Here is a 72,089-nt window from a genome sequence, read left to right as displayed (position 1 = left end):
GGCGAATGCAGGCCGAGATCGCTGATCTGCAGGACACGGTGAGGTGCCTGACGGCGGCGATCATCACCACCTCGGAGAACCTTGAGTCCGTCATCGGGACCTTGGACGTGTCGCCGGCGGACCCACGCGTTCTAGCCTTGCGGGACGCCATGGCGCTCGCTCACCAGACGCAGAACTCCATGGCGGCTCCCTCCCCGCCATTTCTGGCCACCCCTGCACTTCCTGCCGCCATTGCTGCTCCTGGGGAACCGGCTGTGATGCCCTCTCCCCCTGATGCTGCTGCTGCGGGCTCACTGCGGACACCTGCATCCGAGGAGAGCATGTGCACCCCAATGGACGAGTCTGCTCTCCGGAAACGGCGACGCTCAACGGGGTCCGAAGAGGAGAGGGACTCGGAAACCAAAAGGGACATCGCGTTGGCCAAGCGGGAAGCTCGAAGGCCCACCACCGTCACTGCTCCCTCTCCCTCCACACTCGAAGGAGCAGGGCCTTCCCAGCAGGAGCCCCATGGAGCCCACCTCCAGCCTGCTGCTGATGCTGCTGCTGTTGCTGGTGGGGCGACGGCGTCCGGAGGAAAAACGGGTGCGACCTCACCAAATCCCGCCGCACGAGACCAGGCTGCGGCTGGGGCTTCGTCTGCTGGCACCGAGCGCGCCCAACTCCGCGGCGCGCCGCAGCAATGCCCCGCAGGCAGAGGCGACGCTGATGCTGGGGCCAGCCTGGTCTAGTCTGGCCGAAGCGCGCTCGCCTGCCACCAAACAAGCAGAGGTAAGAGCAGGGCAGCCCACACCTGATATGAAGCTGCTCAATGTGCGCGATCTCTCTTCTCGCGCAGAGCGACGGGCGCGACGGATTGACAGAGCCGCCGGCTGAACTGTCTACAACCGCTTGGACGCAGCAGCGCGCCGCCACGCCAACAAGCTATACCGCCGGCAGTGGGCTTCACTATGCCAAAGGCTGGAGGTAGATGTCAGCTCGCGGAGGCTGTTTGACACCCTGCGGCTCATCACCGAACCACAGGCAAACCGTCAACCGCTGGCCGCCCTCGCAATCTCCAGCGGCTTCAGCTTTGTAGAATTGGCAGAGCGGTTTGCCGATCGGTTCGCGCCGCCCAGCCCCGCAAACACCGCTAACATAGCTGCTCCTGAGAGCCCCAGAAGCGACGCCAGTCCCTCGCCCGTCGCATCGGAAGGTCCATGTGATGCGCCGTTCACCGCGGCGGAATTGAACAATGCGCTGCAGCGCTGCCGCCGCCGCTCGGCGCCCGGACCGGACGGTGTGACATACCAAATGCTGCGAAACCTGGATGCGCAGCAACGACAGATCCTCCTGCAGCAGATCAACCTGGTGTGGGAACGCGGGGAGCTACCGGAGGATTGGCGAACCGCGGTCGTTTGTCCCATCCGTAAGGCAGGGCGCCCACTTACGGAGCTGAGCGGATACCGGCCAGTGACATTAACATCGGCGGCAGGTAAGCTCATGGAGCATGTGGCGTTGCAGCGTCTGAACGAGCGGGCTGCGGAGGCTGATTTGTTTGACGAGCGGCAGACGGGTTTCCGTGGGATGCGGTGCACGGCTGATTCTATATCGGACGTTGTTACAGCGCTGGAGCATGCAAGGGCAGCAGGCCAGGTTGCGCTGCTGCTGCTGCTGCTGGACGTTTCGGGCGCTTTTGACAACGTTCACCGCGCACCAATTCTCGCGGTGCTTGAGGGGGCCGGTGTGAGCGGGCGCCTTTTGCGATACGTTCATGGCTTCCTGAGCGGGCGCACCATGCGCGTACAAGTATAGGGTAAGCTCTCCAAGCCTCGCCCGGTCGACATGGGCGTGCCGCAGGGCTCTGTCCTATCACCATTTCTGTTTAATGTGGCCATGTCGGTGGTGCTGGCCTCCCTCCCCACGAGCGGGCGACACCATGTGTACATGTCAATATATGCAGACGACATAGCTCTGTGGTGCCGGGGACCACCGGGCGAGGCGTTCCGCGTGCGGGGGTGCCTTCAGGGAGCCCTGACCGCAATCGATGCCAGCTTGCGCGGCCTTGGTCTGTCGCTGAGCGCGGACAAATCGGTGGCCATGGCCTGCGTTTCGCGCTCGCGCGCGCACCTTGCGCCACTGTCACTGGACGGGACTCCGATTCCTTGGCGTAAATCGGTGCGGTACCTTGGCCTGGATATCGACTGGCGCCTTTCCTTCCGCCCCGCGGCGACCAAGGCCTGTCTGCAGATGAAGAGGATCACCGCCGCCGTGCACAAGCTCACCGCTCGAGGCCAGGGCATCTCCCAGCAAGCCGCGCTGCGTCTATACAATGCCGCAGCTTTGGGGGCGGTGCTCTATGCGCTGCCGCTCGTCACGGTGCGCAAGCCGTGCTGGAAGAAGCTCGAGCTTCAGCACCGCAAGTCCCTGCGCGTGTGCCTAGGCCTGCCCAAAAACTCGCAGTGCGCCGCAACGTTGGCCGAGGCAGGAGCGTGGCCCCTTGAGCTCCAAGCAGCGCGCAGGGCACTGAATCACATCGACCGGCTTCACCGCGCACCGGACGGTGGCTCGCTGCTGCAGCGTATGCGCTCGCACCCGCGCTCACGAATGGGTGCGGTGTTGCTCGAGTATGAGCAATTGACCCAAGGCCCACCCCCCTACGGCTCCTGCGCGCCCTGGCCTGCTGCCTCGGAGGTACAGCGAGGGATCGTCGGCATCGCGGGAAAGCGGAGCACACCCCTCTGCGCTGTGCAGCAGCTGGCCAGAGCCGTCATACACGAGGAGCTCCAGGGCCATCTCCTCGTGTACACCGACGGCTCAGTGGCCCGCGACAGCTGCTCCCTTGCTGCGGCGGCCACCATCCCCGCCCTGCGACTGCACAGCCAGCAACACGCAACCTTCCTGGGCTCCTCCACCACGGCGGAGTTGTTGGGGATCCGGGTCGGGCTGGACCTGCTGCTCACCCTCGGACCTCCGCCGCCCAGGAGTGCTCTGCTGTGCGATTCCCGCGCCGCCCTCAGCCGCCTGCAATCTAACGGCCGCGGTACCCCACTAGTGCGGTAAATTCGCTCGCGCATCGAGCGCCTCGCGCAGAGAGGTTGTGCCGTGCGTGCACAGTGGGTGCCCGGTCACTGCGGCATCGCCGGCAACGAAGAAGCTGACGACCTCGCGACCGCTGCACACCAACTACCTGCCAGCGATCTGCCCCTTGCGCTGGAGGACGCGCGTGCGGCCATTCACGACCATCTCCGAAAGCAGCACCCCGACCCACGCATCGCGGGAGGTGAGCGCATCGACAGTGTCACCGGCTGTCGCGCACTTACACGGTCGCAACGTGCAATGATCCTCCGCGCGCGCATTGGCTGCGTGTGGCCCGGGGAACGACGGGTGCGTCACGGAATCGCGACGAGTGATGTGTGTGACGGATGCGGTGCAGTGGAAACACTAGAACATCTGCTCCTTCGCTGCTCCGCGTTCGCCGATGCTCGTCGCGATATGCTCGCGGCCTATAGAGCGCAGGGCATACTACCAGACTCCATCAAGACGCTATTGTGGCCGCAGGGCAGTGCGCGCACTCGTGAGCGGACTTTGGTGAGCCTCTGCGCATTCCTCGAACACACGGGCTTGACGTCACGTCTGTTCTCCGTCAGGTAGTTACACGCAGTGACCGAACGCTCCGGAAGTTCTACCTTGAACGATTAATAACTGGACGCCCCACTCCAGTTGTAACCTACACAGTGCTGTTTGCGTGTGTGATTTAATTCCTCTAAAATGAACTAATCACGCGCACAACCTGGACACATTACTTATTGTGTAAATAGTTTGTACATATTACTTCTCCCCCTGTCCTCTATTCCTGTCCCCTCACCTCTTTCATTTCATTTCTCCATTCTGCCTGCTGTCCTTTATTTCCGCTGCCACAGCTCAGGTGCTTCAGTATCGATGGCAGATGCCGGGGCTAGCAAAAATCTTTTCCTTCTTTTTTACTATTATTTTTAATAAAACCACTACCACCACCACCAGAAAGGAAGATTATATTGGAGGGCTGCGCAGTAATACTGACTATGTGGAGATCTTTAAAGGGACAATGCAAAAATTCAAAGTCGCTTCTAAATGTTTTCTATGTTTAGAAATGATGCTAGTGAGCATTCACGCTAAGTATAAGTCTTCGGAAATGAGCCGGCAATTCATTATAAATTAAAAAAAACGTGGTTTTTAAAATTCGCGGGCCGATTGGTGTGCTCGTAGTGACCGATTTTGGAAATAAAATCGTGGAAGAAAGACTTCACACTACTCATGACGTCGCCAGGTCACCACACGCTGTCATTCGCTGGAGCCACGGCAGCCACGACGTCACGGGCACACTTCCGGTAGCCGTGAAAATCGTCTGCTCGTGCCGCCGCGCAACCCTCTCGACCAAGCTCGAGCCAGGGCATCGCCTTCACGCATATGGTTTCAGTTTTCCTCTGCCGCTTCCTTCTGACGGGAGTTCCGGAGCCACTCACACGGTTCTTCGTGGGCACGCATGGGGCTCGATGGCCATCACGGCTGTAACAGCGAGCAGTCGTGCCTCGATGTCCGCGTTTATTACTGCTAACTACAACAGACGACAAGAAAAGAAACCCGATGCGCGCCGCAATCCAGGAAGCGGAGAGAGACCGGAGAGATGCCGCCACGCCGCGGACGCTCTGCTGGGGTGCTAGAAGCGACAACCGGAAGTTGCAAGGCGAACGTCATCTGATGACGTATTCAAAGGCAGGGCCCAGTCCCAGACCCATGGAGTAAAGAAACAAAAGGAAGATGCCGTCACGTGACATTTTTTGAAGCCGGAAACGATCTCGACGCTATATTGTCCGAGCGCGTTTTTGTTTACGTTTCTGCGCGCGCGCGTTTCAAACCACGCGAAGGAGCCAGCCTAAAGAGACTGGATCCAGTGCGAGTGGCGCCTGGTTTCTGGCCGTTGTTCATGTACAGCAGATGTCGGAAGCGTTCGTGTGAGACATTCTGCTGATTCCAGTCATTGATCTCTGCCGCTGCGCCTCTGCGCCATCCCCGCTCTCTTTCGAACGAAACAGTCCGGCCTTACATGGCCATAATCAAGTGGCATTCGGCGAAGGCACTTACCGCAACTGTGATAAGCGAAGGAACTTACTACGGTGGCCCACCATCGTACGCAGTGTGTTTGCCGCTTTTGCCTGCGTCGTTTTGCGACGGCGGAGGTCGCAGGTCCCTTGGAGGCTGCACTTGGCGAAAAATACTGGTATACTTGCACCCGTTTCATCCTAGTCCCGTGTTAATCGCAGGGATAGAAGGTAAATTTCACCAGATCAGGTGAAGGGCACAAAATTTTAGTTCATTGAAATTTTGTGTAACTATGCAGCTGCTGCCAAAATAAACCTGAAGAAAGCCTAATCAAGCATGCACTTTAAAGAGAATGCTTGTTTGTGTTCTCTCTTTTTTTATATAAACTATTACCCATGGTGCCACTGAGTAGAACTTATTACTTTGTGCCGAGTATCATCTTTCGTTATTGCTTTTTATGTTGTGCACCTTAGATCGCGTTATGTATTTCATAAAGCTTCCGGACCAACTACCCCACCTTAATGCAGCGTAAAGTAGTGTTGTGTTTTATAGTACTCAAAAAAAGGAAAATTGTTTTTCAGACTTTTAGAAATATTACTTATCGGTGGCGCAGAGGGCGTAAAAAGTTTTGTATTACCTAATGATAAAGAAAGAAAGAAATTTTATGAATGGCTAATATTAAGACCTTCAAAGAAGGCTGGGTAGTCAGCAGGCATCCTTGGCTGGGTAAGGTAGTTGAGCCTCCCAACCAGTAAAAGAAAACCGCAGCCTTCTCAGAAATGAGAAGGTGGCTAAGGTGTATAAGAAATGAAGTGAATCAATGGTTAAAAATGTCGTGTCAACAATTGCCTCTTCACTCAAAAGAAACATTGGTTGTAAAGGGATGCGTTCATTACAAAACTGAGTTAAATATTTCTTCCTAAGTTTTCAAGTTTTGTGCATGAGTATGAAAGATAATTAACTGTTACGTCATCTCCACATTTTTCACAAATTGGCTTGTTTTCACCTGTCAATGAAAATTTGTGTCTGATGCGCATTTGGCCCATACCGAGACGACATAAAATAACTTCAATGAAATGCTCCCGGTGCAAACATAACTTCCATTTACCTAGAACTAACTTTACTCAGCGCAGTCTCTTGTTTACTTCATAGTTCCAAGCTGTCTGGCATTTTTTGCTTAATTTACTTTGTACAAATAGCATTCCTTAAAAGACAATAATGATAATAATTGGTATTTGGGGGAAAGGAATTGGCGCAGTATCTGTCTCATATATCGTTGGACATCTGAACCGCGCCGTAGGGCAAGGTATTAAGGAGGGAGTAAAAGAATAAAGGAATAAGACGTGCCGTAGTTGAGGGCTCCGGAATAAATTCGATCACCTGGGGATCTTTAACGTGCACTGACATCGCACAGCACAAGGACGCCTTAGCGTTTTTCCTGCGTACAAACGCAGCCGCCGCGGTCGGGTTCAAGCCCGGGAACTCCGGATCAGTAGTCGAGAGCCCTAACCACTGAGCCACCGCGGCGGGGAACCAGGTAGTGACAATCCCGATTTAGTGATTAGCGGTCATCGGTTCCGGTTTGCCATTAAGCGGGGCTGACCTGATGCCTTATGAGGGGCTGCAGCCCTCTTTGTAAGTTACTAATTTATTGCATGTCTGGCCCTCTTCCTACTCTCACTTTTCTCCGTTCTTTACAGAAGAGCCAACAAAATCAGAATCCAACTGCATAGTGCTATTTTGAAGGCATTTCCCGGGCAGTCCAAAATGTCGTATCAAGCTTGCTTTTACACAAACTTTATCGTCAAATAAAACATGGTGCTGGGCTAGTTGCTGATTCATACTCGCAACGAATACAGCGCAGACAATCCAACCAAATAAAAAAAGACGACACGACACAAACAGCTCTCTTTGTTTCGTGTCCTCTTCTCTTCAATGCTTGCCTTTGTTGCGCTGTCTTCGTTAAAATTTTGCAGTGAAAATGAAGGACGCAGGGGTGTGAGTCTGCCGGCACGTCTCCGTCTAGCCGTTTATTTGTCGGAACCTAGTCAAATGTAAGAAGAATTACGCCTTTGGGCAAAGAAAAACGCAAAGCTGCGTCCCTACAGTACACAGGTGCCCCAGTAATAGGAGACAAAGGGTTGAGTGCCACCTGTCGGAAGCAAATACTACTTTTCTCGATGTTACAAAGCGAAAGATGTCGCCGGTAACAATGTTCATTGGCGTTGACAATGGTCTAGACGGCGATGGTTTTGAGGAATGGAACAGAAGTAACTGGCTCCCTGGATATGCGGATGCCTCAATCGTGCTTTGATACATATGGCAGGAGGTGAAACAGAGATGTGGCCTGAATGCGTTAGCGTTGACAGCGTTGTGGCTAACATGCGGCCCTTCAGCAATAGATAGCCGCAGCGTTCATTTGGTGACCAATCTCTCGCGGTCAAACATTAACTGCATGCCACCTCTCAGGGTGGCAGGAAGGGTGCGCTGCCTATCCAGTGTGCGGAACGCAATCAAAGCAGACTTTTGCAGTTGGACACTAACGCCACGTTCATGAAAGCGAGATTGAGGTTTCCACAGACGCACGTAGCCGGTTGTGCGCGTCTCCTGTCAAGAAAATGAACGGCTTTTGCAAAGTTGTCAATGCCAATGAACTGTTAAAACGCCGTCGACTAACTAGTTTTGTTTGGCTTTTGAGGAAAGGAAATGGCACAGTAACCGTCTCACATATCTCAGTGGACACCCGAACCGCGCTGTCAAGGAAGAGACAAAAGAGGGAAGGATAGAATAATAATAATAATATTAATAATAATAATAATAATAATAATTGGTTTATGGGGAAAGGAATTGGCGCAGTATCTGTCTCATATATCGTTGGACACCTGAACCGCGCCTTAAGGGAAGGGATAAAGGAGGGAGTGAAAGAAGAAAGGAAGAAGAGGTGCCGTAGTTGAGGGCTCCGGAATAAATTCGACCACCTGGGGATCTTTAACGTGCACTGACATCGCACAGCACACGGGTGCCTTAGCGTTTTTCCTCCATAAAAATGCAGCCGCCGCGGTCGGGTTCGAACCAGGGAACTCCGGATCAGTAGTCGATAGAAGAAACAGAAAATTAAAAATTGAAAGTTGGATTTTGAGAAAAGGCGCGGCGCTGCGCAATGGCTGAACACCGCACAGTGGCGGAACACTTGTGGCTCAGTGCTACTAGTGGTGCATGCGCACTAGTGACTATGGAGCGAGAGAGCGAGAAAAATATCCGCGGCGGGGCAAGTGTTGTTACGTCATGCGCCCTTGTCGATTACCGCCAAGGCGAAATAGGAAATTCGCGGCCAGTATAGATTTCGCTTTAAGAATTTTACGATCGCTGTTATCACATTGAATGATTAATCACTTTGCTCTCGGTCTACCTCATGCTAGCAGTACGGTTAGCTGAGTTTATAGCGTGACTGCGCCGGTGAACCGGTGGCTCAGCGCTCGAAGGCCAGACGACAAACAATTTTTCTTTACGATGTTTATGTGCAAGATTTTCGTTGCAGTCAAGTACCTGCCTTTGGGCCGATGCCACTGAGCAATACTCTCTTATTGTAATAACACTTCCAAGGGTTGTGCTTTGAAAAGAGGACAAATATTGACTGCGAAATACAGACGAGAATGATTTTCTGATAAGGTCAATATACCGGGAACTATGTAGAAAGTTTATGTACAAAAACATGCAGATAATGTGCGCACGGAAGTAATAATATATTGAGAGAAAATAGTGTTTTGATCGCAAATACCATTAAACAAACAGGTAGACTGAACTGACTTGCGCAGCTTCACTGCCGAAGTGATCACATCTAACCACGGTACGCCTCCATTCTTTAACAGCTCAGAACACAGCTACTCACAAACGATAACTTGTGCCCCTAAAGAGTGTGCAGAACGCCAGCAATAACATCAACTATCCGCTTCGCAATAAAAACATATTAACGGAGGTCCACCTCAGTAATAATAATAATTGGTTTTTGAGGAAAGGAAATGGCGCAGTATCTGTCTCATATATCGTTGGACACCTGAACCGCGCCGTAAGGGAAAGAATAAAGGAGGAAGTGAAAGAAGAAAGGAAGAAGAGGTGCCGTAGTGGAAGGCTCCGGAATAATTTCGACCACCCGGGGATCTTTAACGTGCACTGACATCGCACAGCACACGGGCGCCTTAGCGTTTTTTCCTCCATGAAAACGCAGCCGCCGCAGTCGGGTTCGAACCCGGGAACTCCGGATTAGTAGTCGAGCGCCCTAACCACTGAGCCACCGCGGCGAGTCCACCTCAAGGTTGAATTTATGTTTGGGAAAATATGAGGGAGCACGATGACAAGGTTTCGCATAACAAGGCCTGAAGTTTTCCGAATTTGCGGCGTTATGTCCAAACGGTTAAAGCTACCAATGTTGGAAGCGCATAGTAAAGAAGTTATCGAAATGCGGTGCTCAATGATGTAATTTATTTTCTAGCAGAATTTTATAACCAGAATTTTATAACCATCCGCTTTAATGGCGCAGACGACAAAAGTGCTGAAACCTTAGAACTGCTAATGCAACGTACCCGTTACAGTACTGTACTGCTCCTTTCAGGAAGAAAGGAAAGTGCACGGGTCTTCCTACAGCCTCAAGCCGAGCCAAACTCGCCGCAGCGTACTTAAATTAAGAGTGTTAAAAAAATTAGGAAAGGAAAGATAGGAAGAAAAGGTGCTGCGCGCTAATAGGCTCTTACGCGGTGAGCGGATTCTAGAGGCAGTACATTAAAGGGGCGACCCGTTCCAGATTGCGTCTAGCAACTCCGCAATATTCTAAAAATAAGTTTAATAACTTCGGTTCAAGGACCAGCAGCAGATATTAAATCAGGTATCAGGTAATCCTTGAGGAGCCCAAGGATTTGTAGATCAAAACACGCAGTAGGGTAAATCTTGTGGGACCCGGCGCGGTGGCTGAGTGGTTATGGCGCTCGGCTTCCGGCCCGAAAGACGCGGGTACGATCCCGGCCGCGGCGGGCGAATTTGGATGGAGGCGAAATTCTAGAGGCCCGTGTACTGTGCGATGTCAGTGCACTTTAAAGAACCTTAGGTGGTCGAAATTTCCGGAGCCTTTACTATGGCGTCTCTCATAGCCTTAGTTGCTTTGGGACATTAAACCCCTATAAACCAAACCAACTAAATCTTGTGGAAATAAAAATTGGTTTTTGAGGAAAGGAAAAAGCGCAGTAGCTATTTCACATCTTGACAGACATCGGAGCCGCGCCGCTTGTGAAGGAATAAAGATGGAGTGAAAGAAGATAGGAAGAAAGAGGTGCCGTAGTGGAGGACTCCGGAGTAATTTTGACCATATGGAGGTCTTTAAATGGACTCACATCGCAAGGTGCACGAGCACATTTTCGTTTCGTCCCCATCGAAACACAGCCGCCGCCTTCGGGATCCAACCGGCGGTCAGTGAAAAGAAGTGTTCTAATAATTATTAATAATTGGTTTTGGGGGAAAGGAAATAGCGCAGTACCTGTCTCATATATCGTTGGACACCTGAACCGCGCTGTAAGGGAAGGAATAAAGGAGGGAGTGAAAGAAGAAAGGAAGAAGAGGTGCCATAGTGGAGGGCTCCGGAATAATTTCGACAATCTGGGGACCTTTAACATGCACTGACATCGCACAGCACACGGGTGCCTTAGCGTTTTTCCTCCATAAAAACGCAGCCGTAGAGTGTTCTCCGAAAATTGATTTCAAGGAAAGGAAAGACGCAGTAACAGTCTCACTTCCTCGGCGTTGGCCTAGTGGTCTGAGTGTACCTCTCGTCTGCAGGAGGTGCGAGGTTCGATCTTCACTGACTGGTGATAGAAAGGGTACAAGCTTTCCCGTGGTGTCGTAATCGGCTACTTGAGAATGAAATTCTTGGGAAATGGGTCTTTGACCCCACATTGAGAAGGAAAATACCTTGTGCCATCTCAGTTCTCTTTGTACATCGAAACCGCGTCGGGTGGGTGGTGGTGGTGGTAGTGGTGAAAAATTTATTAATCATAGAGAGAGGGGTTGCGGATCGTCACCTGAAGGGTCACGCCGTTACAACCACTGGGTGGGATACCTAGTCAGGAACCCCATTGGCGGTTGCCGCAGCCCGGGTGTGCTGCGGTAAGGCCCTTTGGGCCACGACGTTGCAGAAGCCAGACAGGGTCGCCTCCCAGTCCTCTAGGGTGGGGTTTGGGATAGGGGGTAGGGATTGGTTCTGCTGGCAGGCCCACATCATGTGCTAGGTGGCAGACACCTGCCCACAGTGCAAGCACCGCCCGTAAAATTGAGGATTGAAATGCTTTAGAGTTGCCGGGCCCATCATCAAGTTAGTGAGCAGGCGCAGGAGTACCCACTCGTTCGCTTTGCCCAGCCGTTTGCACGGGTTTGGAAGAGTTTGGTACGTGGATTTGTAATAATCTAATATATTCCTTAAAAGTGTAAACTGGATTGAAATCAGAGTTCTGGTCTGTGTCGGGTCCCGTAGGAAATGCCCGAGAGGGAGTGCGCGGGTGGCGGCTTCGGCTGCTTCGTTTCCGCGGAGGGCTTGGGGACCTGGAGCCAAATCGAGAGATTGGTGCGCAGGATCCGAGTCTCGGCTAAAATTTTGGCAGATGCGATAAGCCATGAGAGTTGTCCACCCTTGCTCGACATTTCGAGAAGCCCCTCGCGAGTCGATGATTATGTTTTTGGAGGAGGAGTCGGAGGCTGCCAGGGTGATGACAACCTATTCGGCGTGAATTGCTGACTGTGGCTCGAAAGTAAGGCCGTCTACTGTTTTGCCCTCGTAGACGACCGCGTCTGTTTACCATCCCCTGGCGTCCGGGCCACGTAGAAGACCCTTAGTTTGCTCCCATATTGGCGGTGCAAGCCTGTCGCCCGCGCCAGGCGCCAGTCAATATGGTCCTCTTTGGACATGTTGGTGGGGAGATGCCGCACGTGGAGGGCGCGTCTCCGGTATACGGGAAGGTGACATCTCTCCTCTATGAATTGAGGGTGGTGGATGTGAAGACGGGCTACAAGGCGGCGACCCAACCCTGTCTATGTGAGACGAGTGCATTGGTTGTTGAGGTTGGCCTCCCGAAGCTCCCTGAAAGTGTTCACCATTCCCAGTGCCATGAGGTGGCTGGCAGAGGTAGAGACCCCGAGGTGTAGCGCTCGTTTCATGATTATGCGGAGGAGAACCTCAAGGGCATCCCTTGCTGTTTCCGCAGTTGAAGGTAGACAGTCGAATACAAAATTGGACTGGTCACGAATGCGTTCACCAGCCGCAAGGCGTCTTTGCATCGTAACCTGCCGCGCTTTTTGAAAAACCGGCGGAGCATGCAGGCCATTTGGTCCGCCACCTGCGGAGCTTGGCGACTGTTGTGTCGCAGCATCGCTGGTTGTGTATGAAGAGTCCGAGGACTCTGGTCTTGGATTCGTGAACGGGACCGACTTGAAAGAAAAGATTGATTTGTGCGGAGCATATACGCGAGGCGCGAACTTGCACGAATTCTGATTTCTTCGGTGGGCATTTCAGACCACAGTTCTCGGGAATAGCGGTCCACTATGCTGACTGCCGTTTGCAGGGTGGTCTCTATGTACCCTAGGCGTCCTTTCGTAGCCCAGAAAGTGATGTCGGCGTACAGCGCGTGCTGGACTCCCTCGACCGCACCCAGCGGGGCAGGTAAGCGCACCATGGATGTGTTGAATAGCAGAAAGGACATCCCACGCCTTTTGGAGTCCCCCTCGTGCCTTGCAGAAAAGTTTCATGCTCTTGGTCCTGTATGCGTGTGTAGGACACTCTATCCATGAGAAATTGTTTCATGTAATTGAATATATTGGCGCCACAGTGAGCTTGACCCAAGTGTGAGGGTATGACCTCGTGAGTTACTTTGTCGAACGCTAATTTCAGGTCGAGTGCGAGGACAATTTTTTTCGTTTTGGGGGTGTGTGATAGGGTTCCATATTTCACGGTCGAGATGAAGCATAACGTTTTGTGTGGATCTGTGTGGGCGAAATCCGAACGTCGTGTCCTCGAAGGTGTTGTGTTGTTCGAGGTAATCGGACAGCCGATCCCGCACCATCGTCTCCATCAATTTGCCCAAACACCAGGTGAGACATATGGGACGGAGGTTGTGCATTTCGATCGCTTCCCCGGCCTTCGGAATGAAGGTGACAAGGGCCGTCTTCCAATTAATGGGGACGGCGGTTTCCCCCGTCCACATCACGTTGATATATTCTAGAAGGCACTGGTACGATGAATCAGGAAGGTTCACCAAACGTTTGAGGGTGGCCTTGTCCTGGCCCGTCGCGGTGCCCCTCTTCATTTTGGCTAGACTAGCCCGCAGATTGTGAACCTGGAAAGGCTTGTGCAACGCCGAGCTTTCTCTGCCTGCGTAGGAGTAGACCGATCTGCGGGCGTCCTGAGTTGAGCAGAGGTAGCGGTCCCGGAGCGCTTGTGCCAACTGCGTTGTACTTCCTTGGAATGAGTTCATGGATTCGTGTATTTACTTCTGAGTTTCTGTGCGGGTTTTTGTCAGGTTAATGAGTGCTCCGAATAGCCGCAACGTGTTGCGACTCAACAATTGCCTCGCCGCCGTGTTACAGCGGTCCACCAGTTGGAGTCAGCAAGTTGGGCCGCGTAATCTGTTGCCTGCCGGGTGAGGTCCGCAATGCGCGCTTTGCGCTTCTTGTTTGGTTTCTGGCGCTTACAGCGCCGCGTAAGGCCATGGCGCGCTTCATAGAGGTGGAGAAAGTTTTTGTGTACGTCCTTGACCACCGTTTTGAGCTGTATCTGCTTCTCGTGGGAGCGAAAGTGTGATATGACTGACCGAGACCAGTTTGTGGAGCCCTGCTCTGTGATGTTTGTGTTGGTGTCGGATGGGAAACTTTGGATAAAGGTGGTACAATTGGGGATGTCTACTTGTGTGGTGGGGAGATTTAGGGGGCGTGTATAAATAGTGAGGTTGAGGATGCAGTGGTCGCTGCCGAGAGTATTCTCGGCGTTAACCCAGTCTGCGTTCCTTGTGTTGCGAGCGAAGGTGAGGTCCGGACATGTGTCTCGCGTCACCGAGTTGCCTGCGCGGGTAAGAAATGCCGGGTCGGTGTGGAGGGTGAGCTCCAGTGTGGATGACAACTCCACCAGCATGCGTCCGCGCGGTTCCTCCTTACGATAGCCCCATAGCTGGGTAGGGGCGTTGAATTCGCCCACAATCAGCAAGGGGTCGCGGCCCGCCTCTCCAAGTGCACGGCTTAGGAAGTTTGCGAAGATCACTCGCTTCAGTTTCTGGGAGCAGTATACAATAAAAACGTGCAGGGGAGGATCCGGTCCGTGAAGGGGAGGATCCTAACCATGGCGCACCAGTACGGTATATTGAGATCGAGGTCAAGTACGCTGGCTGTGTACGACCTGTAGACGAGAAGACATGACGAGGGGTCTCCCTGGAACGTTGCGTAGTTACTCAACTTGGCCGCCGCACCTGGCTCCTGGAGGGCGACCACGGCGGGCAAAGCCTCGAAAGTTTCTAGGTAGAGGCGCAGGTTCGAGCGTTTCTGCCGAACCTTGAAGCCTATAAAATTTCATTACATTACTGTTACCAGTTTGCGCGTTTTCGGAGGAAGTGAACGCTTGCTAAGCCGTCCTGCCATCAATAGGTTTGGAAGTGAGAGATGGGGGCTGATGGGAGTCCGGCCCAGAGCCAGAACCGGGTGGGAGGCGATATTCTCCTTTTGAATTAGCGAGCCGAAACTAGATTTTATATCGCAGAAATTCTTAGGCCTCGACGACAGAGGAGAAAGCGGCCACTCGCGCGCGTTGGTCTAATAGTCGCTTGAGACTCCAGATCTGAACAGTTGAGTAGAGCTCCCATCTATTTCCCTTAAGCGAGCGAAGGAGGAGAGAAGGAATGTGCTAAAATAACCACTCTAGTGGAAGCTATCGTAAGCTTCCTCACGTTTTAGACACCGGCAGTCGAATTCAGGATCAATTTGACTACCGGACACATTAGTATACTAGTCTGCAATATGCTTAGTATGCGCTCGTCAGCCTTGCTGAGCCGCATTGCGGGATTTCGGAGTAAACGGTGACGTTCGCAGTAGTAGTTTTTTATGTCGCGGAACGGCAGAAGCTTTTGCCTATCATTCTCTCAACAACAAGATCTAATATATGTACCCTGTTCGTAAGTGTTCGGAAGGCCACGCCAGCGGTGCCATTAACTTTCATAGTCTTGTGGTCAGGAGCCTAGAAGGTGCGTTTGATGCGGCGGTCGCTATCATCAACTGTTTGCTCCTAGAGAGGATAGGCCAAGAATAATAACTTGGCTGTGAGGCGGCTAATACATGTGTGGCACGAATCTGTATTTAAGATTCAAGAGCCGGGATTTGTAAAGGCTTGCGTAATGTCTGCCTCCTCAGCATACGCAAAATTGAGAGCCTGAAAGATGAGCCCGTCAACGTGTGCTCTGTGGTGAACTATGGTTGCAGTGTAAAATCACTGGGCAATGATTCTGCTATGTCTATGTAGTATACCTCTTGAAGCTTAGCTTTTGAGGAAAGGAAATGGCGCAGTAACTTTATCACATATATCGATGGACACCCGAACTACACCGTAAGGGAAGATATAAAGGGATAGTGATAGAAGCGAGGAAGAACGAGGTGCCTTAGCAGACGTTTCCGGAAAAATTTCGACAACGTGCGGGGTTTTATGCCTCACCCCATCGTCCTTTATGCCTCTTAGTATACCTCTACTTTTTCACCTTATTACTGTTAAATTACCCGAGCGTGCGCCTACCTTCTGCATTGTCGCGATTTTGCATCAGTGATCTCCCAGAAGCAGAGGTACCTAGAGTCCGTGCTTCCATAACACACAGCACTAAGCACGCTCTTTCGGCGTGTACTCATGTTGATCAAGTAGACTACTTATTAGGCAGCACTCGTAGGTCACCTGGTGAAGCCGCATCACTTGGTTCATGAGGTGCGCATCCCACAACTCCGAGTACGAGTTAAGCATAACAACGCCAATAATTTTCATAACACGTAGCCAACGGTAAGCCCAACGCTCGTTTGCGTGTCTCCGGCATTGTCTTTTTTGTAGTGAGAAGGTACGACACGCCATAGGAGATCCGTGAAGTGGCAAAAGCATGAGTGACCCGAAGCACGTTCTGCTGCGCAACCATCCGCGCAGGTTAGAGACGCGGTGAATTAAGCCCTCGACCCGCCGATGTCATCGGCGAAGCTCCCTCTGCAGCACTGATCTTCGGAATCCCGGCCGACGGATAGACATAATGCGGAAAAATATTTCTGGTAGACTTCCCATAATATAACTTGGAACATTTAATAATACCACGATTTGAGCTATCGATGGTTTGTGGAGTCTCTCGATTGGGGTCGGGGAACATGCAACCACTGGCATTGTCAGCATAAGCTCCCCCCACACACGCAAGCATGCATCATTCTGCTCATGTCGACCCCAGCACACTAATAGCTCCCACGGAACAAGGCGACCTATTCACATGGCCGAGGCATTAATATCCGGCTGGAGCACAGCCCTATACCCGTGGCGGAGCAAGCTCGGCGTGGGACCGCTTGGCCGCGTATCCCTAAATCGCCCAAAAATACTCAATTGAACGACGATTTTACCCGCCAGCCAGGAGGGCTCTATACCGCACGGACTACTTCTCAAGGCACCAGCCTAAGCGCACACCTTCCCTTGATCCCCACATCTCTCCCAAATCTATCGCACCCTCTTCGCTGCCAAGTGCAAATTCTGCTGTTGCCACTCCACCCTGTCCCACACCATGTGGGCCTACCATATCAAACCCTGCGCCTTATTCACTACAGAGGAGCAGTGGCAGACTGCTGTGCAGCTTGGAGCAAAGCCTTACGACTTTGCTTGTCCAACGGGCTTCCTTGTAAACCAAAATAAACCAGGTATTGACCTGATTTAGTGATAAGCGGTCACCGGTCCCGGTTTTCCATCCGGCGGGCCTTACCTGATGCCTTATGAGGGGCTGCAGCCCTGGTAGTAAGCTACTAATTTATTACATGTCTGGCCCCCGTCTTACTCTAACTTTTCTCTATTCTTTACAGAAGAGCCAAGAAAATCAGAATCCAACTGCATAGTGCTATATTCAAGGCATATTCCAGGCAGTCCAAAATGTCGTACCAAGCTTGCATTCACGGAAACTTTGCCGTCAAATAAAACATGGTGCTGGGCTAGTTGGTGATTCATACGCGCAACGAATGCAGCGCAAACAAGCGAACCACAGAAAAAAAGACGACACGACACAAACAGCGCTCTTTGTTTCGTGTCGTCTTCTCTTCTACGGTTGCCTTTGTTGCGCTGTCTTCGTTAAAAGTTTGCAGTGAAAATGAAGATAACAGGGGTGTGAATCTGCCAGCTTGTCTCCGTCTAGCGATTCATTAGTCGGAACCTAGTGAAATATAAGGAGAATATAGGCCTTTTGGCACTGAAAAACGCATAGCTGCGTCATTACAGTACTTAGGTACGCCAGTAACAGGAGACAAATGGTTGTGTGCGCCACCTGTCGGAAGCAAATACTACTTTTCTCGTCGTTAAAAAGCGTAGGCCATGAGTGTTCGGCCTGGACAAGAACACTGACGTCTTCTCACGGGCGCAGGAGCGAAAGAAAGACGTGATTTAATGAATATGGGTGTTGGGCGATGCACCGCTTTCGTCAAAGAAATTTCCCCTATAGCTCTGGTCTGTTCTGCATACTGACGCGCTTCGCAGTTACAAAGGCCTGGAGTGCGGTCGTCACGGGCATCTCCTGCAATGTGGGAAGACGGCACCGACTTGAAGTGTCGAGCCCGATAGGACGCCGGAGAGAGAGGTGGTGTAGCGGGGAGGGCACCATAGCACACCTCTTAAAGCCTCACACACTGCGGCAGAGATTGAGTGGCAAAGTGCTCTCTCCCGTGTTCCTGGGAAGTTACCACCATTTATCTCTCAGAATCTGGTTGTGTCTTGCGATCACCCTAATGACTCAGTCTCCTCGTTTTGACTTTCTGCACTCAGTCGAAGTGGGAAGATACTTTCATTTCGACATGTGAACGCTGAGAAACATGCCCTAATTGGAATTCGCTCAATTGGATTTCGCTATATAAGTAAGGGCTTCGATAAAATGATTGCCATATTTATATAGATGAAATGCGCTTTCCAGGAGAAAATTGCCCAACGAACTTTTGCTTCTCCTTTAAGCTACTGGATCTACAATATCCTGGGATTCCGATAATAAATCAGCAAAATGTGCTGTGTGACTTAAGCACAGGTGCTTAATCTTCCATCTGCTTTAAGCAGGTGCGTCACATTCATTGTGCGCCGTGGAAGAACTCATAGGATACTCCTAGTTCTTTCGTGGATAGTCTCTGGATCGCTTAGGGACACTTGGCTGTGCTGCCATTTTCTCTCACTATTTTGTTGTCTAAAGGCTCATTGATCTCGGGATGACCAGCGCCTTTGCTGGTCACATTTACAACCAATACTTGCGGTTGAACAAATCCTCAGCCGGCAAAAGACTCTTAAAGCGCTTGAGCATTGCCTACAGTGCGCATGTAGAGGAAAGGACAAAGGTTCCAGGGCACGCTACAGGTCCAACCTCTGTCGCAGAATATAACAAAAGCGACTCACGAAGGCCGTCGATCCGCGCTCGCGCGAATGCCCTTGACGACAGTAACAGCTCTCGCTGCGTAGTCTTCTACACGGATAAGGCTCACCCACACCACGGGGGCTGGTATACGGCCGCAGTAATCTATCGAAACACGTACTTTCAAAGACTTATTTTCCGTGCCCCAAATATTACCCATGCAGAGGAGGTCACCATGGCATTCAAAGCTGCAGAAACAGTCATGAGTAATCATTACCAACTCCCGGGAAGCCTGCGGCAATCTATATCAAAGACGCATGTATCAACGTGCCGCCAAAATTTTGCACATAAATAATCTGAAAATTAGTTGTTGGGGAAAGGAAATAGCGCAGTAGGTGTCTCGCATCTTGATAGGCTCCTGAACCTCGCCGTAAGCGAAGCGATAAAGCAGGGACTGAAAAAAGAAAGGAAGAGGTGCCGTAGTGGAGGGCTCGGAAACAATTTTGACCACCTGGAGATCTTTATTGTGCACTGATGCCTTTCTGACCAGTCGGACTATATTCGACTCCTTATCTCCACCCAAAGAAACATGTGGTTGCCCTTGAGGTCATCCTTAGCAAAATTATTAAGCGTGCCCTGGACCTCCCCATCACTGCTTCAAACAGCCGTCTTATGGCCCTTGGGGTAGAGGGGAATATATTTCGGGAGCTCCGGAAGGCGTACCTTCAGTATACGCGCTTGTCGCAAACAAGGTACGGTCACCGCCTTCTTGCTCGACTCCAGAGCCAACACGCGACTCTCATTTAACGCAGGTTTCGTATCCGAGAACTGTGGAGACGCGCCCTCCATGTGCGACCTCTTCCAGCCTACATGTCACACGAAAACAGATATAGTGGTCTGTGCCTGGCACGAGCGGAATTCCTATCCCGACATTATAGCAGCAGAACAGGAGTAAACTACCTGGAGGAATCTGGCCTTCACCAAAGGGGATGGTATGCGGCGGCGGTAGTTCACAGTGGCGATACAGTTAACGGCTTCTCCTTCAGAGCCCGCAGTGCAACCACGCAGGAAAGGTCGCGATTTCTCTCCCGCCCTCATATTCCGATTCAAAATACATAATCAGCGGCTTGCAAGGAGCCTGTCGGAATGTTCAAACAAGGCTGCACGCCCTCCCTAGCTAATCTTTTCTACCTAAATTGCATAAGAAACACGAACCCCGCACAACGTTACCCTATTAGAGCCCCTGCTCATCAGAGGTTGCCTGGACACGAGACAGCAGATTTAGCCGCCCGTGCGCTCCCTCGCCTTGCTGTTTTATCCTCCCCTCTAATCCGGTATATACCTTCAAAGATATTGCAACAAACTATCAAAAGGGTGGATAAACGGCTCCTTGTCTGCCTTTTCAGTAATACATTGCCGTGCCCGGCAGCCCTAAAACACTTCGTCCCCTCCATTAGCTGCAGCTGTACGATCTGTAGAGGGATGTATTCGGACCCCTATCACATGGTGTGGGCCTGCCCCTCCAACCCGGCTATTCTCCTCATTCCCAACCCAACCCAGCAGGACTAGAAGGCGACCCTGCTCGGCTGCCACGACCTACAGCCCAACGAGCCCTCGTCAGGTGCGCCTGGGCAGCGTGCACCACATCTGGAATCCCAAACTACGGCTCTTAACCAAGTGTTTATAAGGACCGGTTCCTTACGGGCTGATGCAGGCCTACCTCCTGTCCCTTGTATAATCAACAAATGTTTCACCACCACCACCAGACTGTAGCGGCCTCATTTTTTTTCTCTCCAACATTATACATTTTAGTCTTCATCAAACTCTATCTTTGGCGCTAAAACATCATATCAGCTTCACCTCAATTAGGGCTTAACTGGAATCTAATATTTTCGCCAGACGATCTGACGACCCAAAAAGGCAAACCATGAACGTATAAAACCATAGCGGTTTCTGAATGTGCGAGCATTACCCCGCTCAGGTGTACGGTACCATGGCATGCGTCTGTGTTGGTAGAAAAAGTTAAGTGGGCAAAAAAAAATAAATAAAATTGCCTAGCCTTTATCCCACTCTATCTGTGTACACCGTGTAGAAACGGCAGATAAAAAGGAAAAAAAGGATGCCGCCACTGTCCGGAATACCTTGAATTACCAAGCACTAGCAGTTTGGTTTATGCAGTGTAGTATGCGTTACCGAAATAAAGTAACTAAATGAGTTACTCAGTTACGCTAAATAAAGGAACTCGTTAGCACCCCACGCTACCTACAAAAAAGGCAACGAGTTACCATTACTGTTAGCTCTGCCCCTATCGTCTAATCCTGTCTCTTCATCTCTTTTCGTTTCTCCTCTCTGTTTGCTGTCCTTTATTTCCGCTGAGGCGCTTCAGTATCGATGGCAAATGCCACGGCTAGCAAAAATCTTTTCGTTTCATTTTATTATTGTTTTAATAAAAAATACATACTACTACTCTCGCTACCCTTACAGAAAAAATACTGCACGTTACATTAAGGCCATTCATTTTAATTAGTGCGTGTTCGCTTCAAGAACTAAGGATAATTTTATGAAGCTCATACTTCACATATAACTTCTAGCCCAAACAACGATGTTACACAAAATCTTGATTTAACGAGGATACTTAGCACAAATGCGCAGGAGCTTAGCAATGTTATATTTGCCAACAGTTGCCTGCACAGTTGCATATGATGACTTCTAACTATGCGCACATGAAGAAGCCAATTTCTGAACGTGACATTAAACACAAAATGACACTTCATCGTGAATTCTAACTTCACACATAAAACATCAATAAACCCTCAACAAATTTACGGTATTCCTGAAAAAAATGAGATGTTACAAAATGCTCGGCATGCTTCTACTGTTTAGAGAGGTGTGTGTGTGAGTGGTTTGAAAAGGGGAGGTAGGGGGACCGTACCGCGGTGGCTTAGAGGTTAGGGCGCTCGTCTACTGATCCGGAGTTCCCAGGTTCGATCCTGACCGCGGTGGCTGCGTTTTTATGGAGAGAAAACTCTAAGGCGCCAGGGTGCTGTAGGATGTCAATGCACGCTAAAGATTCCCAGGTGGTCTAAATTATTCCGGAGCCCTTCGCTACGGCGCCTCTTCCATGCTTTCTTTTTTCACTCACTCCTTTATCTCTTCGTTTGCAGCGCGTATCAGGAGTCTGCTTGTATATGACACAGACACTGCGCCATTTCCTTATCCAAAAACCAAATATTATGGCGTACGAGTGCTGTTCGATGTCGGTGCACGTTAAAGGTCCCCAAATAGTTAAAATTATTCGGGCGCCCTAAACTACGGCACCTCTTTCTTCCTCTGTCACTCCCTCCTTTATCCCTTCCCTCCCAAGCAGCACACCGATAATGGCCCTGAGCTGGCCGAATACCGGGGAAAATTGGCTCCAAAAAAAAGCTATAATAGCATCTGACTGGGGCGCTACCCGACCCAATGTTTGAGCCAGTGCACCCCACTGGCTTTCTAATCACAGGCCAGTAATGGCATACAAAGTTCTTGATTGGCTTTAATGGCATTCTTTGGCTATTCGATATTAGTCATCCAAGATTCCTCATTTGCGTATTTATCATAGGTAGCCGGACCAACCCATCGGCTATCCAACATTTCCCGCCCAAGCTTATCCGCGGTTTGTTTATCACAGGCGTCCAGTGACACACGCTGGCTCCCCACTATTGACAACCCAAGCTAATGCACTTGTTTTCGCCGAAGGCATCCAGCCACTCACTGGCTACTGAAAGTTTCGCACCCGAGTACACCCACTGGTTGCTCACCGCATTGCATCCAGTACACTGACTTGCAGTCCCATTGTTAGTTTCCCGACACTACTTACCTAGCATTCTGTGCTTCGCAATTGTAAAATTCATCTGTGACGAATGTTTCATTTTGGCAACCGTCGTCTATGCAATGAGTTTGTAAATGCCACATTCTATTGTTACATGCACTGAAAATGAGCAAACCGGCAATGAAGTTTAATGTTTGAACATTTATTAAAAACATAACAAAGAGCCGCATATCTAGCCGGGCAGTAGAGGCGGCGTGGAAGCGATTAATTAGTCCTGTAGAGTCTGATCAGGGCTCGACCGCCTTGTCAGAGACTCCGCTGCTATAGCAGGGCCCGGTTTCGAGGGAGCGGCTGCAATGAGGGCAGGCCCAGGTCCAATCCCAGGCATCTAGCACCTCAGCCATGAGCTTTTTGCCGCCGCCTACCCCAGTGAAGAGCTGCGTACAGGCGCGCTCATATTAGCGGGAAAACGCGAACACAGGACGTTTTCCGCGTGCCGCTTCCCGCACAAGCCGGTTTTTCTCCCGCGGACAGCCTGCTGTGCCGTCCCGCGGAGCGATGGGTTCGGTACCTATTTTTGCCGTGCCGCTGACGAGAACAGCCAATGGGCGATGACCGTGATCCGTGACGTCGGTCCCAGTTCAGTGACCCCGTCGGCGGAGGCGGAGGCTGCGCGCGTCCGGCCGGCCGGCCGGGCACTCGGCGGCTGCTTTGCCGACGACGACGACGCGAGAAAAGGGTGCGCTTTCCAGTCTTCTCTAGTGTCACGTGACTATCCCCTTCTCTTTCTGCTCGGTCGGGGCCTCCCTTAGCGCCTCCTCTCTCCACATTCCAAGACAACCGCAGCGAGAAAACGCGCGCAGTGTGAGCGTCATTCTGAGGAGCTGCGAGGCAGCGTCGACGTTGACGCTGTGCCGGTGCGGGAAGCTTCCCGCTAGTGTGAGCGCGCCTTACGGCTGCCTGCCGATGTATGCCAGGACAACCTACACAGCTGTCTTCTCCTTTTCTGTGATGGCAGCTGCACATACAAACAGCAAAAGAAAACGTTCTTTGGAAAAATGCATTTTGGCCAATAGTAGCTAGGATAGCTAGTGCATGCAGTAAGGATTTGAAATAAAACTATCACCTGTAGCCCCTCTGCAGTGCATTGTCAAAATAAATGCTTTCTTGCTGAACTTGACCTAGTCGGGAGGGCCGATAAAAAGCCTTCCCTACACTAGACGCAACCTCTGGCAGCTTGTGGACCCCTAGCTGGAGGAGCTGCCGGCGCTGAAAACAAGAAGAAAATAATTGTGAATGACAATTTGAATCACAAAAATAGATTAGAACTGCTCGGCTTGTTAGTGATGTATGTTAAGTCTTACAGTACAAAAAGGGAAAGGAACAAGCTTTAGTAAACAGGGCGATCCTTCTCATTTTTTGCGAAAACATATCTGCGTGTCTCAAGCGTGTTTCAACGTGCAGCCGCTTTCTACCACTACCTAAGGGACCAGCGAAGCAGCCGGGCTTTGGAGGCAGAGGGGAAGCGTCAAAAAAGAGGGAGGGGGCCAAAAAATAACCCCTTGCTAGATTGTGCTGGTGTGGTGTCTGCACACTAGATGCGAAATAAAGGACGTAAGGGAAAACATAATAGATGCCCCAAAGGAAGGAGGTTAAGAGAAAAAATACAAAGGGGGAATAGTAAAAAAAACAGACGGCAGCGGGCTGTAGCCAAGGCATTCCATCTCTCGGGGAGGCAGCGACGGAACATACCGGCAAAGGAATGGTGCCTTCCTCGGTCGCCGGCGGCCGCCGGACGAAAACCAGAAGCTGCGTCGTCGGGAGCACGCTCGAAGGCGCGACGTGAACGTAGCCGCCATCACTTAGAGAAGGGTTACATCGCCGGTATGATATACTTCGCCATGTATTAACAGAATGAAAGCGAAGTCCTTTCCTTGCTGCTACTGGCTCGCATTTCAGTCACCCTACAAGAGGGGACCGCGTTGGCCTCTGAATGTTCGGCTGAGAATAAATTGTTTGTTGTGTCAATATTTTTCAAACTTTCGTTTCCTTTCAAAAGTCTACTTCAACCGTACGACTGTTGCACAAAATCTCTGCTACGAGAGAACTTCGCCGAAGATGTACAGCTCCAAAATATATGCAACGTCCACCGGTGCACAATGACCCATCAGTTTGCTGTCATTCAGGATGTTAATAGGAAAAGGAGCAAAAGTGAAGCAGCCCATGACAGCTGCATCCAATCTATAAAGAAATGCCACACCAGAGGAAGAATTTCTTGAATGATATGTAACGTCCACATGTGCGCAAAGACCAATCGATTTTTGCAATTAAAAAAATCATGAGCAGTCAACGATAGAATATAGGCATAACAAATTCACCTACAGGGGGTGTTTCACCTGACTTAATGCAATTTTTACAGTAGTCTGTATGAGTTAAAAGAGCGCTTTTTCGGCATAATTTTGAGTGGTGTAATGCATTAAATCAATGTTAAAAGCAGCTGATTGGTAGGCCGCTTAATCAATATTGATCAGTAAAGTTTTTAACTACTACTGTTAAGCTTCGTAATTACTGAGTGGCGTACAGCTCACCGTAACTAGCTTCCATATCAGATATTGAATTTCGAAAAAGCGGTTACCCTGGGCGCTCGGGCCCAACATATATTTGTCTACATCGCGCGAAATTACGTGCGCTTTCGAGAAGGTCATAGGCAAAGCAATTTCTCCAGCCAGAATAACAAGAAAAACAGCCAAAAGTTGTTGGCCGAAGCGCCGAAGGTAAGCACGTTTTGAAACTTTAAAAACTGATTTGAATATTACTGAAGAGGAGTTTACCGCCTCTCAATAATTAGGGAGCCTAGCAGTAATAGTTAAAAAGTTAATTATGCTACATTTGTTAACCAACCTGGCAGTTAGCCCATCTTACCTTTGTTCTTATATGCTACATCACTGAGAATGCTGTGCCATAAAAAGTTTTATTGTGGCTCAAGAAGCCAATTTTAAAAATTGCTGAAAGTGTTACGTGAGCCAACTTATAACGGTGTGTATTCTGCAGATTGCGGGTCTAGAGTTTATGTACGTGCGAAGCAATGCCTACAAAAATTAAAATAAATATACAAGAAACGTACTCACGTATCAACCAGATGTCCCCAAATGGTTGGCGATACCTATTAAAAAATATCAACTGCAGCAGGGAAAAACTGGGTTCGAAGGGCTGTGTGCTCCGGCAGTCAACCGAAGTAGAGGTTGCAGTGGGGCGCGGCAAGCCGTGAGATACGGGCAGAGGGTGGACAGAACACACAGAAGCCTCAAGAAGCTCGCAAGGTCATGAGAAAATTTCGTTCTTTCAGACGATGGGGTAAAGGTAGTATGCGGCGCGGGCATTAACCTCTCTTTGACGAGGCGCCACGTTAAGAGGGCGGAGGGGAAAGGATTGAAAGGATAGTAACGTAAAGGGCCCCTCGTGTGCCAGGAAGGAGGAGAAAGGGCAAGAGGTAAACACGCGCGCGTTTCCTCGCGGGGTGCCGGGAGAAGGAGGTTGCAATGCAAGCTAGGGAGGTCGTCAAGAAAAAAGGGCTGCAAGCTGCGGCAGCCACGGATAGCCCATTGAAAATGTTCGCAGAACAACACTTGTGCGCGATACTGCAAATACTGGATTCTCTCTAAGTGCTGTGCACTGCAGCACGCGGCTTCGCCATGAGGGCTAGAAAATAACTTTGTTTTGTGGGATATTTCTGAATTTTTAAACTTCACATGCGCATGAAAAAGAGGTTTTGGTACCCGCTAAAGTCGCGGGCTACTTGGTTTCGCAACGGGAGCTGCGACTAGCAATTAACACACAAGACAGAACAAATGGACACGATATAAATGCATACACACAGTGAATTAATAAGAATAACTTGAAATGAGTCAAACTAATCACAATAATGAATAAATGAGCTATAAATACAATATATAAATAAATAATAAGCAAGACTGTGCAGTAATAGCCGCCGCGGTGTCTAAGTGGTTATGGCGCTCGGCTGCAGGCCCGAAAAACACGGGTTCGATCCCAGCCGCGGCGGTCGAATTTCGATGGAGGCGAAAATCTAGAGGTCCGTGTACTGTGCGATGTCAGTGCACGTTAAAGAACCCCAGCTGGTCAAAATTTCCGGAGCCCTTCACTACGGCGTCTCTCATAGCCTGAGTTGCTTTGGGACGTTCAGCCGCTAAAAACCAAACCTGTTTGCAGTAATATATCTATGTTACGAACAGAGATATGCGCAAAACTGAATGCAATTTAAAAGGCATAACATTAAGGTCATGATCAGAGATCCAGAGGTAAAGCGACAGATTGATTGAGATAGTCAGGAAAAAAGAAATGTATCTGAGCACTTGGAGACAGAACAGAGACCGTGGGCATACGTGAATAGTACAGTTGCGGAGATAATAGAATGGACCACGCTTCAGTAGCCAAACTTATATGATGTGTATGGAAGTGAATATTACCGGATTTTTCCATTTATGGAAGGAAATTCAGTTGCGCTGGTGCGTAAATGAAGGCAGCGGCCTTTCTATTTTTTTACCATATGCCAGGTAAGATTTATTTGGAACCAGGAGCCTATAACCAAGATATCACAAATGAGGGCCCTAGCCAGGTGTGTGAAACCGAATAGTTGGGTGCTGCAATGAGCCATGTGGCCTAGTCTGCAGCATTTTTTGCATCCTGAAAAGGTTTTAAGTGTTTAGGGTAATAGGCTATTATTTCAGATATTCGCCTAAGAAAAATCGCGTGATAGCAGTAGCTAGCGTCTCAAGACGCACTCTCTCTGACAACAAAATCCGCTCATTTCCGGAGCGCTGTCTTGACCCGACTCGATCGGCTTTGTACTTGCAGCGGCCGCAAAATGTGCGCCAGCAATCTGCTGAACCATCCGTTGGCTAGTTCCTTTTAGCAGGGTAAAAAAACGCTGCGTAAATGCCATCTTAATGAAAGCATTTCAAGTCTGCTTGAAAATTTACTTCTTTTCCCCGCACCAGTGTCTAACAACTGAGGCTTATCATTCAAAGTAATTTTCCAGAACGAACAAACTATGGCTCTATGCCCCACGATTCCCAACAGTGCAAAGATGATTTACCTGAGACACTTCCGTAATATTTGGCCACGGCTTTTAAAATTTCTGTACGTAATAAATTTCTGGTGGGTGAGGAGTAATAGAATGCATATTGTTCATCCACTTAAAGGCACAGTAAATGTCATGTTGTAATAGGATGGTAAAAAGGCGCCTCGATCATGGACAATCCTCGGTGCACGCGTAGATGGCTTGCGTACTTAAAAGGATGAGCTTTTATGTAAGCGATCACGGAAGAAGAGGAGCAAAAAATGCGCCAGTGGCCATATCCAATTAAATCATGTCTGTATAGCGCATGACAAGGTGAAACAACATGACTTTAGCACCACACAGTAGCGTGAAAAGTTTGCATGGAGTAAAAAAGCTTTGAGCCAAGCTTCGCGTGTGCAAAGTTATCGAATGTTCTTGTGTTAGATGGAGTGCGAGCAAACAATTTTTCAGGCTTCTTCTATTTTTACAGTTCCAATTTTTTTAATGTAGCGATGACAGGCTTGTGATCGCTAAGTGAGTTCTTGAGTGCTGAATATCATGAATCTTATCATACGTTTTAATCTTATAGCACACACCACCTGAAAGTTGAATATATATATATAATATATATATATATATATATATATATATATATATATATAGTATATATATATATATATATATATGTGTGTGTGTGTGTGTGTGTGTGTGTGTTTGTGTGTGTTTGTCACACTGCCTAAGACGAAAGATACCGATCGTGCACTCTGAGCTCAAGCGCATGCTCATAATCCTTCAGCGGGCGAAGATTCACAAACACACTCAAGTCGAAATTCTTGCGAGAAAATTAGGTTCGTTGGCTAGGAGACTGCATAGATTACAGAATACTCTGCACTAACTCGTCGCAAGCAGAACGCCGCTTTTGAGGGCACAAGATGCTGGCCGCCCAAACCACAGAATTTAAGTGGCAGCGCATTCGAATGAATCTTCAAGCGGTTAGTGCTCTTTCTGAACACGAGCGCCGGTGGATCTGTTCTCTGCCTTCCGCGGTACATGCGTCGAGGGCGTCTCCTTCTTGGGTACTCTCTCCTGGGGACCTCCTCTCCCACCAGACAATTCGCCACTCCCGCAGGTGCCTACTTCGCACAGGTGAGGCAACGGCCCTGCAACGTCCAGGAAACTGGCGGGTCTTGCGCCGAGTTCACTCCGCAACCTATCGGGCCACGTTTCGGTACAGTGGGGGACCAGGGGTCTCACTGCGTCCTGTAGAGTGATTGGAAAGCGTGCAAGCGCACGCGTGCACACAGCGCTCGTATTGCCTGAGCTTGGGGGTGGCTCAACCAAACTCAATTACCCAGCGTACGGCCATCGAGAGAGACAGAATGGAAGATTCTGTACTGTGGATGGCGGTGCAGCCGCCGCCGACGACAATGACAGAACAGTGAGGGACTCAGGAACAAAGAGCGCACGCTCAAAAAAAAGTTCCTCACCAAAGACCCAAGCACATACGCATAACGCTACCTGCTCATACACACCTGTCAAAGCGCTCGGACGCGCTCGGCGCTGTCTACTTTGAGTGCTCGCACGTCAGCATGACTCTCACCTCTATTTAGGCAAATCTAAACGGTGCATTCCTAGCTGTTTTCTTTTTTTTGGGGGGGGGGGGGGGGGCGACCTGCGGCCTAAGCAGAAGCTAGTTTGCTTGGTTTATGAAGTAGAATATTACAATACTTGGCTCTGGCGACATCACACTTAGAGGCCAAGTAGTTCCATGACCATTGTCGACGAGCCATCGAAATTGCTGGCAGAATATTGACCAAGGAATGCGAGGATGTATGCAATTTCGGCGGCCAATCGCAACACGCAAGACGATGTCGAACAACATATGGCAAGATTTGCATACTTCTTATAAGCGATTATAACTGGTGGGACAAGACTGACCATCGAATCCCAAGATGTGTGAATCACTGGCCACCCATCGCAACTCATGGGGCAATATTTGGCAAGCCAAGCCCAGTTTGTGAACATAGTTGGCAGGCCACCCCAACTTCCAGGGCAATATTGACCAGATTATACCGAGATATGTCTGACGCTCACGAGCCATAAAAATTAGCATGACAACATCCATTAACGAATGCCATGATGTATGCAACTCTGGCGAGCCACCGCAACTGCCGGAACAATATTCGCCATTGAATGCCAGGTTGCAAGCGACGTTGGCAGGCCATTGCTTCTAGCTGGCTATCGTAGATCGTTGTTCGTCAGGTTATGCCAATGTTGGGAAATAAAAATCATAGCCGGGCCATTAATGGACGTGTTTTCGTATCGAATCGCCATTATTGGTCACGCATAGGCAAGAACGGGCCACCATAAAACCAAGGATCGCCAACGCGTTCACAATATCGGGCCGATGTCATTTGCTGCCTGGGCTAGTGGCGCGGTTGAGCTGTCCAACAATATATGAGACATACGGCGCCATTTCCTTTCCCAAAATCAAATAATAATGTTATTATTAATATTTAAATTAGGTGAAAGAAAGCGTGTGAATGCGTGTTCGTGCAGGTGTTTTGTGCTTGATGGCTATTCTGTCTTTTTTAGTTGCTTGGCATCGTCAAGGGCAGGGGTTTTCTGGCACGCATGCTAACCGCAACAAGGGTTGTCGAGAGCACCGGTAATTTTTGTTTGTTTGCAACATCCCTTTGGAAGGAGGGTGCGCGGTCACAGCAAATTTTATTGGCCGCCATCCTGGCTATGACATGACGTCACACCGAGATGCTCTATCTTGTAATTGAGAAACCGAAACTCTGTCACCATTTCGTCCCGTAACGTCATAATGTTGTGCTTCCACTTATTACAGCCACAATGTGCCGTGACGTCATCATTGGCAGCCAAAATGCGCCGGCATCTTTGATTTGAGACTCCAAAATTATGGCGCAGATTTTGAACAAAATTTCGATTAACATGGTTTCACCTCTGTCCTCGACACTGTGTTTTGACGTCATCATTGACACCTGAATTTCGTCGCTATCTTAGATTATGGTTTCCTAGTCACGTGGGGGCCTAAGTAGGCCGCCATCTTGATTGAATTAATGACGTCATTTATATTTACTGTTATTGGCCGATATCTTGAGTTTTTGAGTGTCGTCACCAATGAATCACCAATTGGATATGTCAAGGACGCCACCAATCTATCACCAATGGGGTTGCTATTTATTTCCAATGCCGACCGTGATTTTGAATTCTTCGGGCTTAGAAAATTTCACTTCGAAGGGAGGTAGTAGCAGACCCCAGAAATCGATAAACGAATGATTAACAGTCCGACGGGGAGCGGAACGAGATGCTAACGCCTATACTTTATTCTAGCGTGCTGACCGTCGACAACGGAATGGTTACCGCAGCTGCCTGGTGACCCTTCTAGGAAAACCAGCACAAAAGCTGCCGGAGCGCGTCACCTGAAGCAAGACAGCGGGCGTCATCTATCTTATCGTCACGTGGTGCAACTGATATCAAGGAGGGCGGCAACGGACAGAAGCTACTTAAATGGCCTCGGATCTTCGACAAATCGCAGTCCGACGGGGAGCGGAACGAGATGCTAACGCCTATACTTTATTCTAGCCTGTTGACCGTCGACAACGGAATGGTTACCGCAGCTGCCTGGTGACCCTTCTAGGAAAACCAGCACAAAAGCTGCCGGTGTGCGTCACCTGAAGCAAGACAGCGGGCGTCATCTATCTTATCGTCACGTGGTGCCACAGATATCAAGGAGGGCGGCAACGGACAGAAGCTACTTAAACGGCCTCGGATCTTCGACAGATCGCAGTCCGACGGGGTGCGGAACGAGATGCTAACGCCTATACTTTATTCTAGGTAAGCGGTTTTTTCCAACCACTCAATTGCTTGAATTCTGTTCAACTCGTCGGACTGCGATCAGAGTATTTTGGAGTACTGTTTTTTGTACTTTCATCATGTCTCCTATTTCCATTGGTTTTTGTCGTGTTTGTTCAAAACTAGTGCCTGATGATAACGGTCTGAACTGCAGTGAATGTAAGAGCTCTTATCACTCTGGAAAATGCTCTGGGATAACAAATAAATCCTTGAAAACACTGAACGGATCAATCTGGGTGTGCCGGACATGCATGTCGTTGAGGTCTGCACATCAGAAGGATACGTAAAATTCTGATACAGACAGTGAAGATGAAAGGAAGCAACCGACTATGAATGAGCTCTTGAAGGCTATCCGTTCGCTAGACGAGAAACTTTCCAAGGTTAGTTCTAGAGTTCACAAGCTAGACAAAGCTATACAGTCACAGAGCTCGAAGAGTGATTCAGTGCCTGAATACATTGAGAAGCAAGGGCAGGTAATTACGGGCATTGAGACTTTGATGGAACTGCTCGCCTCCAAATATGAAGAAATGAAGGTGTCTGTGGCTTCGTATTCAGCTGAGGTTTCTGCCTTAAAGGAGAAATCAGAGGAGTTGGCGGGATCTCTTGCGGGGCAGGCGGCCACGCTGAGTTATCTTAGCACAGCCTTGAATGACCTGGAAGCCTATACTCAAGGCAACACAACATAGAAATTCATGGTCTCAAGCTTGAGCAAAATGAGGACCTTGACGTTATACTGAGGTCACTGGCAGGTAGGATGGAGATTCCAGAGACTACGCTTCAGTCCATAGAGGTGGCGCACCGACTACCTGCCCAAAAGGGAAAGATACCAGCTGTGAAAGTAAAATTCCATTCACATACTGCTGAGGAACAGTGGATAAAAAAACGCTACGCACTTAAGGAAGAGGATGTGTACATTAATGAGAACCTGCCTGCCCAGACAAAGAAGTTGTGGCAAACTAAACAGGAAGCAAAGAAGAAGTCGTACAAGTTTGCATGGTTGAAAAATGGCAAAATCTTTATGAGGAAGATCGAGGCTTCTGGAGCTATAAGAATTGAGAGCGTATGTGACTTTTAAGCTTGAGTAACCATGAGTGAGGACTTCGGCTTATTTACCGACTGGAATACACACAGAAGTAGTTTGTTTAACTACCAAGTCAATTCTGCTCTAGCTCTTATCTATATCAACATAAGGAGCATCAAGAAGCACTGGAATTTATTAAATATTTACTTGTCTAATTGGCTTGGGTACCTTGATATTGTACTTTTGACTGAAACAAATGTTAACGAGTATGAGTCTGATACGTTTACTCTTCCAGGATTTCAATCTTTCCCTTGTTGCCATGACTCTGGTAGGGGTGGTGGCGTATTAGGATTTGTTAAAGAATGCTGGCACATTGAAAGAGTAGGTTGTGCTTTTACTGCTGCGGAAGTAGTAGCTCTTTCACTCAGTTGCAAAGATGAGACATTTATAGTGCTAGCAGTTAATCGCCCTCCGAACTCAATACTAGAAGCATTTTTCTGAACTTGCAGAATTTTTAACTCACCACGATCGAATTAATCTAAAAATAGCTGGAGACCATAATATTGACATTTCCGATATAAAGAAGCCCGGTGTTGAGTGCTATTTAGATTTACTAGCTTCATATGGAATAGAAAATATGATTTCTAGTTTTACCAGGGAAGAGGTCATGGGCACGAGACTTACTCAGTCGTCCATCGACCATATTGCAGTCAGACTCCCGAATAATGTCGCCAACGCTGCAGTAATACGAAGAAAGGTAACGAATCATTATTTCACAGTGCTGTGTGTTCTGGCGCAAGAAAGAGAAACGCCGAGTCAAACCCTTAGAACGATAAAAATAATTGATAACATGTGCTTGGATGAGCACGTTCAAACTTTTGATTGGAGGTCTCTGCTAAGTCAAACTCACATTGACGCCTATAACTCGTTAGTAGCCAAGTTTGATGAGATATATGCCAGTTCCACGAAGGAGCTTAAAATCAAGTTAAGAAATCCAGAGCAGAAATGGATAACGAACGATATACTTAAACTTTCTCATGAGAAGGACAAACTATGGAATGACTATAAACAAGACGTCGAGAATCTTGCCTCTAAAGAGCAGTATAGGGCACATCGTAATAAGCTTACTGCTATGCTGAGGCAAGCAAAGAAGCGATATTTTTCTGCTAAGTTTTCTAGGTGTAGAAGCAATACGAGGAAAACTTGGAGTCTATAAATGAATTATTAAGTACACAGAAGAAATCTAATTTAGATGAGAAGTTGCTCTGTACTTTCCTGAAAGCAGATCCTTCGACCATTGCAAATTCTTTTAATGATGCGTTTGTATCATCCATTAGGGAACTTAAAAAAACAAACTGTTGTTTCTACTATTTATTACCAAGGCAAGAAAACAATTAATTCTGCTGCTTTTCCTCCTCTTGATGAAGATGAGTTGTGGAACCTTATTAGGACGCTACCAAACAGCAAACCACCAGGCTACGATAAGATTAGACTGCGTGATTTGCGAAACAATTACTCTAAACTTAAAGACGTACTTTTACATATACTTAATGGGTGTTTCAAGACCGGAGAAATACCATCAGGTCTGAAGATCTCAGTACTAAGACCCATCTACAAGTCGGGAAAAAAGAGACATCAAACAAATTACAGACCAATTGCCATACTTCCAGTCATTATCATCCTGATGGAAAAAATTGTGCACAAATATGAGATGTTTTTGTGCGAAGTATTCGTGTTTGAGTACTACACAGTATGGTTTCTGTCGTAATATTTGTGCGATTGAGCTTCTGAAAGATTGCTGTGATTTTGTCAATGGTAACTTGTATGTTAATCAATGTGTTTTTGGATTATTTTTGGATTTATCGAAAGCATTCGATACCGTGGAGCACTCCGTTTTGTTACGTAAGTTGGAAAGTAATGGATTCCGTGGTCCATGCCAACAATTTTTTGCGTTATCTTTCGCACCGTAAACAAGTAGAGAAAATTAAAGAATCATTTAGTACTTTTTCTCATTTTCAGTACGGCGTTCCACAAGGTTCTGTTTTGGGACCCTTTTTGTTTAATGTTTATGTAAATAATATGGTTAATCTAACTTTAAATGCAAAATTATTTCAGTAAGTTGATGATACAGCTTTAGTGATATCCCATGAATCAAGCCCACTCGCACTGAAATTACTTCAGTACGATATCAATAAAATAGTAGACTGGTTATCCGGAAATCAAATATACATAAACATAAACAAAACTGTGTTATGTGTTTCAGATATCCGCACAAGAATGTTTATATTACCCAGTCGATTATTCTGCATGGTAGCAACTGTGCCAAATGCGAATGTTCGCCACTACCCTACTCGAGCAGTGTTAAATATCTTGGCCTACATCTTGATTCCAACATGTGTTGGTCTTCCCAAATTGACTATTTATTAAAACGACTCCGTGCTCTTTCTCTGCAGATTTATCGTATCAAATACACTACACCTATAAACTTTGCGTCAGACTGTGTATAGATCTTTAGGAGAATCTATCCTTAGATACGGTGTCTCAGTGTATGGTTCTTGTGCACCTTGTAAGATTAAGAAGGTAGATAGTTTCCTGAGCAGAATCTACACTAATTTATTGTATGGCACTGCTTACGAGACGTCCGACCATAACACCAGATTGGTTAAAGCAGGAGTTATTCCTCTGCATGACTTGTACTTGCAGGTGGTAGTTTTGAGAAACTACTTTTCAGCACAGTTTAAACAGCCAGATAAAAAACCAGAGTCGCTTAGGCACATAGCGCGTTATAAAGTTCCAAGGGTTTATACACATTATGGTAAAAGTACACGACAGTTCTATATACCCTACCACTTTAACAAACTACCTGCAAAGGTGTTTGATTGTGATTCATTGACGGCTGTGAAATCTGGACTGCAAGCGTGGTTTGAAAGTTTTAAAGAAAGGAAATACTGAGTTGCTTTCTAATTTCTATCTTGTTTGTGTTCTATTTATTAACTCCAGATTTTCTTTGCGTTAGAAAATTATCAATCGCTAAATTTGTTGCCTGAACTATATGTAATATTTCGGCTTTGTGTTATTGCTAATATTTTTTCTTCTTTTTGCATTGTAAATTGTGAAATTTCAGCGTTTTGTATTGACAGCATGCTGTTGTGACTGCCGTGGCCCGCCCACAAGCGCTTGCGCTTCTGCGGGCACACGCTATGTACTGTATATACATATCTTGCAATAAAATTCCTGTATTCCTGTAACACAGCTGAAACAAATTTTGGCTCTAATCCACTCTGTGAAGGTGGTTGACAGCGAAGGTGTAAAACAACACCCAATTAGCCATTCGAGGACGACTGAAGATTCGCACACGTGGCTCTAGCAAGACTAAAACCAGAAACAAGCAAAAAGTATTTGAGCTGCTTGCTCCATTAGCCAAACTTAGTACGTTTCGAATATACTTCGGAATAATTATAATGTATTTGAAACATATCTTATATGAATGAATGCACTAAAATTATGCCGAAGATATGTTGTTCCTGAAATGTCATGTTTGGTATTCGAGATAAGCTATTAAAATTTGCTGAAAATACGTCACCCAAAGCAAGCTTCGGGTACGTTTCAAATACATGAAAAATATCATTGCCTGTTTTATTAGCTTGTCAATATATTAAAAGTGTACTTTCGTAAAAAAAGAAATTAATACTTCTGAAGTGTACGTCACTTGAAATATCAGTCGAGCACGTTTCAGACACGTTAGAAAATAGGTATTCTACTTTAGCACCTAGTCGATGTATTAAAAATGTACTTTTGCAAAAATGAAATTAGTTCGTCTGAAGTACGCTGCAATTTTAATAAACCAGTAGTCCTTTAAAACATATGTGAAGCACACATTTAAGTGTTGCAGAACCACCTAGTGCACGAATTCGCGTATCAGGAAACGGCCTTTGCAGGTTGGCAATGTATTAAAATGTACTTTCGCAAATACGACACTAATTCGTCCAATGTACGCTTGTATTGTAACGAATATAAGAGCTGCCTGCGTAAACGTATTTGGCGCACACTTAAATCTCCCGTTGAACAGTTCGTGCTCGAAATCGCGTTTTGGTGAATAACATGTTGGCAATGCATTTAAAGCGTACTTTCGTAAAAAGAAATAATTTATGCATAGTATGCGCCGATTCTAACAAATGGGTACTCTGCGTCTGCGTACTTGCAGCAATCCTCAAGATGCCGTTGAAGCACCTGGTGCTCGAAATACGTTTCTGGGAACAGAGAAAACTCTCCCTTTTCTGTCGTTTATTCGTTTACGTTAACTTCTAGCAGAATGAGAATCATCACTCATTTAAATTACGTGTAGCATGATAGCATAATACCGGCCATGACGCCATGCGCGCCTCCAGGCCCCAACATGCAAGCGAAAAGAACCCCGAGTGGCAAGGCCGACAGGCTCCTATAGGCGCCCATAGGCGCCCGTGTATTTGTTGGTTGACAGTTCCACTCGCGCCCGATACCTGACAGAATGTAAATAACAGTTCGGTTCTAGGTAGACCGCAGATTCAAACGAGACTTCCGATGTTTGTGCGACAATTCGGGGGCCCCAAGGTTTGCGCAAAAAACGCCTCACTGGGCAAGATATTGTCTCCTCTCGAAGGCTATATGTAAGACAAGTTCAGTATATCTGAAGCGATCTGATAGGCATGGTTTAATATCTTGTATGGGCTTCATTGAGACCCAAGATGTTAAACCTGTTTTTTGAAATGAGGCGTAGTGCTATAATCACGCTAGCACGGGTCGGCCCGGTATTGCACATCCTCCGAGATCTGTCCGGGGCTTACTAGCGCGCATCTGCTCTTTCCATCTTTCCCCTCATCTTTTACTGTCCTACTTTCGGCACGTGGCAGCGATTATGGCTGGGCTTGAGCAAGTAGGCAGGCCCGTGCTCTTTCCATTTCATGGTTCCTCCCAGCAACAGCGGCAGCGGAAGCGGTCAAGTATCACGCTGTCGGAGCAAATCCGGTTTGCTGTCGTAACATTCCGTCTGCATTTCCTGCATGGCGACATGTTTCCCATTCAGGTCCCGTGATGTGACATTGCATTGGCATAGACTTCTTGACGACAACGGGTTTTCTCTGGGATTCTCCGACTTCTTACTCTTGCAACGAGTTCTGTCATTACTTTTGCTGTTCCCAACATTGATCTGTATTATGCGGTGAGTCCGAATAGCACAACTTTTTTTAGCCGAGCTGAAGTGAATATATTTTTATTCTATTAATTGTATATATTTAGCGTATGTTTAATGAAGTGCAATGTATTTCATGAATATCTAAAGTATACTTTTAATGTATTTATTGTACATTTTAGCTTATTTTAATGCAATAATTGTATATTTTAAGGGCACTTTTAATGTATTTATTGTGTGTTCTTAGTGTATTTTTATTCTATAATGAATGTACTAAGCGGGCAGAACATGGAAAGTTGATGTAATTGTAAGAATGTTCAAAAAAGCACTCCTAGCATATTTAGGAAGCTTTTGTATGGCAATTTAAGCACACGGAAAAAAATAATACAATATTAATACAATTTAAAATCAATAATAAAAATTGGTTTTTTGGAAAAGGAAATAGCGCAGTATCTGTCTCTTATATCGTTGGACACCTGAAACGCGCCCGAAGAAAAGGAATAAAGGAGGGAGCGAAAGAAGAAAGGAAGAAAGAGGTGCCGCAGTGGAGAGCTCCGGAATAATTTCGATCACCTGGAGATCTTTAACATGCACTAACATCGCACAACACTCTTGCGTCTTAGCGTTCTGCCTCAATTAAAACGCAGCCGCCGCGGTCGGGTTCAAACCCGGGAACTCCAGATCAGTAGCCGAGCACTCTAACCACTCAGCCACCGCGGCGTTTAATGCAGTGTATTAATAATAATTGGTTTTGGGGGGAAGGAAATGGTGCATTATCTGTCTCATATATCGTTGCACATCTGAACCGCGCCGTAAAGAAAGGAATAAAGGAGGAAGTGAAAGAAGAAAGGAAGAAAAAGGTGCCATAGTGGAGGGGTCCGGAATAATTTCGACCAACTGGGGATCTTTAACGTGCACTGTAATAATAATAATAATTCGTTTTTGGGGAAAGGAAATGGCGCAGTATCTGTCTCATATATCGTTGGACACCTGAACCGCGCCGTAAGGGAAGGGACAAAGGAGGGAGTGAAAGAAGAAAGGAAGAAGAGGTGCCGTAGTGGAGGGCTGCGGAATAATTTCGACCACCTTAGCGTTTTTCCTGCATAAAAACGCAGCCGCCGCGGTCGGGTTCGAACCCCGGATGCACTGTATTCAAAATGCATTTTGACCACAACCTCTTGACCCGCCGCGGTGGCTCAGTGGTTAGGGCGCTCGACTACTGAGCCGGAGTTCCCGGGTTCGAACCCGACCGCGGCGGCTGCGTTTTTATGGAGGAAAAACGCTATGGCGCCCGTGTGCTCTGCGATGTCAGTGCACGTTAAAGATCCCCAGGTGGTCGAAATAATCCGAAGCCCTCCACTACGGCACCTATTTCTTCCTTTCTTCTTTCACTCCCTCCCTTATCCCTTCCCACACGGCGCGGTTCAGGTGTCCAACGATATATGAGACAGATACTGCGCCATTTCCTTTCCCCAAAAAAACCAATTATTACTAATATTATAACCTCTTGACCCGCCGCGGTGGCTCAGTGGTTAGGGCGCTCGGCTAGTGATCCGAGTTCCCGGGTTTATGGAGAAGAACGAGCTGTACCCTCCAACCATGATTGGATTTCGACCGAAACTTTCTACGCAGGATGTAATGCTTCAGCTCAAACATCAGAATATTGAGGCAAAAACGCGGGACACCAGAATAATTCTTGGACTTGACCTGGAAAAGGCCTTTGACAGTGTCAGACATGATGCGATTTTGGAGAACCTGCATGAACTCGGGGTGGGAGCCCGCACCTTCAAATATATCCGCGACTTTCTCTCAGGTAGAAAGGCGCATTTTCAAGTAGGAGGTCTCCACTCGCCTGAATTCCTATCGGCAACAAGGGCACCCCGCAGGGATGGGTCCTATCACCATTTCTCTTCAACGTTGCAATGTTGAAACTTCCACACCAATTAGCGCAGGTTCCGCAACTCCACCACATCCTCTATGCTGACGATATCACCTTGTGGACCGCCGAGGGCAATGATGCCGAAATCGAGGAGAGACTACAGCATGCAATAGATATCGTGGGGAACTATGTAGACCCTAGGGGGCTGCGGTGCTCTCCAGCCAAATCTGAATTTCTCATATTCCGCAACATCAGATCCCTTGCGCAAACCCCACCGGCCATCGAACTCAGTATTCGCGGAGTCCCCATTCCTCGAGTGCCCAAAATTAAAATCTTGGGCCTAATTCTACAAGAACACGGCTTCAATGGTGACGTAATTCTGAAGCTTCAGGGAACCTCGCAGCAAATTATGCGACTCATTCGCCGCATTAGTAACCGCCACTCGGGCTTGAAGGAAAGCAATACTCTCCGTTTAGTACAAGCCTTTGTGATAAGCCGCATAGCTTACGTATGCCCTTACCTACATCTCAAGTCAGCTGAAAAAGAAAAAGTGGAGGCCATAATCAGAAAATGCGTCAAACAGGCAGTTGGGCTACCCATGCACACAGCGACTGAGAAAGTGTTAGGTCTCGGTCTTCATAACACCCTAAGCGAGATTATTGAAGCGGTAACCGTCTCGCAGTACGAACGACTATCGGCCACACCAACTGGTAGACACATTCTGTCCACACTAGGCATAACATACGAACGACACGGCGGACCCACAACTGACCTTCCCATACATATACGCCAGATTCTGGTCGTTCCTCCACTACCTCGGAACATGCACCCAGATTTCCACGCTGAACGTCGTACAGAGAGAGCCAAATCATTAGGCAAACGCTTTATTAATGATACCTCTGTGGTATATGTAGATGCGGCAGATTCTTCGGCGGACAAGATGGTAGCTGTGGTCACCACGGAACGTGGTACACTCATAACTGGGGGCACTATACGCACTCAGCACACACATGTTGGAGAAGAAACAGCCAACGCTCTAGCCATTGTGGGATCCTCGGCAGAAACCATTGTCAGCGACTCAAAATTGGCTATACGTAACTACACGTTTGGAAGAATCTGCCCACAAGCAGCACGGATTCTGCTAAAGTATCAGCCCACGCGGCGCATTCGCCTAATCTGGACGCCTGCTCATGCTTCCCTTGCTGGTAATGAGGCGGCTCATAACCTAGCTCGAGAACTGTCCCGCCGAGCTGGGTCGTGCAGCCCACCCGCCCTATACTCTGGCAAGGACAGGTTGTTTTCTTACAGAGAAATCCTGCAGCACTACAGGCTTGCAAAACTCAGATTCCCCCCAGCAGATAAAACGCTCTCCAAGCAACAGGCCAAAGCCTGGCGTAAACTTCAAACACCTATCCAAATCCCCAATTGTGTAGCTTCTATTCGGAAGGACTCTACTCAAACAAATGCAACAATTGTGCTGCGAAAGCCGATCTAAATCATGTGATCTGGAACTGCCCGCAGTCCCTACCCGCGAGTCACTTCATTACCGACTCTGCTCATTGGGAGGCTCTATTGCTCAGCCCCGACCCGGGGATACAGATCAAGCTCCTCAAGCTGGCTGAAGACGCCGCCGCTGCCCAAGGGATAGCGGCCGCCGTTTAAGTGGGGGGCGACTTCGTGTCGATCCTCTATATCCGCTGGAAATAAAGTTTCACAACCAATCCCGGGTTCGAACCCGACCGCGGCGGCTGCGTTTTTATGGTGAAAAAAAACGCTGAGGCGCCCGTGTGCTGTGCGATGTCAGTGCACGTTAAAGATCCCCAGGTGGTCGAAATTATTCCGGAGTCCTCCACTACAGCACCTCCAATTCTTCCTTCTTTCACTCACTCCTCTATCCCTTCCCTTACGGCGCGGTTCAGGTGTCCAACGATATATGAGACAGATACTGCGCCATTTCCTTTCCACAAAAACCAATTATTATTATTATTATTATTATTATTATTATTCACAGCCTTTTTCTCTAAGGGCTGTGTGCTTGATGTCCGAAAAGATAAGATGTTCTCTTTGATTTTTAAACATGGTGTTTATTGCTTACCACAGCGACCTGAAAACGCCACCGTAATCTCGAAAACGCAACCGTAATCATTTCCGGGACCCGCCGCGGTGGATCAGTGGTTAGAGCGCTCGTCAACTGATCCGGAGTTCTCGTATTTGAACCCGACCGCGGCGGTTGCGTTTTTAAAGGAGGCAAAACGCTAAGGCGCACAAGACGCCCGTGTGCTCTGGGATGTCAGTGCACGGTAAAGATTTCCAGGTGGTGAAAATTATTCTGGAGCCGTTCACTACGGTACCTCTTTTCCTTTCTTCTTTCACTCCCTCTTTTATCTCTTCCCTTACGGCGTGGTTCAGGTGTCCAACGATATATGAGACAGATACTGTGTCATTTCACCAAAACACCAATTGTTATTAATCTTTACCGAGCTCGAACCCGACTGCGAGGGAGAGAGAAAACATCTTTAATTGCGACTTCAGGGGTGCAGCTAGGGCAGGTGGGCTTAGTGTGGCCCACGAGACGAGTGCGAGTGGTGTTTTCTTGTTTTGTCTTGCGAGAAGTTTGATCCTATCAAGAAAGGAGAGAGCCGGCAGCAAGGTTTGTGAGGGGCGGGTTACCTTCTTATTCCCAGAGGATGCGTACCTGAGTGGCAAACACTCCTTGGCCGCAATTAGGACACACGGGATCATATTCTCCCGAGAATGGTCTGCAACGTTTTAGTGCGTTCCGCACTGTAGATTGGCAGCGCGCCCACCCTTTCATCCTGGCAGGTGGCAGTTAGTGGTTCATCGTGAGAGGTTGCGTGGTCATCCAATGAACGCTTCGGCCTAGTGCTGCAGTGCCGCCTGTCTGCCCACATCCCTCTCACCACCGCCACATACATTAAAGGGGCCATGACAGCCTATTTTCAGGCATACCCTGCTTATCGTCTTTATTTTCCAACAACTTAAACTACAATTCCCCCAAGTTTCAGTAGATTCTGTGCGGTAAATATTTTTAAAATGTATTTTTTGCGTTTCTTTTGCGAACTGCTTGCTGGCCTGGCAACCTCTGATCGCTGACATCACGAGCACATACACGCAACGCGTCGTCTGCTGCGGGCTGTTGAGGTGCTTGCATGCACACCGTAGACAGCGGTCGCTCGGAATGAATGAGTGAAAAACTTTATTGGTTCCTTTAGGAAGTAGTAGCGGTAGAGGACGAATTCTTCGTCTTGAAGCTTGGGTGCTCCTTGGCCGTGGGTGGGCCCCTAGTCCAGGGCTCCACTGAGTCGGGCCACCTCGCTTGCGTGTGCTATGTGGGCCCTTTGGACCCCTAGCTCGCAGCTGGTGAGCCGGCTCGCCCATTGCTCCGCACTTGGTGTTTTGTTTGTGGAAAGCTTGATTTCTTCCGCACTCCCATGTGACATGATATAGTGTTGGTTTTGCTCCGCACCACGGACATTTGGCGCTATACTGTGTGGGGAACATCTTGTTTATTATGTATAAGTATGAGAAGGAGCCTGTTTGCAGTCTTCGCCATCCTGTCGCTTCCTCGGATAATGCTTTATGTGGTGGGGGTATTGGAATCTTAGCCCCATTATATTGGTTTAATAATTCCGAATAGCTGTCCGCGCAATTAATATGGGGCCCCTCCGGGCTTAATGACGTTCCTTCTCGGCTTGTCATTCCTCGACCTAGGTTGTGTGCCCCTTCGTTTCCCCTGATCCCTGCGTGACTCAGTATCCAGATTATGTGGTGTATTGGTCGTCCCTCAGGGAGCAGAGCTCTACTGAGGATCTTGAGTGCCGTGCTGCTAATTCTGCCTCTAGTATAGTTCCGGCATACCTCTTGTGAATCCGTTAAGATGTTAAGGAATCTCCCAGTCCTATATCCTTCAATCGCTGCCAGGGCGACAGCAATCTCCTCTGCCTCCGTTATGTTAGATACTTCGGCTGTGAGGCGTGTGATGTGTTCTCCTTGGTAATTTACAACCACTGCTACCGCGCTATTTCTGTGTGTTTGGGGGTATAGGGAGGCATCAGTGTAGACTGTGTTGTCTTGATGCCCCATGTTCCTCTCATAAAACTATGCCCTAACCTGTCTCCTGTTAACATGGATGTTTGGATCCATGTTTCGAGGGATAAGTTGTATGCATAGCTTCTTTCTTAGCGGGTCTGGTATTGCGGCCCTGCTATTTTGTGGCTTTCCTATTTCCCGACCTAGATTTGTCAGGAGCGCCCTTCCAGTCGGTGTGTTGCTAAGTCTTCGTATTTGCGCCTTGAGATGGCATTCTCTTAATTCTTCCAAGGTGTTCCTGATTCCGAGTTGCATGAGCTTGTCGTTGGATGTATTTCTTGGGAGATGAAGAGCTGTTTTGTAGGCCTTCAGGAGTATTGTCTCCGCTTGCTCCTTCTCTGCTTTGATAGTCACATGGTACGGTAATGAATATGTTACCCGACTGACCGCTAGGCTGGTGACTAGCCTGAGTGTGTCCTCCTTCTTCCTTCGCTCGGAACGTTTTTTTTTCTTTTCGCCTAGAGAAATGAAATACATTTTCTGTGTTCTCTTTTGGGAAGCCTTCATCTCAGTACGCGAGCTGAGGGATCCTTGGGAAACCGGACTTGCTGGTAGCACCCGCTTTCCGATTGTTGAGGAAACAGAAACTGATGGACCCAACTTTGTTATTTACGCCTAGAAGCATGCTTTTCATATCTTATGAGTTTTGTCTCTTCTGCTCAGTCAAGTGCTTCCTTATGTGATAAGCCGCACATGCCGTGCATGCCTTCGCCAATGTGCGCCGTGAAAGCAGCGGCGTTTTGCAGCTAGCTACCAAGTTCTCGTCCGCTTTCCATCGCTCGATAATTAAACTCAAGTTATCAAAGGGCGCACTACAGTGACCTTGAGGCACGGAAGGAGCAGAGAAAAGCGCCGAGTGCGACCACTGCAGCGCTTCATGTACTCGTTTGTACGTCGAACATTCATTTCCTTCGACTCATAGAACCCTTTTGCAGGAATAAAGCCGTTTGCAAAACCCTACATGACTCGAATGCTTTCACTCCCACACCGATGTATAGTCGCCGCCGTCTAAATGACTGCTTCGAAATAACAGTACAGCATTTTGCTATGCGTGCGCATTGCGACCCCAGAGTGCGACGATTACAACTGCAGCCCCGCGCTGATATTGTTTACATATGGCTGCGCGCAAACAGTACTGCTCGTTTTCGTGCCCTAAAATGTCAGGCTGGTTATCCCTATCTTAAACTTTACGTACTCTTGCTCAAAACTTGCACTTTTACTCATTTACACACCATGAAAACACTGCAATGAGCGCCGATGATGCTATATTGTCTGCTTAAAAAACGCTTCGCGTAGAATACCGGCGAATTCGGCTAATTGTATCTGCTTTCTCGTATGTCACCAAAATTCATTTTTGATCGGTTTTGCTAAAGATACGCTCAGAAATTACTTGAATTGATGAAAACAACCGGATTTGATCTCCACAGTCGACGCCAATGGCTGCTGCCAGCAGCCTTCTGCACATGCTATGCAGACCGGGTCACATATATCAGAGTTTCGCTCTTAAAGTACTCGCGTCCGGCGATAGAAGCAATCGTCGATTTGAGGGCACTGTAGCCAAAAATACTCTCGACAGCTATTTGCAGGCGCTAATATCTGCGAATTCGCTCTCCGCAATCGCCAACATCGCAAACAGGAATCCTGCGTGCTCGCCAGGCCTCGTCACGAAATGGGCTGGCGGTCCACCTTCGGCCGAAATTCAAGCAAAGGCAAGGGCTCTCCGCTGATTACTAAGAATGTGTGAAGATGTGAAATGCAGCCGCTCGTTTCGCTTTTTTCGGTAAGGCTAAGGCACACAAGCGCGGTTTTTCGGGCCCGTCTATTCACCGGGCATGAAGCATTCGCTCGGCCGCACAAGTTCAGGCGACCGCGACGAGCGGAACCGTCGTGGGGTGTTTTCTGCCCGTGTCGCTCAATTGCGTAGCCGATAGGTGCTATATGCGCTGGCACCGAATGAAAGCACATCTTCTCTGGTGTACACACATCGCGTATGTTGCCGTGGCGAGCATGAGGTCCAATAACATTTAAATTTTTTACGTTTATACAATCTCATACCAACTAGTCCCCAACCACTCTCTTCTGATTGCCACTAAGCTGACTCTTTATCATTACTACGATACGCGATCTGTGATCGTGCTGGCGTCGTCGTCGGTCGAGCTTGACAGACTAGTGCACCATTGATGGCATTTGCATACCGATCAGCCCACCGACCATTGATCGCCGTCGCATCGGCCTATAGTGTGTCCGCGCCCTACCTATACCGAAGAAAAACAGCGTTACTCCTATTATCGCTTCTGCGGTACCAGTCATTCATATATGGGGGACGACTGATACTTAGATCGCCAGCGAAAGTACATGGGAGAATGAGACCTCGCTGCGCATATTGGAGCAAGGAGTGCAGACATTGCTCCGTGCGTGTTCTAGTGACGACACGAGAGCTTTTAATATGGCGGTCGCTTCCGGTGGGGGGAGTGTCTCGGTCTCAGTTTCGATCGTATTTTTTGGAAAATATTCCGCGTCCAGAGCAGCCAGCTTTCGGAAATTGAATCATAAGCTGTTGCATTAGTTAGTGAAGCAGAAAACTGCAATATGAAGAACGACCAAAACGCCGCGGTGGCTCAGTGGTTTGGGCCCTCGGCTACGTATCCGGAGTTCCCGGGTTGGAACCCGACTGCTGCGGCTGCATTTTTGTGGAAGCAAAACGCTAAGGTATCCGTGTTCTCTGCGATGTCAGTACACGGTAAAGATCCCAAGGTGGTCGAAATTATTCCGGAGCCCACCACTATGGCACCTCTCTCTTCCTGTCTTCTTTCACTCTCTCCTTTATTCCTTCACATAGGGCGCGATTCGGGTGTCCAACGTTATATGAGAGAGCTACTGCGCCATTTCCTTTCCCCAAAATCCAATAACTATTATTATTAAGGGATGCAGCGATGGTGTAGAGGTAGATCATCCGCTTCGCGTGCAAGAGTACCGGGGTTCGAATACTGGTGCCGCGCAATTCTCCACAGGCTTTCAAAAAAAGAAAATCCGCGTGTCGATGGAATTGCATAACCAAGCGTGGAGTGCGGCCTGATCTCGGTGACCAGAACCGACAACGCATTCTCTCACCAGAGCAGGATTTGGCCACCTGGTGTAGTACTTGGCCACAACCTTCTATGAACAAACCAAATAACCATCGGCCCTCAGTCCCCAGCGGCTGCGAGCAACTCACCACGGCAGCGGTCAGACCTGTGACGCAGCGGAGGGTGCTAAGAATCTCTGGCTCCGGACAGGCCGCCATTAAAATCTGGACTTGGCAACGTTTAACGCTAGAACTTTACCTTGTGAGATTAGCCTAGCAGTGCTGTTCGAGGAACTAGAGGGAATTAAATGGGATGTGATAGGACTTAGCGAAGTTTGAAGGAGAGGTGAGGCATATACAGTACTAAAGGACGAACACATATTGTGCTATCGCGGATTAGAGGATAGACGAGAACTAGGTGTGGGATTCCTTATTAGGAGAGAGACTCTTTAATGAAGAAACAGAGAATTTAGCCGGCGTTTCAATATCGCTGGCATGCTACTCTGCGTAGGGAGGGGAATTTGGAAGATAAAGACTGAAGGAGAGCAGCGTGGAAGAGGTGGAAAAAAACGAAGATAAAATGCAGCCATGAAATGGGTACTAAGGATGCAGTGGCGAGTATTGATGTAACCTATGGAATGATGGAGTGCATAGTCCGACGAATGGGCTGACGAAGTTCACTGCAAGAAGAATGCATGAAGGTAACCTGCAAGTGAATTTAGAGCTTATCGAGATGTCCAATGTCTTTCAAATACGTAAAAAGAAAGTTCATTGCAAGTCTCTGTTGCCTGAAGCAGACTAAGGGGCCTAAAACTTTGTCCATTGTTAGGGGCAGTGGGCAGAGCTTCTGCATGCAATGTTCATAGTACGCACGCTTGTTAGCATACGCAGGGCACTCAAGCAGGATATGTTCCACAGTTTCTATCGAAGCGCAGTTATCACAATGCGGACTGTTCATTTGTCCAAAACGGTATCGCAGGCCATTTGTATATGCAGCATTCAGACGAAGTCGGTGATAAAGTGTTTCGAGTTGTCGAGGAATTCTGTGTGATAGTCTTGATCTAAGATGTGGCTCGATTGAGTGACGAAATTGGTACTGATGTGTCGGCAAACTCCAAAGCCGACACGTTTCTTCGTACGCAAAACTTTTAGCCATTTGGGACGCATCAGATTTCGTGAGAAAACTTCGAACGTATCTCTGATGTTGATGGCCCTTACGGGCCGCTTCATCTGCTTTTTCATTAGCCATAATGCCACAGTGAGCAGGTACCCACTGAAATGTTATGCAGTGGTCTGCGGCAATAGCTAAATGATGGATATACCCAATGTCCAGGGAAACTGGCTGGTGATTCGTTTTCTTCAGCAGGTTGGCCAGGATCTGCAGAGATGCTTTTTAATCGGTGAAGATAACCCAACGGCCGGCGGTTCGGCGCAGGATGTAAGCAACAGCTTCCTTAATGCCGTGAAGCTCAGCTGTTGTAGAGGAGGTCCTCCGCTGCAGCCGGTAAGAAAGGGCATGGCCTGTTGAGGGCACACATAGGCCACAAGAAGTTTCTTTAGTAGTTAAACCATCGGTGAAGATATGGGTGTGCTGCGTATATTCTTCGATCAAGTAGGCGAGAGTAGCTTGCAGAAGTGCTGCCTGTGGCATGCGGCTCTTTGCATTCACACCTGGAACAGACTTCTTCTCCTTTAGAGGAGAGAGTGTCCATGGAGGAAAGGCCAGAGGTAGCAGTTTGTGAGGCTGATTAATAGTAGGAAGGGGCAGGAGCTGCACTGCCTGGCCAAAGCTAGAGTTGCTGTGAGTTAGGTGGACACGGTGTAGGAAGTGCTTCTTCCCTTGCAGGACATGGCGGAGATGGGTACGCATAGTTTCCTGGGCGGCAATTACCTCTAGTGGGAGACATCCTGCCTCCGCTACTGTTCCTGATGCAGAGGAACCCTTTGGGAAGCCAAGACATATTCGCAGGCAGTTATTCCGTGCGGCATTGAAATTCTTATTGCTTGATGTAGATAATCTTTGAAGCACTGGTAGACAGTAGCGCAATGTTCCTTCAACGTAGGCTTTTTCAAGCAGAAGCATTGATCGGCAGTTGCTACCTCACCTTGTTCCCGCCATGAACCTGAACACTTGCGATGCTGCAGTAATCCTCGCACGGAGTTTTTTGATCTGAGGTGACCATGACAGATTATAGTCGAATACAACACCCAGGAATCGCTGAGATCGTACATATGGCAACGATCGCCCGCCCAGGAGCAGCGGATATCGGGTCATCGTTTTTCTTGTAAACGCCATTGCAACACTCTTTTCTGGCGAGACGAAGACCTCTGGAAGCCAGGTACATCGAAATGTGCAATAGTGCTCTCTGAAGACGTTGCTGGGGAATATAGCGCGAACATGACGCGGTCCAGATGCAGATATCATCAGCATAAATTGTTATGCGGACCCCTCGCGGAAGGTGTCTTCTTATGTGAATAAGGACCATATTGAACAGGAGAGGGCTGAGCACCGCTCCCTGTGGTACGCCCCTCTCTATTGCGTGAAAGCGTAGAGGAGTTCTATAGTATTAACGAGAGGGTAGCAGCTATAGTAATTAGGCTGAATAGTAGGCACAAGCTGAAAGTGGTGCAGGCCTACGCACCCACACCCAGCCATGATGACCAGACCGTTGAAAGTCTCTATGAGGACGTAGAATCGGCAATGAATAAAGGAAAATCAGAAGACACTACTGATGGGCCACTTTAATGCGAAGGTGGGCAAGAAGCAGGCTGACGACTGCGCGGTTGGTGACTATGGGATAGGCTGTAGAAATTACAGGTTAGAGTTATTAGTCGATTTCGCGGACAGAAATAATTTACGGATCATGAATACCTTCTTCCACAAACGAGACAACAGGAAGTGGACCTGGAAGAGCCCCAATGGTGAAACTAAAAATGAAATCGACTTCATACTATGCGCGTTGTAGCGACCACAAATTGGTATGGTCTCGAATTAGCTCAGACTTTAAGAAGGAGCGGAAGAAGCTTGTGAAGAGGAAGACCATTAACGAGTTAGCCGTACGAGGGAAAACACAGGAGTTTAGGATAGCACTGAAAAACAGATATTCGGCTTTAACTGAGGAAGACGATCGTGGTGTTCATACAATGCACGATAATCTGACATCAATAATTACGGAGTGCGCAGTAGAAGTAGGCGGTAGGACAGTTTGACAGGATACCTGAAAGCTATCTCAGGTGACGAAAGATCTGATTAAGAAGCGCCAAAGCATGAGGGCGTCTAACCCTACCGACAGTATAGAACTAACAGAGCTATCAAAGTTAATAAATAAGCGCAAGGTAGCCGACATAAGGAAGTTTATAATGGAGAGAATCGAGCATGCTCTAAACAACGCAGGTAGCCCAAAAACTGTGAAGAGGAAACTAGGCATAGGTAAAAACCAGATGTATGCATTAAGAGAAAAGCAGGGCAAAGTCATTAGCAATATGGATAAGATAGTTAAAATAGCCGAAGAGTTCTACACAGACCTGTACAGTAGCCAATGTAATCAGAGCGTTAATGAGAAAGACAGCAGTGCACAGCAAAGCGTCATCCCGCCAGTAATGAAAGATGAAGTAAAGAAAGCCTTAGAAGCAATGAAAAGATGGAAAGCAGCTGGGGAGGATCAAATAACAGCAGATCTGTTGAACGATGGAAGGGACATCGTGCTAGAAGAACTAGCCACCTTGTTTACGCAATGCCCTATGACCTCTACTGTACCAGAAGCTTCGAAGAATGCAAACATTATTTTAATTCATAAGAAGAGAGATGCCAAGGACTTGAAAAATTACAGGCCGATCAGCTTACTATCCGTTGCCTACAAAGTATTTATTAAGGTAATCGCTAATAGAGTCAGTTCAACGTTAGACTTTAATCAACCAAATGATCAGGCAGGCTTTCGTAAAGGATATTCGACAATAGATCATATTCGCACTGTCAATCAGGTGATTGATAAATGCGCAGAATATAACAAATATCTATATAGAGCTTTCATTGATTACGAGAAAGCATTCGACTCAGTGGAAACCTCAGCAGTTATACAGGAATTGCGTAATCAGGGGGTAGAATAGCCTTATGTAAAAAAACTGGAAGATATATATAGCAACTGCGCAGCTACTATTGTCCTCCATAAAGTCGGCAATAAAATTCCAATAAGGAAGGGCGTCAGGCAAGGAGACACGATCTCGCCAATGCTGTTCACCGCATGTTTACAGGAGGTATTTCGAGGCCTGAATTGGGAACAGTTGGGAATAAGAATAAATGCAGAATACCTAAATAATCTGCGATTCTCTGATGGCATTGCCTTGCTGAGTCACTAAGGAGGTGAGCTGCAATTCATGATCAATGAGTAAGACAGGCAGAGCAGAACGATGGGTCTAAAAATTAACATGCAGGAAACCAAGGTAATGTTCAACAGCCTAGAAAGGAAACAACAGTTCACAATTGGCAGCGAGAGCCTAGAAGTTCTGACGGAATATGTCTACTTATGGCAGGTAGTTACAGCTGGTCCGTATCATGAGAGGGAAATAACTAGAAGGATAAGAATGGGGTGGAGCGCATATGGCAAGTTCTCGCAGATTATGAGTGACAGTTTACCAGTTTCCCTCAAGAGAAAAGTGTACAACAGCTTCATCTTACCGGTACTCACCTACGGGGCAGAAACGTGGAGACTAACGAAAAGAATTCAGCTTAAGTTAAGGACAACGCAGCGAGCTATGGAAAGAAAAATGAGAGGTGTAACGTTAAGACACCGGAATCGGGCAAACTGGGTGAGGGAACAAACACGGGTTAAAGACCTCCCAGTCGAAATCAAGTGAAAGAAATGGGCTTGGGCAGGGCATGTAATGTGAAGGCAAGATAACCGCTGGTCCATAAGGGTAACGGAGTGGATTCCAAGAGAAAGTAAGCGTAGCAGGGGGCGGCAGAAGGTTAGGTGGGCGGATGAGATTAGGAATTTGGCAGACAAAGGGTGGATGCAGCTGGCAAAGGACAGGATTAATTAGAGAGACATGGTAGAGGCCTTTGCCCCTCAGTGGGTGTAATAAGGCTGATTGTTATTACTATTATTAAGACCGACCATGTCGTGACCCATTGAAAGCTCGACTGATGTGTCCTCGGACCAATGGAGTCAGTTATGCGGCCTTTCTTTTTTTTCAAAATCATCGCAGTCTGAAACGTCATAAAGCTTAATGCCGATGAACACAATGAACAGCGACGGCCTATAGAAAGAGGGGAGCGGTCGGTTAAAGCGGCTGTGGCGGCTCAGTGACGTCATATCATTCACACCGTTCAAGGTCGTTTCAAGGTCGAACGCGCGCCCACGGCGCACAAGGAGCACACGGTGGACACGGGGGACGCGGCGAGGAATTTACGGAGGGTAGTAGTCAAGCTATCGCTAAAGATCTGCGTGAATACGACGGGACACGGAGGGACACAAAGACGCATCCACGTCGTGCGTGTTTTTGTCACTTCGAACAGTTTTTTGGCAATCGCGATGAACAGACTAGCCCAATGTCATGTCTAACCGCTGAAAACGTCTCTCAAAGACAAAACAGAGCACTAGACAGGAGGTAAGGCTGAGGACATCACAAAGAGGAAGTGCCAGTACGTTTAGAAGTATTTCTGTTCGCCCACTTTTCTCGGGGGAACAATAACTTTGCAGAAATGACACTTCTTGAAAGAGCTGATTCACGGAGCCGGTCCATCGTTTTAGACTTTTGTAAGCTGTGTAATCATATCAGAAAAAACCTCATACCAAGAGGTTCAGCCACATAAAGCAATGCGGTGACGTATCGACTGCTAGTGGAAGTCAAATGAACTCATTCTTGCAAACGCCGTTGCAAGGCTTCCCAGAAGATAATTGCATCCTTAAAACGGAAGAAGCAACGTTCTATTATTTCAGTAACATCACACTGTCGGCAGTTCACAGATGAAACAAAAATGGCGTTCTTCTGAATGTTAATTTTGAATGGCCACTGTTTTCGTGTATAACTTGTAAAAGTTTGAGAGCACAGTCAGCATGGGAAAACAATTAACTAAATTTGTCTGCAGAATTACTAATAATTGGTTTTGGGGAAGGAAATGGCGCAGTATCTGTCTCATATATCTTTGGACACCTGAACCGCGCCGTAAGGAACGGGATAAAGGAGGGAGTGAAAGAAGAAAGGAAGAATAGGGGCCGTAGTGGAGGGCTCCGGAATAATTTCGACCACCTGGGGATCATTAACGTGCACTGACATCGCACAGCACACGGGCGCCTTAGCGTTTTTCCTCCACAAAAACGCAGCCGCCGCGGTCGGGTTCGAACCCGGGAACTCCGGATCAGTAGCCGAGCGCCATAACCACTGAGCCACCGCGGCGGGGCTGCAGAATTACTCCAAACGTGATAAAAAGTGTCGCGAAGAAACAATGCGAGTAATAACATGCATTGCATAAAGATGGACTAAACCTAGCGCGCGCTGGCAGGCCGCAGAAGATGATCACGTTCCAAGGCTTCCATAGAAGAACTCGGTATAAAACTTTAAAAACTCCGGGGAATTGATGACTTGATATACCTGTGCAGTAAATATTTCGCAAACCATAGCAAATTCTTCTTCAAAATAGCATAATGCAGGAGCACTTCACACTGACTGAGAGCATAAGCAGGCAATATGCACCGCAGATCAATTGTGAACAACTATTTGGGGTGAAAACGCTAGAGCAGTGGTCCATAGACGTATAAACCGCTTTAAGAATAATAGACAGTTTTAGTTTCACGTACGTAGAGGGTTCAGGTACGCAAACGTGACAAGTCTACGTAGCCTGCACGCAGGTCGTTTGAAACCCTTATAGTAACACGTACGCGACGCAGGCCGCGTGTTCTCCTAGCGCCATCTACTAAGAAACACAGATACTAGTTGTAGTCTAAATCATCCAAGACAAGTCTTTAGGCCAAGCCATTCGGTTTGTCCTCTTGCGAGATCGTTGCTATGACGACGACCAACGCTACTTTGTGAGGCTTAACAGCTGAAAAATCGCCGATCTGTCTGAAAAAGAAAAACTATTTGTCGCTTGAAACCTTATGCGAGGGTAATAATGGGCAAATCGAAGGCGAATACGACAGTTTAGAACACGATATCGCGTCGAGGGATTAGCGACGAAGCTGTTACCGCTGTGAAGCGGCGAGCAGGGCGCCGCCATGTTTGTGAACGCTACGTACGCAAGCAACGCAAAGACCGCAATTTAAAAATCCGTATCTCACGTACGTACGTGAGACTCGCGCATACCCTTTGCGTTCTGCGCATGCGCACTGGTCACCCGTAAGAGCTCTACGTACGTGAAGCCTTTACGTACGTGAAATTAAACCTCTCTAATTTGTTGAAATCGTCTAAGATTTCTGTTTAATAGCTTTGAAGCGCATGCAGGTAGCAGGGTGTGTTCCTATTTCACGCTGTACAAAGCAGCTGAATGTTTCTCTTCGAGCAGTCACAATTCCCCACGTGAGCGCAAAGCGCAGCTCTCCTTTGGCAGCAACGCGTTCGCTCGTACTTGAAGATTTGGTGGTGGTAGTGGTGGTGTAAACTTTATTACACACCGGGGAGTTTAGGACGTACAGGCCCTTGGGCCCCCGCACGGCATCACTGTACTCAAACGTTCATGTCCCGGAAGATCATGATGCTGGCACCCCGGCCTGGGTCGATGGCTTGCTTGGCCGGGTCCTCGGAGCGCAGTAGGGTCTGCCAAGCCTCCCAAGTGGTAAGGTGCTCCAGGCCCCGCGGGGGAGAATCCGCCTTGCCGAGGAAAAGGATATGATCGAGAGTGGCTTTGGGGTGCTGGCAGAGGGTACAGGAGGGGCTTGTGTGGGCTTGGTGATAGCGCGAGCGTATTTAAGGGGAAGGTAAGGCGTGTGTTTGGAGCCGCCTCCAAAGTGTCTGATGATAATTGTCGAGGGAGGGATGGGGTGGGGGGTTCAGCCGACGCTCGGCTTTGCAGGCCTGCGTCAGTTCACTGAAGGAATGCATGCGCCCCCGAGAGAACCCCAGATCGGAGGCCACCGGTGCACGGTTGAGAGAACCTCGGGCTAAAGTATTGACGGCCTCGTATCCGGGATTCCCGGAGTGGGAAGGCACCCATATGAGCTCCATGTGGCGGGGCGGGTGGGCAGCGAGGGAGTTCAACATGCGGAATTCAGGGACGTGAACTCTCCCGCGGGCGAAATTTAGTATGGCAGTTTTAGAGTCCGATAGTATATACCGGGCATCCGTGCGCGTGATGTCAGCCTCCTCCGCAGTGGCAGTGGGGGATATGTGAAAGGTAGCAATCGGTTGTAGGGAGGGGTTCGTGATGGCTACAACCGCGTCCTCTGCGCGAGCTCTGCGGCGGGGTTCGTGGTAGGTGGAGTGCATGTTTTAAGGAAGATGTTTAATAAGTAGTTCGCGGTGAATGTGGTGGGAGACCGGCAGCTGTGTGGGATCCGTGGCTGGTATCCTGATGCCGAGGGTGTGTAGGATGTGTCTGCCGGTGGTGGTTCTCGCGAGACCGATGTATTGTGTCTGTCGGTGGGCCTCGATAAGCTCACCTATCGTGTTGTCTAGGTCTAGTTGGAGGAGTTTTTCGGTAGAGGTATTTAGGGGTAGGTGTAGTGCTGTCTTAAATGCTGTTCGGATCATGGCATCCAGAGTGGAGATTTGTGAGGCCTGGATTTCAGGTAGGGGAGCGTGAAGAGAAATCGGCTGAGGACGAAGGCATGAATAAGACGACATAAGTCATGCTCCTTCATGCCCCGGTTTTGTCCAGAAACTCGGCGGATTAGGTGGAATATCGACATCGCCGTCTGCTTGAGTTTCTGGATGGTGAGAGTTTGTTTCCCGTTTTTCTGGATGTGGAGGCCCAGTACCCGGAGAGTGTGTACCTCCGGGATGTACTGGTTTTCCAGTTTCACGGTTATGGGAGCTGTGGCGCAGTTTCGGGTTGTATGAGCAGCTCCGACTTCTCCGGGGAGCATGAGAGTCCGATGCTCCACGCATGTTTTTGGGTGAGGGTAGCGGCCGACTGCAGAGTATTCCCTATGTCTCCATCACTGCCATGGGTGGTCCGTAGAGTGATAGCATCATCATAGAATTTATGCCGAAGGTGGGGGATAGTTTGTAGTTTGCGAGCAAGGGGGATGAGTGTGACATTGAAGAGGAAAGGGGAGAGGAGAGATCCCTGGTGGGTGCCAACCCCACTAAGGGTGTATTGATGGGATGTGTGGGGACCGAAGTGAATTTTGGTCGTGCGGTCAGTAAGGAATGCTTGAATATAGGTGTGCATACGTTCACCGGTGTACAAGGGGAAGAGCGCCGTCATGATCGCTTTCTGGTGTAGGCGATCAAAGGCCTTGGAGCGATCCAAGGCGAAGACATCTTTTGTGTGGCCCGGTATGAGGATTTCAAAAATATCCTGTGTGAGCTGGAGCATGGCGTCCTGGGCCGACAGGCGGGGACGGAAGCCCACCATGCTGTGCGCATAGAAGTCTTGCTCCGTTATGTGTTGGGTGAGTCTGGCGAGTGCGACATGCTCCAAAAGCTTGTCCAGACATGATGTTAGTCAGATGGGACGAAGATTTGCAGGTGTAAGGGGTTTGTGGGGCTTGGGTATGAATAAGATTTTGGAGTGACGCCAGTATTGCGCAAGGGTGCCCTCCTGCCAGCATGTGTTGAAGTACCCCGTGAGCTGGGCAATCGACTGATCGTCCAAATTGCGGAGCATGCTGTATGAAATACGGTCAACTCCTGTAGTCAGGAGGGCCGCTTTGACTTCTTCCGTAATCTCCGCGTCGAGATTGGCATTCGAGGTGCCGACATAGGGGGGCAGGGGGTTTGAGGTACCGGGAGTTGTCTGTGTGTTCCTAAGTATGTCGATGAGTGCGTCGGGAGAAACGTCGGTCCTGTGTATAATGCGGGTGACGTGGTATTGCATGGCTGTTTTGGATCGCGTGGCGTCAATTAAGTGACGAAGGAGTTGACAACTGCGTTAGGAGGACAGATTACCAACCATACTGTCCCAAATCTGTCCCCAGTAGGATCGGCAGAACTCCTCAGAGTGCTCAGTAAATTGTGCTTGCAGTGCGGCTAGCCGCTTTTAAGAGTCCGATTGAGCTTTTGCCCTTTCTAGCGCTCTAGGATGCTATGGTGGGCCTCCCATAGGTGGGCCAGGCGAGTGTCGAGGGTGGGCATATCTGGTGTGGTGTCAAGCGTTCGAGTATGTGCGGAGACATCGTTCATGAGTGATGCCACCCACTGGTCGATGTGTGTAATGGGGGCGTCCGGAAGGGCCGCCCGTGCGGCGCGGACCGCATCCCAGTTGATGCGTTTGTGTGTTAGGTGAAGGGTCGTTCTTTGCTTGTACGGTACTGTTATGGAGAGGATATAATGATCGCACCCTAATGTGTGATGTGTTGTGTTCCACGTAAAACCCGAGAGGTTGCGGCTCAGTGTCAAGTCCGGGCTGGCGTCCGCGCTGACACTGTTGCCAATTCACGTGGGGGTGTTAAAGCTGTTGTGTATTGTGAGGCGATCTGTTGTACCTAGGACTAGAGTCGCCTTCCTCGTCCCGTGGTGGTGCGGTAGCCCCAGTCAGTATGCTGACTGTTGAAGTCCCCTCCAATAATCAGTGGATGCTTGCCTGCAATACGATGGAGATCACGCAGTATCGTTTCCAATGAAGCCATCGGATGAGACGGTGTGTGATATATATTTGCAATAAAAATATATGGTGTAGAGTGCATCTGGTACGATTTCTGTGATCACGCAGAGCGTCTCGGAGGTGATCTGATGCGTTTGATGTGTAATGGAGCGATGTATGAGTGTGGAAGCCCTTGGTCATTCCTTGCGTCCGAGTGAGCAGATATGTAGCTGGGAAGTGTTGCAGGGGCATGTGTGTCTTGAAGGAGGGGGATGTGGGGCATGGGAAGTGTGGGGAGAAGTTGGAGGGGTTTCGCGTTTGCCCCGGAAGCGGCCGAAGTTCCATTGAAGAATTGATAAGGAATTAGGTGGTCGCTCCGCCATGCTGTAGCTTGGGTGGAGTGAGGGTAGGTGGATTGGGTAGGGGGTTCTGTGGGGTAGGTGGGCGGGATTGATGGAGGAATTGGATTGGTGCAGCGAGGGAAGGACCTGCTCTATTGTTTGGAGGCGGGTGTCGTACCGTGCGAGGCTCATATCAAGGGTATGCACCATGCGCGTAAATGCCACTTCAAATTGTTGCTCGAAGCATTGGGACAGGTGGTCTACGAGGTGATTAAATTTTGCCTTAGACGCGCGCTCATTTCGGCGAGTTTAGCGTCTATGCGGGCCTCTAGGAATTCAAGGTCAGTTTGGGTGACGGGTGGTTGCTCTGTTGTGTGTTTTTCTTGGGCGAGGATGCGGTGGGGGTTTGGGAGTCCGATTGTTTTATGTTTTCAGTGGGTGTTTGAGGTACCAGCGTGGGTTGCATGGGAGGGACTATTGGCGGAAGCGGTAGAGAGGTAGAGGTGGGGGTCTTGATGTGAGAGGTAAGACGACTCACCTCCTCTCGCAGGGCCTGTAGCTCCCGGTCACGGGGTCCACCTGTGTCTGTGGGGGGGGGGGGGGGGGGGGCTGAGGGCTTGCTGGTAGCTTTGGGCCTGTTGTCTGCCCAGGTAGGTTGTGGAGGCTGTTGGTCCTGCGGCGACGAGACGATGAGCGAGACTTGCTAGAGCGACGAACGCTGGCGCGGTCCGCGTCTCGCTAAGGTGTGCGGGAAGTGTGCGGTTGCAGTAAGCGCCGTCCCCTCGCTTTGCAACCTTTAGTACCCGTCATGTGGGCGCCTCCACAGAGTGCAGGCTGGGGTGCATATCCGAGTGTCCTCTCGGGGGTGCGGGATACCGCATCTTGAACAGTTGTGCGTTCGCTGAAGGGTACACACATTCGCGTGATACCATGGTTTTCTACAGTTTGTGTAGCATCCAGGTGTCCTCTATATAAAGTGCAGTTGTGGAATTCGCCTCCGTAGGAGATGGTTCGGGGCACAGAACCCGCCCGGAAGGTGATGAGGATTGAACGGGTTTTTCCCATGCGGCATGCAATAATTATGTGGACGCCAGGGTTGCCCGTGATGAGGTCTTAAAGAATCTGTGTTGTTGTTTCTTCCTAGTAGGCGTTAGTGATTACTCCTCTTACTGCACCGTGCTGGGGGGGGGGGGCGATGTAGGCGGTGACGGTGTAGGCTTGGGTCCGAATTGAGATTTGTTTGATGGCGACCAGGCGTAGCACTTCGGCTTGATGCGGGGTACTCATCGTGCAGGTGTTGTTTAGAGGGCAGATACGCAAGTTGTTGGCGTCTGGGACTTGGAGGTCCTTGGCTGCAGTTATCCGGGCCAGGCGAAGTTGGCGTGGTTGAAGGTCGCTTAAGTCCTCCGTTTGACCGAACACTATCTTGAAGGCATCCCCGCGCAACCGCGGCTGGCGTTGCGACCTTTGCGCCCCGAGACGTGTCGCCCGCAGCTGGGATTCTTTGTGTACTGAATCTTCAGGTCGTGAGCTGGTGGTGGCGTTCGCCTGGTCCTGGATTTTCGGTGCTCCTTTCAGATGGGCGGGTAAGCTCAGAATATGGTTCCAGTCCCTGGGATCGTAGTCTTTCGGGTTATTGTCTCTCCGATCACGTGGACCTCTATGCTGTCGATGTAGGGGAGGTCGAGCGGCTTAGGCTTAGCGCACAGTGGCGCGAGGCCTAGTGCGGCAGCTGATCGGCAAAGGGCGGTTTTCGGCCCATGGGCCTACTTAGAGGGACCGACTGCCATTAAATTTGAATAGATGGTTGCGCTCACCTTTACGGACGGTGCAGTGAGGAGATGGGCACTGCGTGGGTTGAAATCCGGACGAAATCGCCGTGCTGGTACAGAGCCGATGCGAAGCGCGTTCGCACTAGCCGGCCTCCCAGCGGCCTCTTTGGAATATTTGAAACAGATTATGCCCGCCATCAGCAAATTTTCACAGATGGTTCTGTGGACAAAGTCAAACAAGCTAGCGCAGCGGCTATTTTCATTTCTTCTTAGGACTGTAAGTGGTCTGTACGCATTACGCCTTCGTCTCCTCCAGAACCGGCGAAAGTGTTGCTATTGAGGCGGCTCTTACGGATGTTTGGGTCTTGTTCGGCTCAACTTGTTGTCGACCTAACTTATTCAAAATCCGCGCTTCAGAGGTTAAAGCGCGGATTCCCTACTGATGCCTTGTCTATATGCTCTCCGCGCTTGGTGCAGAATCTGCACAGCAGAAGCTTTACTTTATATTTCCAATGGGTGCCCTCTCACATAGGAGTCAGCGGCAATGAGGTGGCAGACAGTTTCGACCGTGAAGCTTTATCAAGGAATATATCAAAAAAGAGTAACTCAAAATGGAAACAGTCTTCCACGAACGAAGATGAAGAAGGAACGCCCGGCAAAACAGAGCGGCGAAAGACTCAATTTGCAATTCGAATGATTGAGTTCCACTCGGTCAGCTGTAGCTATCGCGCCTCTCCACCTTTAACCAGAGCTAGAACACTGCCATTTTTTATATTTTCGTCAGGCACAAGGTTATGTTTTCTCTACTGCTGTGCCTGAAAAGGCATCTATAGATTCAGAGATAAAAAGTTTCTGCGTAGAAGCGTTAGACCAAACTTGGCAGTGTCTTAGCTCGGCTCTGCCAGGATATATGTAACGTAAGCAAGTGTGAAACTTCCTTGTTGGCCCAGTTTACATATTCCACAACGTATGAACATTCATCATACATCCCACAACCTAAAAAAACTAGGAAAACGAGCAGGCGTTGATGTTGTATTTTCAGCACCCGTAAAACTGTCTATGCTTTGCAAGAAGACCAATCCGTGCGGTATCCAGGAGAAAAAAAGATGTGTAATAGACCATCAGAAACGATTTGTCACTTGTGAGGAGGGTGTTGTCTATCGCGTACCGTTGTCTTGTGGCCCTGGGTATATTGGGCAAACAGGGAGATGTGTGAATAGCAGGCTAAAATAACATGACTACAATGTTAATGAAAGCAAATCGGGCCACCGAAGCCAACACTGTCGTCACTGCAAGGTCGAGGCTGAGAAACTGCACCTTCCAAATTCGTGCATGCCACTTTTTAAGAAGAGCCAAATCATAACCCGCCACAATGATAAGATTGTTCGAGAGATTATTGAGGCTCGTAGTATTTTGCGTGCAGGTAACAAGTGTGTGAGCGAGGCATCAGTGGCATTGTCAGCTAAAGAGCTCTCCATCTAGAACGATGGAAACCAGTGAAAGGCTGACTCATTAATCTTTTTTGTTTTTTGTTTCGAGTTGTGACTCATGTATTTAGACGTAGCGAGAGCAATAAATAAACAGTTGATAGTTAGCGCTCGTGTCGTTCCGTGTCTCTCCTTTGTGTCCTGTTTTTTTACGCGCTGCTCTATTTTCATGGATCACCAACTCGCCCAACAAGCAACACTTCTGGTATGAAGCACAGGCATAAATGTCCAGTGTCACTGTTACCACTGTTCTCTACGCTAACGGCACGTTGTTCTTCGGTTTCTTGAGCCCGTCGCTGAAGCCTCTTCGTTGCATTCCATCGTTCATCACGGGCCGTGTTCAGCGAAGCAGAACTCAGGTCTCTCCTCCGGCTGCCGTCTCTGCTGCTAGCGGTCGTCACACCGGACAGTAAACGAGCTTGTCCAGCCGCGGCATATTCACGGCGGCGTTTAACCAGTCCTTCGGCGCGCGGTTCTACTGTTTCCTGGCTGATTCATTTCCTCTTCATCTCGTTCCGCGGTCGATTCAAGGCCTCCTCCTGCTAATCAAAATTTTCGCCGTCCATACTGTCGCTTCAACTGTGGTTGCGGAGAACGCCAGCTCTCCTTTTCAATCCTGTGACATCTTATCCCGCATGCGACGCAGCTGTCGAAGCCAGCGGAGTCGAGCGCAACGACGACGATCGCGGTGTCACGCCCTACTAAACGTCGGCGCCGTGTGACTTCGTGCCAGATGGCGTGGCGAGCGCGCGAAGCACAGTGACTTTCCGCGCCGAGGCGCGCGTTGTGACGTCACTAGTCTCAATGGAGTACCGCCTCGGCGAAATCGCAACTTTGCGGCCAATAAAGCTTTCGCTTTAAAAACATTTATTGCTGAAAAACTGAACACGGTCGTGTCTCTTCAGTCGGCGGCACCCATGCTATAGCATTGTGCATGAGCATCGATGCGCCACTTACCAAACGTCGTGATGCACTAGCTGTTCTCTGCAATGGCGCTGATCAATGATCAGAACATGACTTCAAAATCCTATTCATTCGATGTATTCTCAGGTTTTTCGAAAGAATCCTCCAAGGTAGAATTGATTTGTAAAGAGAAGTATATATTCATTGCTGAGTAATTGCCCAATATTACAAATCTGCTCCATCTTTGAGGATTCTCGCAGAAAAAGTTTACCATCACTGTTCCGACATTGAGTGATCAATCAATTCGCTCTGGCCCTACGTCATGCTAGCCGTACTGATTAAGCCTGACTGCGCTGGTGATCCGGTGGCTCGGCGTTCGAAGCGTGGAGAGAAAGAACTTTATTGGGAATATATAAGAAGGAAGTATGAGAGAGCTCTCAAGGGGCCCTCCCTTACATACACTAGGTGGGCTCCTCGTTACAGGAGCCCATTGGCCTCCAAAGCTGCTCGGGCTCGGACGACTAGGGCCTTTTGGCTCGCTAGGACGGAGCAGTTGAGCAGGGCTGCCTCCCAGTCCTCCGGGGTGGGGTTGGGTTTGGGGTCTAGGTTCGGGGTTGACTGGCATGCCCACACCATGTGGCAGATATCCGAGGACTTCTCCTCACAGTGTGGGCATTTTCCCGTGCAAGCGGGATGAAAGAATTTCAGAACTGCCGGGCACAGCAGAGTTTGGTGAAGAGACGGAGGAGAATGTGTTCCTCCGTCTTAGTGAGGTCCTTGCATGGCTTGGGAAAGATTGAATGTTCAGATTGGTAATGTTGTGTTATTTCCTTAAAGGTAAAGACGGCCTTGGGATCAGGATGCGCTGCGGTAGGGTTAGAAGGCGTTGTTACCCGGAGAGTGAGCGCGTGGGCGGAGGCATGTGCCATTTCATTGCCTTCGAGTCCCAGATGAGCGGGAGCCCATACTATCGTTCGCGGAGCGGGGGCCCCGGGATAGTCACTGTTTTGAAGAATGCGGTAAGCTAGGAAATGAATGTATCCCTGTTCAATGTTTCTACAGGCCCCTCTCGAGTCAGTAGTGATGACCCGCGAGTCCCGGTCTGCGGCGGCTTGCGCGATAGCGACCTCCTCCGCATGAGTATGTTTTGAGCTCGGAACGTAAGTCCGTTCACCGCAGCTTTCTTGTTTACGACTGCGGCCGTGTACCACCCCCACGGTGGGGGCCGGAGGCTTCCACGTAAAAGACTCCGTGTTTGTCACCGTAGTGGTAGGCTAGAGATTCCGCCCGCGCGAGGCGTCTGCCACCATGGTCTTACTTTGACATTTTGGCCGGGAGAGGTCGCACGTTCAGGGCGAGTCTCCAAATCTCGGGGACACGTGCGCGCTCATCCACGAGTGTTGTGTGATGACGAATGTGCAGTCGGGCTAGTAGGCGGCGACCCGATGGCATTTTCGAGAGTCTAGTGTATTCGTTCGTCAAGTGGGCTTCCCGAAGTTCGGCGAATGTGTTAACCATCCCCAGGCCCATGAGGCGTTGGTTAGACGCGTTTGCCCGGAGGTTCAGGGCACACTTGTACATTTTTCTGAGGACTACCTCGACGGCATTTTCGTCAGATTTCCGAAGGTGAAGGTAAGGGGTCGAGTAGGGGACTCTACTGGTTACGAAGGCATGCGCCAGCCGCAAGGCGTCTTTTCATCGTAGCCCCCCGCGTTTGTTAGAGACCCGGCGGACCATGCGGCCTACCTGAGTTCCTACCTTGCGCAGTCTGGGTAGTGTTGTTTGAACTCGTCTATGTTTGTGGATGAAAAAGACCTAGTACTCTGATCTCGTTGTGTTCGGGTATGGGGCCGTTAGGCAGGGATAGTTCCAGTTTGGTATCGCACTTTGGTGATGGGCGAATGTGCACAAATTCAGACTTAGCCGGGAGCACTGAAGGCCGCAATGGCGAGCGTAGGCATCTACGATCGCTCCCGCTTGCTGCAGGTTGGTTTCTATGTCACCGACTGTGCCGTGTTTGGCCCAGATGGTTATGTCGTCAACATACAGCGCATGCTGAATGCCTTCGACTTTCGCCAGCTGGGCCGGGAGATTCTTCATGGCGAGATTGAAAAGGAGCGGAGAAAGAACTGAGCCCTGCGGGGTTCCTCGCGTGCATAGCTGGTAAGGGCCGTGTTCTTCGTTTGTATCCTGATGATGGATTGTCGCTCAGATAGAAATTGTTTGACGTACTGAAAGGTTCTGCGACCGCAGTTGGTCTGGGAAAGATGTTGTAAGATGCTTTCGTGTTTGACATTGTCGAAGGCGCCCTTTAAGTCTAAAGGCGACGGGGTTGACGGGGTTGAGAATTTCTCGATCGAGTTGTAGCAGAATGTCCTGCGCGGATCGGTGCGGGCGAGAACCGTACATGGTGTCAGCGAATGCGTTGTGGTCTTTCAAAAACTCGGACAGTCTATCTCGCACCATCGTTTCCATAAGCTTTCCCGCACAAGACGTAAGGGAGATGGGGCAAAGGTTGTCCGTGTTTATGGCTTTGCCGGGTTTGGGAATGAAAGACCAGAGCGGTCTTCCATTCGATTGGGAGGGGTTCCTCGCCTAGCCACATAGAATTCATGTACGCGTGGAGGTCTACGTAGGCGGGGTCGGGGAGGTTGGCAAGAAGTTTCACGGTAATTTTGTCCCTTCCCGGCGCCGTTCCTCGCTTCATTTTACCCAGTGCCACCTTCAAGTCGTACAGTTGGAACGGTCGATCCAACTCCGCGTTCTCGGAACCTGCATAAGCGTACGCGGGCCCTCGGGGGTCCTGTTGAGTGCAAAGGTATTGGTCTCGTAGTTGTTCTGCCAATTGAAAAGTACCTCCATCGAAGCTGTGGATAGCCCGTTGGAGATGCTTTTGCGTCTCTGCACGAGTCTGTGTTGGGTCGATTAGGGCGCGAAAAAAAAAGCCACGTACTTCGGTTTTACCTTTGCCTAGCTGCCGTGTTACAGCGATCTACAAAGTTCTAGTCGGCGAGTTGGGCCGCGTACTCTGCCGCTCGCTGGGTGAGCTCGGTGATCCAGGCTTTAAATTTCCTGTTGTGTTTCTGTCGGCGCCATCTGCGGACCAGGCTATGCCGCGCCTCCCAGAGGTGCAGGAGGTGGTTATCCACCTCCGGCTTGGCCTCCGAGAGTTGAATTTCTTTCTGTGTCGAACGAAGGTGTGTAACCACTTCCTGAGTCCACGCGTGGTATCCTCGTTCGCGAATCGGGGTCGGGTTTGTGTAAGATTGCCGGAACTCATTCCAGTCGGGGAGTCGGGCTTGCGCGTGGGGTATTGCCAACGGTTTAGTCCTAACGGTGATTTGGATGCAGCAGTGGTCGCTGCCGAGGGTCTCCTCGGTGTTTGTCCACTCAGTATGTCTGATGTTCTTGGTGAAGGTAAGATCCGGACACGTGTCACGGGTCACGGAGTTACCTATTTACGTTGGTTATGCAGGGTCTGTGTGGAGAGTTAGGCCTAGCGTGGACGCGAGGTCCGCCAGCTTGCGTCTTCGCTTCTCTTCGCGCACGTATCCCCAAAGCAAGCTGGGGGCTTTAAAGGCGCCCAGAATTACTAGGGGTCCCTGCCTGCTGTTTTAGGGCACGACTTAAGAGCGTCGCGAAAGTGGCATTTTTGAGCTTTGGGGGCAGTAAACGTTGAGTATGTGGAGTGGTGCCTTGCTTTTCCTGAGCGGAAGGAGGGTCACCATCACGTACGTGAAATCGGTTTGGAGGTCGAGGTCGACTAAATTGGCCGTGTAACTTTTATGCGCGCAGATGCAGGAAGAGGGGTCCTGCTGGAAGGTGATATAATTTGTAAGAGTGGCGCCACTCCCTGGCTCCTGGTGGGCAACCACTGCCGGGAGAGAATCGAGAGTTGATAGGAAAAGTCTGAGGTCCGCCCGCTTTGCACGGGAGCGGAACCCGCGGCAGTTCCATTGGGCAATTTGGACAGGGGAGACCGAATTGGGTTTGGGGGTTGTTTAGTCTTAGGGTTGTTGCAAGCCATGATTGTTGTTTATGTTAGCGAAAGGACGTAACGGTGCTATCCCGGGGCCAGTGCTGTCGGAGGTTTGAGTGTCCTCCGAGCCGGTGAGCGAACAGCTATCGTCCTCGTCTTCTGAAATAATGGTTTTGGTAGCAGTTTTGCGGCGTTTATTCGAGGCGATTTGTCGAGTAATCATCCCGGGGATCGTCTGGGCAAACTGGGTGATTTGCTGGGCGATCATCTCGGAGATTTGAGCAAATTGTTGGGTAACTTGCTCTTGAGAAGTGGAGCAGGCTTGGACGAGCTTTGAAATTTGGTTCTCGATAGCGGTGAATCGTGCCTCGAAACGTGCTTCGATGGCGGTAAATCGTGCCTCGAAACGTGCTTCGAGACGGGCTTCGAGTGAGGTTTCTGCTTTTTGGGTCGCCTTAGGCGCCGCGGGTTCACTCTCCATAACCTCGACGGCAGGGGGAACTGAGGGAAAAGGAGGGGGAGTCTGATTCATTTTGGACTCTAGTTCGGTGATTTTCTTTAACAGTAGCGCATTTTGGTTCAGCAGCTTCTCATTTTGGGCCCTGAGTGCTGCCATTTCTTGGTTTTTCCCGACACTTTGTGTCTTAAGGAGGGGAGTGGAAGGAGAGGGGGAAGAAAAGCAACCTCGCTCGAACCGCTCACCTGGTGTCCGTTTTTGACGACGGTGGCCCAGGCCCTGGGGGCTCCGCCTTGCGTCTGCGTTGTTTGCCGTTTCTTCTCCGGGCCGTTGTGTGGTTTAGGTGGCCCCTCCGGTGGTTGTTTCCCATCGGTGGTGAGTTGCGGCTTTTTCTTGCTATTGGAGGTTCCCTGGCTGGCCTCGTCACCTGCTCCTCCGGGAGGGCCCGAGGTGGCGGCTTTCCTCTTGGGTGCCGTCTTGTTGCTCTTTGCCCCCATGAGGGCAGCCATTTTTGGTGTGCGGTATTTTGCCGCACATTCGCGAGAATTGGTGACGTCGGCGCCACCGCACACGGAGCATCGCGGATTGCATTCATGAGGGGCCCGCACCCCCTCCACTAAAGGGACTGGGGTTCCACAGGTTCCGCAGATGTCCGGTCGCATGTTTGGACACGTGTCCGATCGATGTCCAACGATTCCACACTTGTCGCATACAGGGATGGTCTTGTAATAGTTTCGCACAGGTGCAAGGACGCTTTCGTAGTGCACGTATCGGGGCTTCTCTTTCTCTTCGAAAGTGATGCGTGCTTTGTTTGACTTGCCGAATTTTCGGATTTCTTTGATGGTACCGGTGCGCCATTGTACCTTATCTTGGAGGGTTTCGGAGGTGTCCTCGTTGAGGACCGTGATTACTCCGTCGCAGATGTCTTCGGAGTCCTGTTTTAGGTACCCGTTAAGTGGGACTGATCCATTGCTGGTTTCTAATACAAACTCCCCGATGAGTCGGCTTGCCGCCTTGACATTCGAGGTGTACACGGCAATAATGTCTTGGTCTTTCGAGGGTATGATGGTGCTGGCTTGGGCCAGTTCCGGTCCGAGGTGTGCCGAAAAAGGAGCGCCGTATCTTTTCTTCATTAAAGCCTCGTGAAGAGAGAAATGCGTTCTTGGTTTGATGATGATGACGAAGTCTTCGGGTGTAGGCTTGCACATTGGTCGTGGTTTCCACTTTGTTAGGATCTTGCCCTTGCTTCCCTTGGTGCGCGTCGCGGGAGCGTCCGTGTTTTTGTTCGGCAGGTTGGCGCCGGTAGTGGCGTCGGGAGCTGCCGACTTCTGCGTTTTAAGCTGAGTGCGACGTGCAATCAATAGGGTTAGGACTGGATGAATGGAATCCGGGGGCGTGTTCGGATTTACGCCATCGGTGAGGGGGTCGAAGTCCACGCCATCGTCTCAGGATCGTAGCCACGCATTTGAGGCACGTGGGTTGTCATATTGATCTCGGAGAGTCGGTTCCGCCCGGCCGAGGGTAGGCTTCGTCGCTAGGCTTAGCGACGGCGCCCACGTGGCCGGGCAAAAAACGGCCGTAAAAATTTGTGAAGTGGACGCACCTGGCTGAGAGTGGTGTCAGGTTCTGCCGCTTGGTATTCCGGATCGATGGATGCCAGAATTGATGGAGTAGGATGCTTTGGGCCGCGGCCCTGGCCGAAAATCGGCGGAGCCGATAACGCACACGTATGCTCAGTCGCGCGACAGCAGCGCCCCCTTCGAAGCGTGGACGAGAAAGAATTTTTCTTTAGCTACGGTTTTCTAAAGAACAGTTCTTTCTCGCCTGGCCTTCAAACGCTGAGCCACCTGCTCACAGGCGCAGTCACTCTACCAGCTCAGCTAACTAGTATGGCAAGCATGATGTAGGGCAGCTCGTCTAGGGCACCTCTCTTCCTTTCTTCTTTCACTCCCTCATTTATCCCTTTCCTTACCACGCAATTCAGGTATCCAGCGATACATAAAACAGATACCGCACCATTCACTTTCTTCCAAAGCTAATTATTAATTATTAGTATGTATGCTTCAGTGGAAGCTTTTCTTTGTAGCCTTCTAGCTGCGCTTGGGTCGATGCCACTGAGCAATTAATCTCTTTGAATAAATACATTTTCACTGGTTGTGCTTTGGAAAGAAGACAAGCATTGACTGCGAAGTACACACGAGAATTTTCTTGTAATGTTGTATTGTAAGCATGCAGAAAGCTTTTGCATCATTATATGCAAAAATTTGCGCGCGAAAGTTTTGGAATATTCAGAGAAAGCAGGGTTTTCATCGTAACTACCATTTAACGAACAGGAAGACTCAATTGACTTTGCAGCGTCCGTGCCGTAGTCGCCCGTCCTTCACCGCGGTACACCTCTATTCTGACATCTCAGCACTTGGCTGAATGCAGAAGATAACTTGTGCCCCTAATGGGTGTACCGAAAGCCAGCAAAGACATCAACTACCCGCTTTGCAATGAATAAATATTAACGGAGGTTCACATTTCGGCAGAATTTATGTTTGGGACAATATGAGGCAGCCCGATGTGAAGGTTTCGAAAGCATTCAGTTCTCACGCAAGACAATCATGTACTGGGAATGGAGCCATCAACCTATTCCTACTGTTGTCTATTCCACTTCTGGAAACGCTCGAGGGTGCACTGGGATTTTGAGTTATTATAGTTAATTTCTAACTACTTGAGCGCGTGCTGCATAAAAAGTTTCGGGTTCTTGCATTTTCTATTGACTCGAACAAGTGGCCATTATAACTAATGTAGCCAAATATTTCAATCTTCAAGCATACAGTTTGCAAGGGAAACGCGCAGTAGGTCAAGTTTCAGTGCGAATGAAAATTGGTTTTTGAGGAGAGCAAATAGCGCAGTATCTGTCTACCACATCGGTGGACACCCGAATTGCGCCGTTAGAGAAGGAGTAATGGAGAGAAAGGAAGAGGTGATTCTTCCGTGTGTGTTCGAAGCGAGCGGACGTGTATTTTAGCTCTCTGCTCCTTCGGACGCTGGGCCTAAGGCTTCGCGGCGTTGCGGGGTCTCCCCATGGAGGCCACAGACACCGTGAACGAGCGAAGGCCTGTGTTTGGCGGTGACAATCAGCAACGCAGGGCAGGCCACTCTCGCTCACGATCAAGGAGACGAACGCCGTCCAGAGGAATGTTGTCCAGCACCATTCGGCGAATGCAGGCCGAGATCGCTGATCTGCAGGACACGGTGAGGTGCCTGACGGCGGCGATCATCACCACCTCGGAGAACCTTGAGTCCGTCATCGGGACCTTGGACGTGTCGCCGGCGGACCCACGCGTTCTAGCCTTGCGGGACGCCATGGCGCTCGCTCACCAGACGCAGAACTCCATGGCGGCTCCCTCCCCGCCATTTCTGGCCACCCCTGCACTTCCTGCCGCCATTGCTGCTCCTGGGGAACCGGCTGTGATGCCCTCTCCCCCTGATGCTGCTGCTGCGGGCTCACTGCGGACACCTGCATCCGAGGAGAGCATGTGCACCCCAATGGACGAGTCTGCTCTCCGGAAACGGCGACGCTCAACGGGGTCCGAAGAGGAGAGGGACTCGGAAACCAAAAGGGACATCGCGTTGGCCAAGCGGGAAGCTCGAAGGCCCACCACCGTCACTGCTCCCTCTCCCTCCACACTCGAAGGAGCAGGGCCTTCCCAGCAGGAGCCCCATGAAGCCCACCTCCAGCCTGCTGCTGATGCTGCTGCTGTTGCTGGTGGGGCGACGGCGTCCGGAGGAAAAACGGGTGCGACCTCACCAAATCCCGCCGCACGAGACCAGGCTGCGGCTGGGGCTTCGTCTGCTGGCACCGAGCGCGCCCAACTCCGCGGCGCGCCGCAGCAATGCCCCGCAGGCAGAGGCGACGCTGATGCTGGGGCCAGCCTGGTCTAGTCTGGCCGAAGCGCGCTCGCCTGCCACCAAACAAGCAGAGGTAAGAGCAGGGCAGCCCACACCTGATATGAAGCTGCTCAATGTGCGCGATCTCTCTTCTCGCGCAGAGCGACGGGCGCGACGGATTGACAGAGCCGCCGGCTGAACTGTCTACAACCGCTTGGACGCAGCAGCGCGCCGCCACGCCAACAAGCTATACCGCCGGCAGTGGGCTTCACTATGCCAAAGGCTGGAGGTAGATGTCAGCTCGCGGAGGCTGTTTGACACCCTGCGGCTCATCACCGAACCACAGGCAAACCGTCAACCGCTGGCCGCCCTCGCAATCTCCAGCGGCTTCAGCTTTGTAGAATTGGCAGAGCGGTTTGCCGATCGGTTCGCGCCGCCCAGCCCCGCAAACACCGCTAACATAGCTGCTCCTGAGAGCCCCAGAAGCGACGCCAGTCCCTCGCCCGTCGCATCGGAAGGTCCATGTGATGCGCGGTTCACCGCGGCGGAATTGAAAAATGCGCTGCAGCGCTGCCGCCGCCGCTCGGCGCCCGGACCGGACGGTGTGACATACCAAATCCTGCGAAACCTGGATGCGCAGCAACGACAGATCCTCCTGCAGCAGATCAACCTGGTGTGGGAACGCGGAGAGCTACCGGAGGATTGGCGAACCGCGGTCGTTTGTCCCATCCGTAAGGCAGGGCGCCCACTTACGGAGCTGAGCGGATACCGGCCAGTGGCATTAACATCGGCGGCAGGTAAGCTCATGGAGCATATGGCGTTGCAGCGTCTGAACGAGCGGGCTGCGGAGGCTGATTTGTTTGACGAGCGGCAGACGGGTTTCCGTGGGATGCGGTGCACGGCTGATTCTATATCGGACGTTGTTACAGCGCTGGAGCATGCAAGGGCAGCAGGCCAGGTTGCGCTGCTGCTGCTGCTGGACGTCTCCGGCGCTTTTGACAACGTTCACCGCGCACCAATTCTCGCGGTGCTTGAGGGGGCCGGTGTGAGCGGGCGCCTTTTGCGATACGTTCATGGCTTCCTGAGCGGGCGCACCATGCGCGTACGAGTAGGGGGTAAGCTCTCCAAGCCTCGCCCGGTCGACATGGGCGTGCCGCAGGGCTCTGTCCTATCACCATTTCTGTTTAATGTGGCCATGTCGGTGGTGCTGGCCTCCCTCCCCACGAGCGGGCGACACCATGTGTACATGTCAATATATGCAGACGACATAGCTCTGTGGTGCCGGGGACCACCGGGCGAGGCGTTCCGCGTGCGGGGGTGCCTTCAGCGAGCCCTGACCGCAATCGATGCCAGCTTGCGCGGCCTTGGTCTGTCGCTGAGCGCGGACAAATCGGTGGCCATGGCCTGCGTTTCGCGCTCGCGCGCGCACCTTGCGCCACTGTCACTGGACGGGACTCCGATTCCTTGGCGTAAATCGGTGCGGCACCTTGGCCTGGATATCGACTGGCGCCTTTCCTTCCGCCCCGCGGCGACCAAGGCCTGTCTGCAGATGAAGAGGATCACCGCCGCCGTGCACAAGCTCACCGCTCGAGGCCAGGGCATCTCCCAGCAAGCCGCGCTGCGTCTATACAATGCCGCAGCTTTGGGGGCGGTGCTCTATGCGCTGCCGCTCGTCACGGTGCGCAAGCCGTGCTGGAAGAAGCTCGAGCTTCAGCACCGCAAGTCCCTGCGCGTGTGCCTAGGCCTGCCCAAAAACTCGCAGTGCGCCGCAACGTTGGCCGAGGCAGGAGCGTGGCCCCTTGAGCTCCAAGCAGCGCGCAGGGCACTGAATCACATCGACCGGCTTCACCGCGCACCGGACGGTGGCTCGCTGCTGCAGCGTATGCGCTCGCACCCGCGCTCACG

The sequence above is a fragment of the Amblyomma americanum genome, chromosome 5, assembly GCF_052857255.1.
Source record: "Amblyomma americanum isolate KBUSLIRL-KWMA chromosome 5, ASM5285725v1, whole genome shotgun sequence".
Lineage (NCBI taxonomy): Eukaryota > Metazoa > Arthropoda > Arachnida > Ixodida > Ixodidae > Amblyomma > Amblyomma americanum.
This window is presented reverse-complemented; position numbering follows the sequence as displayed.